The 72,089-nt window shown below is 37.8% G+C and overlaps 2 protein-coding genes across 2 annotated transcripts; one reads left to right on the forward strand and one right to left on the reverse strand.

Moving 5' to 3' along the window:
* Positions 1 to 32,491: 32,491 nt before the first annotated feature.
* LOC110866488 (ATP-dependent DNA helicase PIF6-like) lies at positions 32,492 to 33,351 on the reverse strand. The gene is made up of 2 exons (XM_022115636.1): positions 33,221 to 33,351; positions 32,492 to 33,125 (listed from the first exon to the last, which is right to left on the reverse strand). Exons 1-2 carry the CDS (start codon positions 33,349 to 33,351, stop codon positions 32,492 to 32,494), a joined length of 765 nt encoding a protein of 254 aa, XP_021971328.1.
* Positions 33,352 to 45,549: 12,198 nt separating this feature from the next.
* Positions 45,550 to 48,449, forward strand: LOC110866487. Its single transcript, XM_022115635.1, has 4 exons — positions 45,550 to 46,057; positions 46,149 to 47,477; positions 48,193 to 48,305; positions 48,351 to 48,449. The coding sequence occupies exons 1-4, from the start codon at positions 45,550 to 45,552 to the stop codon at positions 48,447 to 48,449; spliced, it is 2,049 nt and encodes a 682-aa protein (XP_021971327.1).
* Positions 48,450 to 72,089: the final 23,640 nt, after the last annotated feature.

Genomic DNA, 72,089 nt, shown 5'->3' on the forward strand with positions numbered 1-72,089 from the left:
GGAAGTATCGACCTGAGCTCTCACGACCCTCGCACATAACCCCTTTACAGATATCGTCTGTGGTATACTCACCTGTAAGACTGAATATTGGGATCTGGATACAGGAGTATATTCGAGTGGAGTGATACAGAATTAAGTTTAAGTTTCTAAAACTCTAATATCGTATCTCGAATCGATTGAAATTTGTGTGAAAATTTAAAGTGGACCAATATACTGATAATCTAGGTAAATTGTTTAGAACTAAGAATGTTCAAAGCTTAACGGTGTTAATGATTTGTCTTAAAACTGATATGATCCTCTTGCACGAACTCGCAAAAATATTGTCTGTAAATATTTTATTTCTACATTCTGTTGTTTTACAAGTGGTGTCAATCATTTTCTTTCAGAAAATTCAAAAAAAATTTAGTGTGTTTTAGCATAAATTTTGATAAAGTCAAAAAGATTTTCGACAACTGATATTGAAGAACTGATTTTCAAAATTCCAAGTGCTAAACATGATAAATAGTTGGTTTGGGAGTTTGTGTTTGTTTTGATAAAAAAATGTTACAATTTCAAGTGGTTCATCAGTATCAAATTGATTGATTAGTTTGTGAAAGTTTCAGATATTGTCTATATGCTTAAATGTTTGTTATAAAACTTATGTTTGTGGTAGAGTTTTATTCAGGAAAAGTCAATATTTGAGGGGGAGTGCATGTTGGAGATGAGGAAGATAGAGAGAGAAGCCCAGAGACTGATCAAGACTGAAGACGTGAAGACACAGCATTGTCATGACTCGATAGTCGACTCGTCAACATCTGAGGGGGAGTCTGTTGGTGCATGCATCTGTCGACTTCGTCTTGTATCGAGTCTTAGTCTTAGATTGTTAGATCAGGGCACGTTTTACGAGAAAATAGGAGATTGTTTGTATCATAGGAGATAGTTTCGCTTATAAGGACATAGGAAGTTTCGCTTATATGTCAACATATAGTTCCGCTTGAATGTCAGCTAAAGGTTTCGCTTGTATGACATGTATACTGAAGCGAAACCTCAGCACCTATATATAGCCTCATAAGTGAAACATTTGGAACAGACCTTGTAACTCGTACCGAAGTGCTGTCGGATCGAGATTTGGTTGTAAACTGTCATTATTCAATACAGAAAGGTGTTTAAAGTGATTTGCAAGCTGTTTCTACGTTTATTATTTGTTTGCCGCACCTGTAACTGACGAAAACTCCTCTGAACGAATCGTTCGGGTCGAGACACGATCCTACAACTGGGGTCTTCTTCCTTCAACACTTGATAATCTTTTGATGGAACCAGTGGTCAGAACAAACTCACTAGCAGATAACAGAGGTGTTATAGAAGGAATTGCCTCCAAGGAAGTCTTATTGATGTAACCACTGTCCAAGTGTAAACCAGTGGGTTCAACACTTGTAGTGGCTGCTTCACTTGGAATACCACCAAGAGTTACTTGTAACTCAAGGGGTGTAACCTCCTCAGGTTGTGTTGGTGAGTTAGCAAAGATTGATGCATCAGGCCCAGTCTGTTGTTGAGGTATATTCTCGTGAACAGGTGATTAAGAAGGACTGGGTTGTGCCTTGTTCAAATCAATTGCATCCAACAAAAGTTTAGTTTGTGTGGGAATTGTGGATGTGAGGCTGGGTGTAGAAAGAGAATTTACCCCGGGCAGTGGGCTGTGGATGATGGAAACGAGTGATTCCAGAGCATCATGGAGTGGTGTCCCTTGTTGTATAACCTGTTCTTTTTGAGAAGAGACAGGAGGAGTTTTAGCTATGGTTTGAGATATTTGTACCAACTGCTGTGAGGAAGTAGCAGTAGTGGTTTGTTGTGACTTTTGTGTTGTCACAGGCAGTTGCTCTGGTATCTCATCCTCCAGAGTTGCCTTTTTGATGGGTTTGGGGGGTTTTTTGAGTTTTCTTTTTCTGTGGCTTTTTGGTGATTGTAGGTGTGGGTTTCAAAGCAGTTGTTTTGCCACTTTGATCACCTTGAGCAGTGGGCTCAACAGCAGATACCTGAGGAGCAGTGTTTGCTGCTAAATTCTGCTCAGGTACCTCTGCTTGTGTTTTGCAAGGTGTTGACATTCTTGTAAAAGTTTCAGCAGTTAAGCTGTGCATTTGAAAAGAGTCACCTTGGTTTATTAAAGAAAGATCATCCTTACTGAATTTCTTTTCAAAATAGTAGCTTAGAAATCTTGGAAACAGTAAGAATGATTTTGTTTCAACATTTTTAACCATATCAATAAAGATTACCTGGGAATAATTAAAATTTTCTTCTTAAAGAATAGCATACCCCAGGTTTTGAATCTTTAATGGTATTTCATTAAAGGCAGTGGTTTTGTTTGAAACACACATAAGGAGGGTATGGAATAAAAACCTTGTTGCAGGAGGAAAGAAACCTTTTTGTAAGGTATCCCTCTTCATCATTGTGTCTGCATACCCTCTTTCAATGAAGTCAATTTTTAACTCATTTTTAGGAAAATAATTTTTACCTTCCTGATCGTTGAGTTGAAAGACCTCCGAGATGGATTGTGGTGTTATTACGACTGCTTTTCCCTGTAGAGTAGAGTTATGGCTTTGACATCTTCGCCTTGTTTGTCAAGGGTACAATTTTTCCAAAACTCTCTCTGGGTTTGCAGGTAGATAGGAGCATCTGCTGTAAGCAAAGTTTTGTACTTTGACGCAGTGATCATGTCGAGGATGGAATCAAAGGTATCTATGGTGCCGGGTTTTGTGAGAAGACCCAGAAGATTATGAGAGGGTTTGTGTGGAATTTCTGTGGGTGTAGCCTTTTGAGAGGCCCCTTTTGAAGATGAAGTGGATTTTGCGGAGGACTTCGATTTAGTCATTTTTGAAGAAGGCAACCGAAGAAATTTGCGAAGAAATTTGATGGAAAGTGATGGAAACTGCTTTGAGAAGAGAATTTTTATGAATTCAATTCGACAGTAAGAACCCTGTGTGGTGTTTGAAAGGGGGTTTTATGGAGAAAAAGTGAATGCTGACGTGGCAGCGGTTACAAAAGGACTGACCACTATGTACTGTCCACGTACCATCCCATGATGAAGTGAAGGACAGTACTTTTATGAAAATTACTGATGAAGGCAGTGGATGTAACGGTACTGAAGGCAGTGGATGATTTTTGCTATCAGTGGATAGCTCATCAGTGAATACAGCACTGCTTTTAAACAACAGTGTTTATCAAAGGAATGAGAGAGCAGGGGATGATTTTCAGCAGTGGACAGACTTTTAAAGTAGAACAGACTTTTGAACTCATCAGTGGTTATGGCAGACTTTTAAGGATTTTAATGAAAACTTCATTTTTAACTATTTTTAAGGATGGAATTTTGATTTTATGAAAACATTATAATGCTTTTATTCCTAGAAAAACAGGATTCTGCCTGTTATTCCATGTTTAGCATGCCAATCCTAGAGATCAAGCTTTCAAAGGTGGATGTGTCTAATGCTTTGGTTAGCACATCTGCCAGCTGATCCTTAGTTGGAACATGATGCAGAGAAATCAAACCTTTTTCATAGCAATCCCTCACAAAGTGATGTCTGATGTCAATGTGTTTGGTGGTAGAATGAGAAACTGGATTTTTGATGATATTTTCTGCTGCCTTGCTATCCAACATGAGTGGTGTCTTCAAGGTAGTGATACCAAAATCGAGCAACTGATTTTGAAGCCAAAGCAGTTGGGCTGTACAACTTGCAGCAGCTATATATTCTTCCTCAGCAGTGGATGTGGAAACAACTGCTTGCTTTTTTGCTTTGCCAAGACACTAAGCAATTGCCTAGGAATTGGCACCCTCCTGAAGTGGACTTCCTTGTCTTGTCACATCCAGCAAAGTCACTATCTGAGAAACCTGAAAGCTCAATTTTACCATCAGCCGGATACCATATACCAAGTGTGGGAGCACCTTTGAGGTATCTGAATATCCTTTTTACAGCAATAAGGTTTGACTTTCTAGGGGCTGATTGGGATCTTGCACAGACACATGTTGCAAACATGATGACTGGTCTAGATGCAGTTAGGTACAATAAAGACCCAATCATGCTTCTATATAAGGTCTGATCAACCAATTGATCCTTCTCATCAGACATGACTAGTTTATTGGTTGCAATGGGTGTACTGCATGGCTTACAATCATCCATATCAAATTTCTGTAAAAGTTCTTTGGCATATTTGCTTTGATGGATAAAAGTGCCATTTTGCAGTTTTTTTACTTGGAGACCAAGAAAACACTGGAGTTCACCCATTGCACTCATTTCAAACTCAGCTGTCATGAGTTGCCTAAACTCTTCACACATTTTGTTGCATGTGCTTCCAAAAATGATGTCATCCACATAAATTTGGACAATCATCAAATCCTTCCCTCTCCCTTTTAAAAACAGTGTTTTATCAATTCTGCCTCTGGTGAAACCAATGGAAAGTAGAAAGGTGGAAAGAGTTTCATACCAGGCCCTTGGTGCTTGTTTCAGGCCATACAAAGCTTTATTCAGCTTGTAGACATGATTTGGATTAAATGGATCCTCAAAACTTGGAGGTTGACAGACATAAACCTCTTCTTGAATCTTACCATAGAGGAATGCACATTTGATATCCATTTGATACACCTTGATGTTGTGGTTGACAGCAAAGGCCAGAAATAATCTGATAGCTTCAAGTCTTGCTACAGGGGCAAATGTTTCATCATAGTCAATGCCCTCTTCTTGTTTGTAACCTTGAACCACAAGCCTGGCTTTATTCTTGACAACAATGCCCTTTTCATCAGTTTTGTTTTTGAAGACCCATTTTGTGCCAATAGGACTTGCATTCTCTGGCAGTGGTACAAGCTCCCATACTTGTTGTCTTTTAAACTGTTGGAGCTCCTCTTGCATGGCTTCTACCCAGCTGTTGTCTTTCAGTGCCTCTTGGTACTTGACTGGCTGTTGGAGTGATAGAAAACTAGCAAAAAGACAAATGTTTTGGGATTGACTTCTTGTGAGCACCCCTTCATTGATGTTGCCAATAATTTGATCTGGTGGATGAGATTTCAAGAAGATTAACTCTCCTTGGTATGGAACAACGGCATTTTGTGGTGAAGGCTGCAGATGCGAATCATCTGAGCTAGCCACTGCTGGTGACTTTGATGATCCAGCAGTGGCTTCAAAAGGTGGTGGAATAGGAGGTAAAGGTGTGGACACATGTTGACTTTGATCCACTGTTTGAGGACTTTTATCAACAGTGTTTGATGATATGGAAGCAGGGGTTAAGGGGCTACTTTGGTCAACAACTGTTGAGGTAGCAGTGGTTGAGCTTTGACAGCTGTTTTGAACGTCTGCTGCTTTTCCCATTTTGACAGACTTTTGAGGGATGATGATTTCATACCCATAGTCTGGTGTTGAATCCTCTGATGGACCTGCACTGTTAGTCTTGACAGCAGTGTTTTCAAAAGTGAATTTATCAAGATCAAACAAATCAGCAGGATTTGCTGGGATTTTCATTGATGAAAGTTCATTAAACTTTACATTTAAAGTCTCCTCCACTGCTTTGGTCCGTGTATTAAACACTTTGTAGGCCTTGGCAGTGGTTGAGTATCCCAGGTGATATCCACAATCAATTTTGGCTGCAAACTTTGAGATAGAATCTTTTAAGTTTAAAATGAAGCATGGGCAGCCAAAAACTTTGAAATATAAGATTAATGGCTTTATTTTATACAGCAGTTCATAGGCAGTCTTTTGATGCCTGGGGTTGATCAAAACTCTGTTTTGGACATAGCAAGCAGTGTTTACTGCCTCTGCCCAAAAAGTTAAAGGCAAACCTGAATCTGCAAGCATGGTGCTGGCAGCCTCAATCAAAGTTCTATTCTTTCTTTCAACAACCCCATTTTGTTCTGGTGTTCTTGGAATGTTGTATTGCCTCACAATTCCTTTTGACATACAGAAATCATCCAACTCCTTATTCCTGAACTCTGTGCCATTGTCACTTCTAAAGATTTTCACTGGAAGGTCAAACTGCTTTTCAACCTGTTTCACAAAGTCTTGCAGAATGCCCGCAGTCTCATCTTTTGAGTGTAAAAAGTAAGTCCATGTAAACCTAGAAAAGTCATCAACAATAACTAAACAATATCTCTTTTTCTTTAGACTCATGACTTTAACTGGGCCAAACAAATCCATATGAAGCATTTGTAAACATTTGGTTGTTATGGACTCATCAATTGATTTGTATGAGCTTTTATGTTGTTTTCCTTTTAGACAGGAAACACAATGCTCAGGACAGGAGAACAGTTTTTGAGGTAAACCCCTTACCAGTCCCTGTTTTGAAATGGCAGTGATTGTCTTAAGATTTGTGTGCCCCAATCTCCTATACCATAGTTCTGTCTCTTTGCTTGAAGCAGCTGAGAACAGACAGGCATCAGCTCTGGGGCACTCTTTTGACATATCAACAACATAAACATTGCCACTTCTTTGAGCAACAAGTTTAGTTGTGCCTTTGTTGATTATTGCTTCAATCTTATCAACCATTTCTGGTCCAACAATCCTACAACAATCCTTTGTGAATAATGAGCCAAACCCTTTATCACTCATTTGTGACACACTCAGGAGGTTGAATTTTAGATTGTCTATAAGATTGACATTTTCAAATTTTACATTACCAGATTTCACTGTACCAGACCCCAGAACTTTCCCTTTGCTATTATTACCAAAGGATATATCACCCCCTCCATGGATTTTGAAATCTTGAAGATGGGCTTTACATCCAGTCATATGCCTAGAGCCTCCACTATCTACATACCAAAGACTATCTAAGCATGCAGAAGCTCCCTGCACATGAAGTAAAAGAATTAGTTCATTAAGGTCTCCAAAGCCAATAAGGCTTTGGATGGGGTCTCAACAGTGTCTTGGATGGTGGCAGATGCATGGACAGTGGTTAGCTCAGGGGTTTGAACATTTTTGGAAATGTTTTTCTCTAACCACTGTTGGGGTTCTTGGCCAATCACCTGTTGATAACCAAAAGGATGCCTGTTCACTCTTGGTTTAGAGGGCTTTTTGTAAGCCTCATAAACATGTGGGATCCTTTGGTATGATGGTTGTCCTTTACCTCTCCTGAATTGATTTGCAGGAGGTGCATCAGTCACTTGAACAGATATTTGATTCAGCTGTTTTGTGACAGCTGTTTGGACTGGGACAAACTGTGGTTGTTTCTTGGTGAATTTGACAGATGATGCTGATGAACTTAAGGATGTTTTTGCAATGTACTCATTCTTTTTCTCATCAAAGTTTTTAAGATACACACATTCCTTAGTTTTGTGGTTATTTTTACCACAGATGGTGCAGCTTTCGGCAGGTATACTGACACTTGTTTTGTTTAGATCATGTGCTTTTAGATGAAAACAGTCTTTTGTTAGATGATTCCTTTTCTCACAAAAATCACAAAACAAGTTTTTAATCTTTTCTCTCTTCTTCCTTTTCTCAGATTCCTTTGCAACAGAGTTTTGAACCACTGTTGGGATATCTTTGATAGGAATGATCTTTGCTTTTGGAGTTTTAACACCATCAGTGGTTGTGAAATCCATTGGTTTGAAGTTTTCCAGGATGTCACACTCATCAGACCATGTGGGTTTAAATTGATATTTCTCAATCTCCTCAAAAGTTGAGGATCCCATAGATCTTTCGAGAGTAATTTTGTTACCAAGTTTGTCGATTATTTTAACCTCTTGGCCATTCTTGTTGGTTGGAATTATTTCAGTTGAACCATCTTGATTTTCAGCAGTGTTTACAAGATCATCATATTTTCTATGTCCTATACCAAACTTGACATTGCTTTCAAGCTGTTTTGCAAGCATAACCTCATACCCTTTACAAGATTCCACCCATCTTTCACAGGTGATCTGGGTGGACTCCAACTCCTTTTTGCAAACTTGATATTTTTCTACCATAGTTTGAAGTTGAGTTTTGGTTATGCTCTACTCTTCTTTGAGACTGCTGATCACTTTATCTTTTTCAGCCAATTTGTTTCTAAGTTCTTTTAATGACTTTTCAAATTTGACTTCATCAGACAAGACTTTATCCCTAAGGTTTACATTTACCTCTTTAATATTAGCAAATGCAATAATACATTTGTCTGAACACAGTTTTTCAAGAACTTGAGGAGTTACCTTGGCAGCAGCCATCATGGCACAATTACATTGATGATCACCTTCTTCATCAGCTCTCCCTTCTACCTCACCAGCTTTCTTCAATTCTTCTTTCTCTTTGTCTTCTTTGGACCAAGGGTCAGACAGTGGTTCAATCAGGGTTTCTGAATTTTCTCCCAATAGTAGTTCACCAGCAACTGCAGTAACCACTGCTTCAGCAACTTTATCCACTGTTTCAGCACTTAGCTGTTCACCTTCAGTTTCTACCCCTCCTGGTATTGAATCTAATGCCATCAAACAAAATTCATTATCAAAAGTATCACTAGAAGCATAGAGAGCAAAATTTTCATCACCAAGTTCATCAGGCATGCTGCTCCAATCAACAAAGCCTTGTGTGAAAAAGCTTTGCTGATCTGGTTGTGTCACTGTTGGAGCAGCTTGTTGAGGTGCAGCAGGTTGCACCTGTGCCTGAGGAATAGGGGTCTGAACATACTGAATTTGTGGAACAGTGGTTTGAACATAATGCACAGGCACAGGGGTTGCAACATAGTGAGCAGTGTTAACATGTGCTGCAGGGGTATATTGGGTATAGTGCACAGTGCTTTGTTGTTGTGGTCTAGGGTTTGAGCTGGGATGAGTAATTATTGGACCAATGGTTTGACTCCTGCATTCCCTAGCAAAATAAGCTAGCCTATTGCACTTGTAGCACTTAATTTTTGACTTATCCAACCCCACTTTTAAATTCCCATGAAGCCCTGGGAATTTTCTCCATGTTCTTTTGTAGAATTTGCTTGTTCTAACACTAAGCAAAGCCAATTGATGCAAAATGTCCATCTCTTCTAAGTCAGTGGGACCAAAATGTTGTAAATCATTGAGTTCAAAGCACAAGTTATCTGACATCTGGTTTTCACTATTTGCAGTGAAAGCATAATTTACAGATTGAGGATCAGAGTTGTTAAAACCAGCAGTTATGTCAATAAAATGATTAAAACTCTGATCCTTACTGCTGCTACCAGATTCTTCCTGACCAAAAAGAGCTGTGCTGCCAAATGAATAGTCATCTGCAACTTTTCCAGACTCTTGCAACCTCCTTTTCTGGTTTATCTCCCTTTCATAGGGCAAGAGTCTACCATGGAGTTGGGTCAGGGTCAGATCCTTGAACTCAGCTGAATTTCTTGTAACAAATGCAATTGTGTCCCATTTTTCAGGTAGTGATCTAAGAAACCTGCTATTTTGAGTTGCATTTGAAAATGTAACTTTAACAAGCCTTAGTTCACTAATGAGACAGCTAAAATGTTCAAACTGTTGGGTTAATGATTCACCCTTGATGTGACAAAATGTTTCATACTGCTGATTCAGAATTTCCCTGTTGTTTTCAATAACCTCTTCTGTTCCCCCAAATTGTTCCTTCAATGCATCCCACAATTCTTTGGCACTGTTACAATGTAACAGTCCAGCATAGATTTCATTGGGTAATGCAGAAGCTATGATGCTAAATGCTTTGGCATCGAGTTCGAACTTTTGAAAATCAGTTTCAGTATAGTTTTCAGTTGGTTTAGGGACGAACTTCTTTGTATCCTCAGCACTTGGCACCATAGGAACATGGGGACCAAAGACAACAGACCTCCAACATCCAGTATTCTGTTGAGCAAGGATGTGACCCATCCTTCTCTCCCAGATGTTGTACTCATTACGTTTAAGCATGGGAGGTTTGAAAAGAGAGCCAATGTTATTCTTATCATCTTGTGATTGTGACGTCATCCTGGTTGTTTTACAAGCACTGTTTAATCAACTTTAATGGGGATTAAACCTTGCTCTGTTTTCAACAAAACGAACAAACTATCAGTATCAACGATTGTGATCTGAACTATTTATGTCAAAATGATTGTTAAATCAAATTTGACTGTCCAAGCTCTGATACCAATTGTTAGGATCAGAGTTTGGTTTTGATTGTGTTTTACGTTTGAAATAAGATGAAGATGAATGAGTTGTGCAGCGGAATTAAAATGGAACAAACTTTTCACAATCAAATAGGAGAAATGCTTTTAACATACAAGTTTAACATTGATCGAATGATTGAATTTATTTTCAATAACGATTACAATATGCAAGTATGCAACAAACTCCCCCTCAGCCTGAGCTCACAGAATTTGTTCGTGCAGGAAGATGATAGTGAAGAGCTAATAGAACAGTACAGAGCACTGTTCTATTTATAGGCACGAACAAACCACTGAAGCATCTAAGCTGACGTCACCATGAAAGTGACATCTAACCTCCTAACAAACTCTAACCTCTGATCTATACAACCTCTGCTATGCTAACTACTGATATTACATTACATAAAGTAAACAAAACTGCTGTTGCATCCTTCCACTGCTGTGAACCCAGCAGTACTTGTCATGATCAGCAGTGCTTGACTCAAGGCAGTAGATTGGGCAGCAGGGCTTTAGTTCTTCATCAGTCTTTGACTTGATCAGTAGTTGTAGGTCAGCAGTTTGTATGATCAGTAGATAGGAGGTCAGTAGATGTTGAAACCACTTTCAAGGGGAGAGACTTGTATGCATAACATCTGTTTATTCTGGATCCACTGACCTGATCCAGTTTTGGCTTTAATTATCTGTTCCTCTGGTTGGGTTCAATCCCAACAGACTGATGTGTCAGATTTTGTCTATTTGACTATACCTACACGGGTCGTATTAGTTGGGGTGTTTTTTAACAATTTTTTTTTACATTTGTTTATGGTTTAAACAAAGTTTTCTAAAAATATTTATTTTTTTTAAATAAAAACTTCCTTAAGTTTTTCTAAGAATACCATGTACAATGTAGTATAGTATAGGTTAGGTATAGGTCCCGTATGAGCATATATAGATGTAGTAAAGGTCCTATATATGTATCGTATAAGTTAATTTGTAATTTTAAAGATATTTTTTTTGTATAATGTATTTAAAGTGTTTTTTGTTTGTTTAATGGATACAAAGTAATCGGCAATATACGCCAAAATACGAAACTGTATAGATATAATACGCCATAATATGGAACAATACAACAAGTAGAGACATACTACGCCATAATACGTGATAACACGACATGTATATACAATCTACAACCTAATACGACACTTACAAACAATAAATATGATAATACCGAGCATCACCGACTCTACCCGTACGGAAAATATATGCGATAATACCGAACATATTGACAATATACGTCATTATACGACAATTAACCACAAATACGTCAACTAATGATATCGTACGACGCGTATACATACAACATGACACGTTAGAGTACAAGTGGATTCCAAACAAAATTACATGTAATCATAGAATACGATACCACACGGAACTGAACGTCACTGATGCGGCACGTATATAGCATATACTTCCTAAAACGGCACGTAATGAAAAAATACGTCAAAATACGGCCCGTATACGCACCGAATAGGCAAAACCTAAAATTATGAAATTTTGATTTTACCCTTATACGCATCGTATAGGTCAAAACTGGGTCGTATAGTAGGCTAATACGAATCATATATACCTATACGATCCATATAGACCCCCTGAATTCTAAAAAAACAAGGTGTTAACTGATAAATCAGGGCGTCTATACGGGTCGTATGGGCCTATACGGGTCGTAAAGACTCCCTGATTTCTCATAAAAACAAGGGGTTAATTGATAAATCAGGGGGTCTATACGGGTTGTATAGGGGTTAATTGATAAATCAGGGGGTCTATACGGGCCGTATAGACCCCCCCGATTTATCAATTAACCCCTCGTTTTTTTGAGAATTCAGGGGGTCTACATGATAAAGTTTTAAAAATGTTTTTTGTTTAAAAAATAAAAGAATTCTTTTATTAAACTTTGTTAAAACTATGACTAAATGTATATAAAATTTAAAAAAAAAACAACCCCTTGTTTTTTTAGAATTCAAAGGGTCTACATGATAAAGTTTTAAAAAAATGTTTTTTGATTCAAAAATAAAAGAATTCTTTAATTAAACTATTTTAAAACTATGATTAAATGTATACAAAAAATTGTAAAAAAACAATTTTGCATAGACCTATACGGGCCGTATAGACCCCATGATTTCTCAAAGAAAAAAAAAAAATTTGTATAGGCCTATACAGGTCGTATAAACCCTATGATTTCTCAAAAAAAAAAAAAAAAAAAAAACCAAGGGGTTAATTGATAAATCAGGGGGTCTATATCAATTAACCCATTGTTTTTTTTTTTTTAGAATTCAGGAGGTCTACATGATAAAGTTTTAAAAATGTTTTTTGTTTAAAAATTAAAAGAATTCTTTTATTAGACTTTGTTAAAACTATTTAAATGTATACAAAAATTGTCAAAAAAAACCAATAACCCATTTGTTTTTTGAGAATTTAGAGGGTCTACATGATAAAATTTTAAAAATATTTTTTGTTAAAACATAAAAGAATTCTTTTATTAAACTTTGTTAAAATTATGATTAAATGTATATAAAAATTTGTAAAAAAAAACCAAAGCAATACTAGGGGTGAACACATTAACCACCATAACCGATAACCGAACCATAGCCGACATAACCGAACCACTAATAACCGATAACCAATATAACCAATGGTTATGGTTATGAAACTTTGTATAACCGCTCAATCGGTTATGGTTATGGTTATAAAGCTTTGGTTAACCGATATAACCGAAACCGAACCGAACTTGTGATGTTAACTTTACATAATGGATTTGTGTTTTACAAAACCATATAGAGGGTTTTTACTAAGATAAAAAGTATGTTAGTAACAAAATGATCTTTTTGTAGATGTCATTTATTTTGATAAAGAACTAAGATGTTAGGGCCATAATTGTTTTTGTTTGAGAATTACCTTATTAAAAATAACCTTAAATCGGTAGTTTAACCAAAACGTTTAGTCCCCGTTATCTTATAAAATAGGCTCAAGCTAAGTTCAAATCGTGCACAACCCTTTTATTTCAAACCTTGCTTGGTTACATAACCGAAATTAACCAAAACCGAACCATGACCGACTTCATAACCGATTAATCGTAACCGAAGTTTGGTTATGGTTATGGTTACCAAAACTCCATAACCGAACTAGCGGTTATGGTTATGGTTAATAGTAAAAACCGAACCAAACCGACCCATGCACACCCCTAAGCAATACTACCCGTATAAGTCCAGCCAGAACTAATACATGCAGATTTGACTTTTCAACCTATAGGACTCGTATAGGTTTATACGATCTTATTGAAAACCACAAGGTGTATAGCTAAATTTATTTGCTAAAAGAATTCCCATATTAAAATTGTAAACTTTAAGGATACCTACAAAGTATATTTTTAATAATATCAGTGAATTGTCAAAATCATTGTAAACTTTAAGGATACGTACAAAGTATTTTTATAAATATCAGTGTGAATTGTCAACATCGATATACTTATATACAATATCTTTGCAGTTCGTTTTACTATAAAGTCAAAAAAGAAAAAAGGTATAATTTTAAATAAAATCTCACTTACTTCTAGATTCCAAAGGTGTGTCCATATAAAGTCAAAAAAGAAAAAAAAAGTATAATTTTCAAATCTCAGTTACTTCTAGATTCCAAAGGTGTGTCCATGGCATACTTGGTCAAAAAGGAATAATTATTGCATTTTTCACTACGGGGGAGCACACACATATAGCTTGAGAAAAAGATACAACAGCTTAGTTACGATTATTAACTAATTAAAAATTGAATTAAACACATTTGATTTAGATATATGGGTTAATTATGTCTTTTTTTTTATTTGAACTTTAATCATCTCTTGTTTTCATTGGCTCTATGTTCAAAAGTCATAAAATAGTTGTTTTGATTTCTAGTTGTTTAACAGTTGGTGAAATACTAAACCAAAATAACTCAAGCAGACAAATACATAACTCAGGCTGAAATCATATCAATTCACGATTAATAAGTCTGATATTGTATAACTTAACACACGCAGTTTGAAGTTTTAAGAAAAAAATGGTTATCTAACAACTCTACTATTTTCATTTGAGGATTTAGAGTAAACTTCCAAAATGCACCCTGAGGTGAGTGCCATTTTAGTCCAAAACTAAATTCTTTTAAATCTGGGTACCTGTGGTTTTAATTTTATTGTCATTTTCATCTAAAATCAAAATCTGGTTAGATTTTTCAGTTAACATACAATTTTTTTTTTTGTCTTTTTCCTCCCTTTTAATGAAGGGCAAAATAGTCTTTAATGTTTTCGTATAACAAATTAGAAAAATCTGACTATTTCGCCCTCATCAAAAGGGAGGAAAAACATAAAAAAATTAGATGTTAACTGAAAAATCTGACCAACTTTTGATTTTGGATGAAAATGGCAACACAATTGAAACCACATGGACCCAAATTTAAAAGGTTTGAGTTTTGGACCAAAGTGCCAAAAGTGACCAAACCTCAGGGACCATTTTGGCAGTTTACTCGAGGATTTAACTTATAATTTTGATTTTAGCAGTCATTCCACGATCAGATATCAACACCTCGGAGCATCTTGATCTCGGAAGCTTTCACCCACGATCAGATTCACATTCCCCCTGACAATCTGAAGTCGAAACCACCCGAATACTGTTACAATGTCACGAATTTTAAAAATGCCGGAATTTCAACATATGACATTGAAATTTTTATTCCCTCTCATTTTTGCAAATTCTGACGTCTCTATCACTGAATTCCCCTCAAACTAAGCAATTCAGTTCGCAATTGAATCACTTTGATTGTTCGAGACATGGGTACAAGCGAATCACTTTGATTGTTGGTTTGCAATTGAAGATGAGTATGTCATTCCGACTTGAGAAAATGGTGAGAAGATAAGTGTGACCCAGATTTCACAAGCTGACAGAGAAAGATTTGTCAAAGAGAAGAAAATGATGAATTTGCTTCGGCAAGCAATTAAAGAAGACATCTTTACTCTGCTATAACATCAAGGAACTTCTCAATCTATTTGGAATGCATTAAAAGTGAAATATCAAGGAAATCAGTCTATCCAGAACAACAAGAAGTCTCTCCTGAAGAAAGAGTTTGATATTTTTACTTCATTGAAAGGGGAATCTACGAAGAAATTGATTGATAGGTATAGTCAATTGGTCGCTGAAATGAAGAGGATGAGAATTACGAAAGATGATAATGAGTGGGTGGATAAACTTGCGGATCCATTAACGCAAGGAGAGTGGACTACATATCTTCTAATCTTAAAGAGTAATTCACAAGAATATAACAGACTAACTTTGCCTAAATTCATCGAGAAGTTGGAAGCTCACGAGCTTTAACTAAGAAAGATGGCTAAGAAAAGGGAGCGAGTGTGCAGCAAGATGTAGGTTTGTATTACAAGGGAAGTGATTCGTCAAATTTTCAAAGTCCTTAAATCCAGACAGCATTAAGTGCTAATACATCTTCTTATGGTTCATCAAATAGTAACAACAGTTATTCTAGCAATGGTGGTTATTCTTCATATCCTTAACAATTCCAGTTGTATGATCCGAACACTCATGCCAAGAGTTCGCAATCTTCTCAAAGTTCAAATAGTTATCCAAATCAGAGCAACTCTAGTTCTCATGTTCTTCAATGCAACATTGCTATCAATCTGCAAAATGCTCAAGGTCTCACAGAGTCTGTAGCAAAAGAGCATATGACATTCCTCACATCGATCCTCGAGTCTTACGAATGTTTAAGTGCTGGTAGAATCGGTACCAGCAATATGACTAAGGAGGACTATGATCAGATCGACCCCGAGGAGATGGAGTTGATTGACATAAAGTGGTGCATGGCAAGCTTAGTGCGAAGAGATCAAAGATTCATGGAGGTTACCGGACACAACAGTATTGGAGGGCCGGATTCTAAACTAGGATTTGATAAGTCCAAGGTTACTTGTTTCAAATGCAAGGAAAAGGTCACTTTAAAAGAGAGTGCACAAATCATGAGGTAAATGATAACAGCAATCCCTTTGTAGGTGATTACTACAAAAGGGCTATCTACCACATAAATTCTCAGCATCCATCAAACACTTCTAGGCTGATCACGATTGAATACGGATCCAAATCAAAAGACAAGGCCTTAGTGGTGACACAAGAGGATGGGGGGTTCAACTAGAACAATCTTATTCCTAAAACCAATGGTCTTGCATTAATGGCTGAATTGGTGGAATTGGGTAAATCTGTGAAGTCTGAAGAAATTATGGATGAAGAGAAAGTTGCAGATGAATCATGTGTTGAAGTTAAAATTTGATGAATGCCTAGAAGACATTAATGAAGCTGAATCATCAGTTCTGGATACTGAAAGTTCCAAATTCCAACTAAAGAGGTTATTAATAATGCATTTTGATCTGTATTACCTCCTGATGTTTTCAAATATTTTGCAGGTTTCTTCGGATAGGAAGGTAACAACAATGATCTACATTTTACTGATGATGAGAAAGAACCTGTAGAAGAGATCATTGATGTGAGTAAAGAGATGAATGCTGAAACATTATCAGAAATCACAGAGAAGGCCATGATGGAACAACTAAAAGAGGTAGTAAAACCATCTGAAGAAAACAAAGTTGTGACCGAGTCGGTAGTTGAAAAGGTTGAAAATAACAGAGTGACTGAAACTGAAATATTAATGTATTGAACCATTCAAGTCGTGCATTGAAAAGGATGAAACTTACAAAGTTTTGAAAAAAAAACATACGAACGATATATCGTATGATTTAAAGAGTGTGAAAGAAGCGTGTGATAAACTTCAGAAAACAATAAATCAGTTTCGACAAGCTAATAACTAGAATGATGCAACAATCTCAATGTTAAAGAAAACTGTTTTGGATAAGCAAACCGCTATAAACAATAACATTGACACAATTGCAAAACTAAAACAAGATCTTGGAACTGCTAAGATCGAAATTGAACGTGTTGATAAGAAACTGATAAACTATTTTACAACATCATATGTCCTAAACCATATTCTTCCTAAGCCCACAAGTAAGGATGAATCAGGGGAAGATGTCTACGGATGCCGGGTACCATCTAGTTCCACTCCCAATATGTAGCAGTCATTCCAAAACATAGCTATATGGGGTAGAAAAGGCATCAAATATAAAATTGAAAACTGAACAAAAAGATCAATTTCCTGAAAATATCGATGTCACCTACACAAAGTCTGAATCTGATTGTGAATCTGATGTTGTAAAAGATGTTATTGAAATGTGCGGAATCCAATCAGGTGCGTGGATAGAACACGAGGATGTAATTACTATTCTATTAACTGATATGACAGTGTGTACAATGCGAAATCAAATAGGCAAAGCTTCGCCTCAAGAATACCCAGAAGTTCTAAACGTTCAAGACCCTACTCTCCTATTTATAGACATCCTCCATCCGGATGGCACAACTAGCGGATCGACTCCATCCAGACGGATGAACTAAACAAGAAATCACATGATCCAGATGAGTATATCCTCCATCCGTCCGAATGGACCTGATGTCCATCCGTACGGATGGGCTTCAATATGCACCAACTTGTCTTTTATTCAGTTTAGCACTGGTCTTGTGACATCTGATTCAGCTACGATACGTGATTGACGCAAGCGATAGACATATGCATTCACAGATACCGTGGATGAAGAAAGTTTCCGGTGAGCATGAACATGTTTCCGGTGAGAATGAAGAAAGTTTCTGGTGAGCATAAAGAAAGATTTTCTAAAATGATTTTTTTTTATGTTTTGTCTCTGTTTGTATGTGTCTAGGTATAAGGATTTTGTGTTTCTTAAAGTGTATTTTCATCCGTTGATTTATAAGGGTGTGAGCAATGGATCACCCTAGGATTGTGATCCATGTGATGGCTGACCAAGCATTTTGATCGGCTCACGTGTTTTACCACATGCCTCCGTCACATTCTTTTTAGTTGAAAATTAGAATCTATGAAAATAATAAATAATATTATGCCAAACAAAGTTTTGTTTCTAGTCAAGATTTAATTTTTTATATCATTCCGTTTTGTTTAATTTCTGAGTTTTATTATTGTTGCACATAAATTATCAATATCTTTTTATAAAACATTTTTTTAAACTATATATTTCAAAAATTGTATTCTATGCTATATAAATATACGAAGTAATTGGATAGTAATGACTGAAAGGACATTAAGAGGTGTTAGCCGTTACAATTTTTTTGAATGAGCGTTATCATGTTTATGTAGTAAAAAATGTCCTTTAAGGGACATTAATCATTATGCATAGTCTTATCTGAACATAGAGAGCTCAAGTGTAGGGTAGGGGTGTTCACAGTTCGGTTTAAAATCATTAGGAACGATTTCGTTTACAGTTCCTATCGTATAAAACCAGACCGGACTGTAAGGGGCTATTTGGTAGCCTCTGAATGGTCATTAGGAGGCTACCTCTTAATGGAACCATTAAGAATTTTACCAATGAGAAGGTAGAAGAATGTGACATGTGATGATTTACCATTCAGAGGTTACCTCTTAACCATTCAGACTTGAGGTTACCTCTTATTCATTCAGAGGTTTTAAACCATTAAGAGGTAACATCTGAATGGTCATTAAGAGGCTACCAAACAGCCCCCAAGACTTAATAATACATATTATATTAATATTTTGTATTAGGACATCTATGAACAAGTATTGACCATTTGCTCGCCGGAGGGTTAACTGACCCCCTGACCCTCCTTTAGTTCCGCCCCTGAGGCCGAATATGGTTCAATACACATATATGATCTACTATTGGTCATTGTGATCCTTTAAGACCAAATATAATCCATTAACAAAGATATGATTACAGATGAGCTTGCTACCAAACGTACCATTATCGAAAATCGCTAATATGGCTACCAGTACAGAAATTGTTCCGTATGGTATTGTATGGTACCTTATCGACACTGGTATTTGAAAGTAAAATTTAGTGAAATATTGATACCATACCGAACTGAAAGTACCAATACTGAAAACGCCAAACAGCGGGTACCGAAAACATTTGGTAATTTAAATATTTAAAATATGTTAACAATAAAACTAGTTAAATAGAGATAAAGGAGGCAAGAGATTCGGTTTTATTTCCATGCTCGATGTTAAAGACAAAGACGAATTGATCAAGAGTTTACGTAATACTCGTATTGGCGAATATAAGTTATGGTTCAGCATTGCCCGTTTTGTTCTTGAAGACGGGTAAATAAGCAATCACCAGGCGGAAAAATCGAATAGTAACAAGAACAATAAGGTTGATGATAGTCGTGTGGACGCTAACAAAGGGACGTTCGCCTCTGGAAAAAAAATCTTTCAAAGACATGCTAGTTGGGAAGACGGTTACTGTTGATAGTCGGGTCAACGTGTTTCAATCGTTGCATGGGAAAGCTTTAGTTGCAAGGATGATAGACCTACAAGCTTTGAAGAACATAAAGATTATTTTGAACGACATTTGTCCTGGGCAAGGGAGAGTTCAGTATCTTGGAGGATTAGACGTGATGGTTTTGTTTGACGATGCGGAAACGGCTATAGCGGTTCGGGAGGCGGCCAAGTCGGTAGTTGGAAAATTTTCTATGATCAGTATATGGGAGGGGCAAACGATGGACTTCGAAAGGTTGGCGTGGTTGAAAGTGCAAGGAATTCCCTTGCATTTGTTATCCAATGAAGTCATAGATGCTGTAGGTGGTGTTTTGGGCAAGGTGGTACACAAGGCGAATCGTTCTGAGAAGGATCATGACTTATCATTCGAGTATGTTGGGGTGTTGGTAGGCGATGGGAAGCGAGTGTCCGAGGAGGTTGTGTTGAATTGGAAGGATCGGAATTTCGGGTGTGGGTGATGGAGGAGTTGGGAGAGTGGATGCTGGAGTTTACTGAAGAAAAAACCCATCATGTTGTCGAAGCTTCAGAGATCGGAGATGATGAATCAGATGACTCGGAGGATGAACAGTCGACGGAAGTTGAATCGGAGAAGACGAACAGTTCAGGCGAGGAGGTCAACGTGCACGTTGACCCGGTAGTTTTGGAAAAGATTGGATGCAATAATGATTGTAATTATGTGAATCATTCTAGGCCATTAAATGACCCGGTTGTTAATTCGATAAGAGATACAGAAGAGTTTACTCCTGCAGTCAACTTTCCTTTTGATCAATTTTTAAAGGAGAATAATTGCCCTAGAGTTTCGAAATTGAACAAGAGAAAAAAATTTAAAAAAAGGGGATATGGGCTGGTCCAGTAAAGGGTATACTAGTAGTCAAGAAAGCCTCAAAATTAATAAAAGGTCCAGGAATGATGATTTCTTTGGGCTTGACAGTCTCTTGGGCCTAAATAAGAGTGTACCTGATGAGGTTGGAGATGATTCGGGAAATGTGGACCAGTATCAGTTGGATTTGAATAGTCAACCCTTATCTTTTGAAAAAGTCGGCAACGAAACCATGGAGAATTTTTCTATGGAACAACCCGAGATTTAAGTGCAGGAGATTAATGCAAGTCATGAAGACATTCAAAAGGAAGACAATAAGATCCATACAGAGGAGATTAATGCCACGATCGTATTGGGTGAAAGGTTGGGGGCCAAACTTCATAGGTGTGATGCTTTGATTTAGGAATCGATAACTCAGGAGGGATTACAAGCTGGTAAGACATGAATTGCTTATCAATTAATATTCGTGGGGTCGGGGCTTGTGGGAAAGTAGGGTGGATAAACATGCTAAAAAACGATTTCGGGATTTCTTTTATCGGTATGCAAGAGATGATGGCGAGTAATATTCAACCTGGTTTGGTGTCGAATTATTTGGGAGGTTCGGGTTATGATTATGAGTTTGTAAATGCTAATGGGAATTCGGGTGGTATAGCGTGTATGTGGGATCCGAAGGTTTATTCGAAAGATATGGTCGCAAAAGATAATAACTTCCTGCATGTTTCGGGGATGTTATCGGGTGGTTTAATTAGGATGAACATGATTAATGTATATGCTGTAACACCCCAAAACCCGAATATTTATATTTGTTAAATGTTCTAATATGGTACATCAAGAAATAAATAACTAGGTTATTTATCCTAGTTAAAAGTATGGTAGAAACAAATAAGGGATGAAAGTTGTGTCAACTTTATTTAAGTGACAAACTTGAGGGGCTAAAGTGGGGCAAAATGAAAGTTGAAATTATTAAAAAAAAATAAATATATACCCACATACACACACACAATCGTGTGTTCTGGAAGGAGATCGAGCTCCATGGGAGCCAAAACCCTAATAAGACTAAATCACCAAATTGAAGGGTTAATTATGGCTCAAATTCAAGAAAGAACATGGATAAATGATCACCTTCACAAGGGGATCATAAGGTATGTCTTAAAAGTTAGATTGGTGATTATGAACGAAGTGGGTTATGTTGTAAATCTTGAATTTGTATGAAATTGAGTATGAGGATATGTTAGAATCATCATATAGAGCATGGGTTATGCATGATTTAGGTTAATTTGATGCTTAGAGGTGAAACCCATTAGTTATGTTGAAAATGATGACTTGAGTCATCATCCATGTCTAATTCTTGTTGAATGTTGATGTATTATGTGAGTAATATGGATTCTTGTTAGAGGAAATTGAAAGAAATATGATGATAGTGTGTTTAATGTTTATGCATGAATGATTCATATTGATTAGAAGAAGGAATTTGATGAATTATGAATGAGATTAGAAGGATATGCATGAACTAGTTGTAAACTATGCATAGTAGGTTGTACGCACACCAAGTGCTTGATGAAATGCTTAGGTGAGCTTAATAGATGAGATTGTATGCAATTAATTGATGAATACGCATAGAAGGTGTTAATGATGTAACTGATAGTAAACCGACATGAATAATGTGCTTTAGATGAAATTCATATGAGAATTCGGGTTGAATGCATGTTTTGATCAAAATCATGCATTTGGGGAATTTACCTTATGCTTGTATGGTGTGACGGTTGTTAGTGCACTTACGTCTGTCGACTACGTCTTCCATCGAGTCTTAGTATTGGATAGATCAGTCATGACAAAATAACCTAGAAACACTAGATTGTAAAGGTTCGCTTATGTATATAGGTCTAGGTTCGCTCATGAGTACATATCTAGTATAGGTTCGCTTATGTGACTGCTTGTCAGGTTCGCTTATATGGTTGAGTGCAGGTTCGCTTATATGGTCTTGAACATATAAGTGGATCACCTTCCCTATATATAGTTGGTTACTTCAGGCGAACCCAGAACACATAGTTACGGTGTATTTGTTCCGGTTGAGCCACGAAGTGCTGCCGAAGTGCTGTTGGAACTTGTATTCGTGCAATTGATCAATAATACAGCAAGTTTAAAGTGAATCCAGCTAGAATAGCACCAAATCATTAGTTTCCGCCTCTTGATTTGGATAGGAATTTCTCTGATCGACTCAAACAGGGCCGAACGCGATCCTACAAGTGGTATCAGAGCTCAGGAGGAGGAGTTCTTGCCATTTTAGCTACATTTCATCTATTTTTCTACACTTTCTTCGTATTTTTAAAATTTTTCACGGTAAAACCGGCTCAAAATCACACACTGCACTCGGAATTATGAATTAGTAGATCCTTGAAATTTTCAGATCTAAAATCGACCTAGAACGTAGGATTTTAGGTGATTCGCTCATACGTGCATGCTCAAACAGTGACATCAGCATTGAGGTTCGCTCCAAAGGTCATATTTTAGGTTGGTTCGCTTAAAATTACATTCTAGATTCGCTCCAAATGTCATATTTTGGGTAGGTTCGCTCCAAATCACCGGATAAGTTCGCTCCAAATCAGATCCGCTCCATTGAATTGATAGGTTTGCTCGATAGCTTCGCTCCAAATTATTTGATAGGTTCGCTCCAAAGTACCTCACAGGTTCGCTCAAGAGTGTCGCTCGACTGGTCCGCTTATCTGGTCAACTCATTGGTCCGCTCATATGGTCAGCGTATTTGGTTCGCTCATTGGTCCAATCATCTGGTCCGCTCATCTGTTTATGTGGTTCGTTTATTAGAGCATATTTGGTTCGCTCCAAGTGACAACTTAGTAGTTTAAGACCTGGTTGGTTCGCTTATTTGGACAGTTGTAGTCTCGCTCATTGTGACAGATTAGCTTTTGTGAACAGTTTTGCCTAAACTTGGAAAGTTGTGTAATTTTGTAAATTCTGAACAATGGACAACGAATTTTATAATGCTTTTGCAACCCCGATTTCAATGACTCAAAGTGCTTTGATTGAAAATGAAACCGGAACATCTCAGAAACCACCTAAACTCATGGATATTGATGATTATAACGTATGGTCTGAACGTTTTGGAAATTGGGTCGAGGCTTATCATCTTGATGCATGGGAACACACTGAGGAACAATATGTTAGACCCACAAAAAAACAACGTTGCAAATGGTGCTCCGTTAACACTTAGAGAGATGAGTACTGAAGATAAAAAGAAATATCGAGATGAGAAATTGATGGTGAGTCTGCTTCAGCAAGCGATAAAAGAAGATATCTTGATACTGCTTCAACATGATGGAACTGCATATTCTATTTGGACAGAATTGGAAGCAAAGTTTACGGGAAGTGATGATATGCTCAAGAATAAGATGTCTCTCATGAAGAAAGAATTTGACTTATTTCGGGGATTGAAAAATGAATGTACCAAGCAGATAATTGATAGATATTGTAACTTGGTGAGAAACATGTCAAAACTTGGAGTTAAAAAAGATACTGGTGAATTGATTGAAAAACTTGCAGATGCGCTTCCACATGAAACATGGGGAACATTCTTGATGATGCTGAAATCTAACAGAAAAGACTACAAGGCTATGACATTGGGAGATTTCATTAAGCATCTGGAAGCTCAAGAGATGGAGCAGAGAAAGATTGCCAGGATGAAGAATTATGATGGAGAACAAGACATCAGCTTGTATTACAAAGGTGGTGTTCCTGGAACGACAAATCATTCTCCGAAAATCGAAACTACTTTCAGCGTTAAAGATTCTCCTGAAAAGAAGTCATCCCAGGGATCTAGCAGCACAAGATTTTCATCATTCGATCCAAACATTTCTGCAACAAAGAACGGAAAAAGACTTCAATGTAACATTGTATTAAATCTTGAAAGTGATCAAGGTTATTCTGAAGAAGTTGCTAAGAATCAAATGTCTTTGTTGGGAATGGTGTTGGAATCTTATAGTAGTTTTGTGGCCGGAAATATCGGTAATCCAATGCTCACGAAAGAGGATTACGATCAAATTGATGCTGAGGAAATGGAATTGATGGACATTAAATGGTGTATGGCTAGTGTGCTGAGACGAGCTGAAAAGTTTAAACAAATTACGGGAAGAGATGATTTCCGTGATGCAAATGTTTCAACTTTAGGCTTTGATAAATCTAAAGTTACGTGTTTTCGTTGCAGGGAAAAGGGGCATTTCAAGAGGGAGTGCAAAAATCGTGAAGCTACCGGAGCCCAAAATCCTTTTGGTAACAACGATTATCACAAAAAGGCAATTTATCACCAAGTCACATCACCAGCACAGCATCAGGCACAAACTGCTCATGGAAGAGATGTGATTGATGGTTCAAAAAGAGCATGTCTAGGCAAATATGAAAATTTTACATGGGATAAGTATCTTCCAACAAACAGCAAAGTGTGTCTAGCAGAACAAGATGATGAAAAATTGGCTGAAGGCTTCAATTGGGATGATTTTTGCCCAGATAAAGATCTCATGGCCAAAGAGATGTCCAATAACACTTTAAATGCTTTCTTTGCTAATGCTTATGATTTGAAATGTGCAGAACGAAACAGGAAAGTCATGGAAGCTGCTGAAGCAAGACGAAGAAAGCTTGAAGAAGAGGAAGAAGAGGAAGAGTGATTAAAAGCTGAAGCTAAAGCTGAGAAAAAAAGAAGAGCTGAATTCTTACAACCAAACAGGACAGTCAAAGAGGTTCCTGAATTTGATGTTAAAGTGGATGCAGAACCAAGTGAAGTTCCAGAAAAGTGCATGAACTGTGATTCGCTTATTAAGCAGAACAATGAGTTGTTGCACAATATTCACAAGTTGAAAGAATCATATGATACAATGAAAAGAGAAATCAACAAGTATACTGATTCGAGTGGTGAACAAGCTGTGGCAATGAATACACTGAAGATTGCGTACCTGAGACAACTTGATGATGCTAATTTTCATATTAAGAAGTGTGCAGATCTAGAGTTGAAGTTAGCAACACAAAAGATAGAAACTGAGAAAGTGAAAAAGTTATTAGAAAGTTACTCATGTTCATCTTTTGTTATTGACAGGATTTATTCGTTAGTGGAAAATTTGAAAACGTTTGAAGAAGTGAAGACATTTGAAGAAAGGAATTCTGTGAAAAAAGACGAAGAAAAAGTGAAGACTTCTGGTAAGAAATCAAGTGTAGTCTACAATAGATGTCCGCCCCCGGTCGAAAATGGATATTCACCTCGAAATCCAAATTCTGAGAGAGTCGAAAAAGCAATAAACTTAGAATGGGAGTCTGGGCCATCGGATAACTTGCCAGAAAATATTGATATCACGTACACGTCATCAGACACTGATCATGAGTCAAAGTTGATAAAAAGTGTGGTCGATCAAGTGTTGGATAAAGATGACAGTGAGGAGTCAAATCCGGAGTCCAAACCAAAGTAAAAGTCTGTGTCTGATTCGTCAAAGCCGACAAATAAAAAGGACAAACGGGTTTATGATAAAGAGTTTTTACTTTCAAAATCTAATTTGACTGATGAATCGGTCAAAGTGGCATATACTTCGAAAGGTTCTGACAAATTATATTCTGATGAGAGTTTTCCAATAAGAAGTGTCTGATTTGAAATGATTCAAAAGGTTTTCAAAATAACAGAAATTAATATTTCTAAAATAAAAGATTTAAATCTTATCAGAAAACCTAAACAATACACTTCAAGAGATCAACAAAGAATCAACAAGAAAATGGGTTACAATTCTGGTTATAGTTTCCAAAAGAAACCAAACCATAATCGTAATTTCAAAAAGAAAGGTCTTGGTTTTGTCCCACCGAAAAACTATAAAAATGAAAAAATGTATAAACCAAAAATTATGTTTGTTTCAGGGAAAACGTCAGAGGCTGAAAAAGAACAATCATTCAGAAAGCAGACAAATCAGGAATTCCTTGCCAAGAAGCAAGAAGAACTGAAGAAAAATGAAGTTCCGAAGAAGATTGAAAAGAGAACATGTTTTCAGTGTAAGATTGCTGGTCATGTTGCTAGAGATTGTCCGAAGACATTCAAACCAAAACAGGAAGTCTCTGGTAAAATGAAAGAAAAAGTTGTTGAAAAGACTGAACTGTCAACCCGAAAGTTTACTGGTTTTGAAAATTCAACTTTTAAAAAAGGAGAATGTTCAAAGAGTGCTTCAAGAAGAAAAGATAATGTGCCAAATCAAAAATGGGTTGTGAAAGGTTCAGGTAATAGTTCTGGTGATGAATCTGATTCAATAAAATCAGAGGAGCCACGTGTTGAGAAAAAGGTTGAAAAGAAAGTTCCAACTATGAACGATGAAAATTTTCCACCTTTGCGTGCTGAAAATTTTATGAAGAAAGTTGGAAAAGTTAAAATTTCAAATCAATTTTATTCTGACAAGAAGAAATTTGATGTTGAAAAAACTTTCAACGGAAATGTGAAACGTATCTTTGGATAAATGGTCAACGGTAAGGCCAAAAGCATCAAAGATTTTTATGCTTCCAAAGGACGTGTTTACAAGTCTGTTGAAAGAAAAGATGAAGAAGATGTTGTTACACCCAAGGAAGGTCAGGCTTGGGTGGATATATTTTTCAAAGAATAAAAACCTGACTTGCCGGAGATCCCAAGTTGGTATTGTGGATCATGAATCGGCATCCTTCTTACTCTGTGTTTAAGTAATTGCAGGACTTGCCGGAACTCCCAGGTTTGTAAGCGAGGAGTAGGAATCGGCACCTTGAGAATTCAACCAACAAATGGTAATTGGTTGAAAAACAGGTTTGAAATGCTTAGTGATTCAGAAGGTGAACCAGTTGTTTCAACAAGTGGTTAAATCAGGGTCATTGAATTGAACTTGAATTAACTATTATTCACAAGATTGGTAAAACAATGTAATGATTTGTACCCCAATTCTACAAGTGGTAATAACAACTAAACTTATTTTCCGGAAAAACCATTTTGATTAAAACAAACTTAAGTGTTTTGAAATCATTATGGGAAAATAGTTTGTTGTGAGGGGGAGTTCTGATTGTTTAAGCCAAACGAATGGAGAATTGAAGCGATTTGATATCAGTTGTCATATTCTGTACAGTTTGTTTCAATTTTCTTTAGATGTATTTGAATTTTAGGGGGAGTAAGTTTTTTTAGAAAATCCAAAAACATCAGAAAATTTGAAAAAACCAAAAACATGATAAAACTAAAATGAGTTTTGTTGCATAAAAGAGGAAATGATAGTACATCAGTGGACTATCACAGCACGCTAACGAATTGTAAAGCTAAAAGTGATAAACAATCTTACTGCGGATGTGTCAGTAGGTTTTCGCACATTTAGTAAATTGAAACGAGATATAAACCTAAATTCAAACTAGCTTAATTCGTGGGTAACTATTCTTGGATATATGGGTAACCCCCGAAATCTTGTTTGAAAGATCCCTTATTCGGAGATACTAGGTCTTTATGCTCAGTGATATCTGGGGTATTATTCCGGGACTTCTGCTGTATGGAAATACTGACCTAGTCCCCGAATAATACTTTCTGCAAAAAGCTTTGAAACATAAGCTCGCCCTCAGCAATCTGATTAAACAATAAAATTGATAATCTTTGCTGTTGTAATAAAAGATCCTCTAAAGGGGACCCACCAAAAGTCGAAGCCGTCATCTCTTTGCGTATACGGAAGTATCGACCTGAGCTCTCACGGCCCTCGCACATTACCCCTTTACAGATATCATTTGTAGTATACTCACCTGTAAGACTGAATATTGGGATCTGGATACGGGAGTATATTCAAGTGGAGTGATACACAATTAAGTTTTAGTTTCTAAAACATTAATAATTTATCTCAAATCAATTAAAGTCTGTGGGAAAATTTCAGTGGACAAACATACTGACAATCTAGGTAAATTGTTTAGAACTTAGTATGTAATCAAGCTTAACGGTGTTAGTGATATGTTTCATAACTGATATGATCCTCTTGCATGATCTCACAAAAATATTGTCTGTAAATATTTCGTTTCTGCATTTACTTTTATTAAAAAATTCAAAAAGATTTTTGGTGTGTTTTAGCATAAATTTTGAAAAATCCAAAAAGATTTTCGATAACTGATTTTGGAAATCTGATTTTCAAAAACCGAGTGCTAAAATGATGAACAAATGGTTTGGGTGAATGTGTTTGAAGATTATTGAAATGAAGATGAGAAAAGTTTTTGCTATAAAACGTTATTCCTGCAAGTGGTAAATTAGTTTTGAAAAACTTATCCACAAATGGTTATCAGAAAATTTATTTTTGGGTAGAGTTTTTGCAGGTTGATAAGGTTCCGAAACCTGAATGTGATGAAGTGCCAGGTTACGATCTAAGAATGAAGTTGGAAATTCCAGACTACGATCCCAGCTGTGTGAGAGGGGGAGTCTGAAGACACCGTGTCAACATTCGAGAGAGAGGAGTTTGTTGATGATGAAGAAAGAGAACGAGGATTCTTGAAATGACAGATATTTCAAAGGAAGATTGAAGACTGATAAAGACTGTAGATTGACATTTGTGAAGACTCGAAGACTCCGTCAACATCCGAGGGGGAGTTTGTTAGTGCACTTATGTCTGTCGACTACATCTTCCATCGAGTCTTAGTATTGGATAGATCAGTCATGACAAAATAACCTAGAAACACTAGATTGTAAAGGTTCGCTTATGTATATAGGTCTAGGTTCGCTCATGAGTACATATCTAGTATAGGTTCGCTTATGTGACTGCTTGTCAGGTTCGCTTATATGGTTGAGTGCAGGTTCGCTTATATGGTCTTGACCATATAAGCGGATCACCTTCCCTATATATAGTTGGTTACTTCAAGCGAACCCAGAACACATAGTTACGGTGTATTTGTTCCGGTTGAGCCACGAAGTGCTGCCGAAGTGCTGTTGGAACTTGTATTCGTGCAATTGATCAATAATACAACAAGTTTAAAGTGAATCCAGCTAAAATAGCACCAGATCATTAGTTTCCGCCTCTTGATTTGGATAGGAATTTCTCTGATCAACTCAAACAGGGCCGAACGCGATCCTACAACGGTCACCATGGATTTGATTAATTGTTTAATGATGATTAAGAAATGAATGTGTACTAAATGAATAATATATGACCATACTAGTAAAGGATGATGTTATGAATTACGTTAAGTTGTCTAACTTAGCAATGTGTTGTCAAATGTGGAATCATGAAAGCATAAATATGGGTGAATTGATTATGTGAATATTGTGTATGTGACTAGGTGATCATGTAGTTGTATGTGTCATACAACTTTATGTATGAAATGATTATGATGGCATTAATATGGTTTACCATATCATCATGAATGTGTGTTCAAAAGTTGGAAGTTATATGCTAGAAGGTTGACCTTCTGAAAGTCAACCGAGAATTTATAGCATGGTTAGGCATTTTGACACAAATATAAGAATCGAGAGATCATGGAATAGGTGTTAGACCAATTATGTGTTATGTGTGATAACGAATTTGGATTTCGAATATATTGAACAATATGGTTGACAATTCATGTCGTAAGCGTGTTAGTGAAAGTCAATGTAGACAAGAGTTGGAAAATGTGTGTTAATATGAATGAGTATGAATACTAACATTATTATGGCATGACGACATGGAAGAATAGGAACCACACTAGCATGGACCAAGCATGGAAGGCTAACGGGTCAAAACGAGGCAAGGAAACGGTTACGAACACGGATGCACAAAGTAAGTGACTCCCGACTCACTTCTTAGTATATATAAGAACTTTCTTGTTTATGAATGAGGGGAAATTATGTATGATATAAAATGAATGAAGGTATTAAGAGAAGTAATGATTTAGATAGTCAAAGATAGTTTGTGGAACCAAGCGGGTCGAATAAATAAGAATAAGTGAGGAAACGGTAATAAAATGTGTAATGATTAAGGACACGGGTAAGGGTTCATAGGCTAATATGTAAGGAATTGTTTTACGGATGTTTAGGAACAAGTTTCAAGTGAAACGGATGCAAAACGAACAAGTTATGCGAGTTTTGGTATTAAATTGGGGAGCTGAACTGGGCATCACCGTAGCTTACGGTGCCACCGTAAGCTACGGTGGGAGCTGGGTTTCCTTTTCAGCCGTAAGGCAGTTTAGAACTACCGTAAAGCTTTTGGGGCCACCGTAAGCTACGGTAGCCACCATAGCTTACGGTGGAGGTCAGATGCAAATGTAAAGTTTGTGGATTTCTTTGTTTTTCCTTCGAATTCGGACCCCGTGGGCCCATACCAAGCCTTGTTAAGTCTTTATAATGTTCCTCAACCCTACAGAAAGGCTTGGTAAGTTACGGGTGAGTTCGAAACTCATTCTTAAAATCCGAAACATACCCAAAGGGCATTTAAAAAGCGTTTATGATGTGTGGGTAAGATCGGGATGTGAGAGCGAGTATGTGGGGTAATGAACTAAGTAGGTGGGTATGTACGTATAGATTTAACTTCTCCCCAATACGCTTAAGCTAATAAGTAATCATGAATATGAGTGAGTATGTATATAAGTTTGTTCGTACCTGTTTTATTATACGGATGTTTGTAATCAAGATATGACAGTATTTCGTGGAGAATTAGGTAAGTGGTATGTACGAGTTAGTATGTATGTAATAATGTATTTATGTAATTATGTAAATACATGTACGTGTGAGCGAAGGTATGCATGTGTGTAGTTATGATCCGTTTTAAGTATGTATGTTTGTATGTAGTTATGTATGTACGTATGTATGTGAGAAGGTGTGTTGTATGTAGTTATGTATGTATGTATGTATGTATGTATGTATGTATGTATGTATGTATGTATGTATGTATGTATGTATGTATGTATGTATGTATGTATGTATGTATGTATGTATGTATGTATGTATGTATGTATGTATATGTATGTATGTATGTATGTATGTATGTATGTATGTATGTATGTATGTATGTATGTATGTATGTATGTATGTATGTATGTATGTATGTATGTATGTATGTATGTATGTATGTATGTATGTATGTATGTATGTATGTATGTATGTATGTATGTATGTATGTATGTATGTATGTATGTATGTATGTATGTATGTATGTATGTATGTATGTATGTATGTAATGTATGTATGTATGTATGTATGTATGTATGTATGTATGTATGTATGTATGTATGTATGTATGTATGTATGTATGTATGTATGTATGTATGTATGTATGTATGTATGTATGTATGTATGTATGTATGTATGTATGTATGTATGTATGTATGTATGTATGTATGTATGTATGTATGTATGTATGTATGTATGTATGTATGTATGTATGTATGTATGTATGTATGTATGTATGTATGTATGTATGTATGTATGTAGTATGTATGTATGATGTAATGTATGTATGTATGTATGTATGTATGTATGTATGTATGTATGTATGTATGTATGTATGTATGTATGTATGTATGTATGTATGTATGTATGTATGTATGTATGTATGTATGTATGTATGTATGTATGTATGTATGTATGTATGTATGTATGTATGTATGTATGTATGTATGTATGTATGTATGTATGTATGTATGTATGTATGTATGTATGTATGTATGTATGTATGTATGTATGTATGTATGTATGTATGTATGCATGTATGTATGTATGTATGTACTAGTCACTTACCCGCGCGATGCGGCGGGAGTGGCAATCTACAATGGTATAATTGTTTACCGTTAGTTTATCCGTCGTCTCATGAAATATTGTATAGTACTTAAGTTAGTTTTCTTATTCGTGATACAATGGCACTGGTTTTTCTGTTAGTTTATCGATTATTTGGTGATCTTCTACAAGAATAGTACAAAACAAGGAAGTAGATGTAATTAAAAACAAGAAGAGTTCAAAACAGTCAAGTAGCTGGACAAAACAATAAAAACACCATGCGGGGAGTCTCTTGTATCTCTTCCTGTTTTACCAATACATCCGTTCGCTTATGACTTTCTTGTACCTTCTCCTCTACTGTACCAGATTTCAACACATAAAAAAATGTTAGACGCCTACAGGTGGTTTAAAATAGTAATTAAAAGGTAATTTCTGGAAGCAAATAAGGCACAAAATCTACTAACTTACCTTCTTTTTTATTCGGATGCGATTAATTAATCACGCAACACTTCCTGGTAGACAACATTTGATGTGTAAACTCCGCTTTGTTTGAATTCTTTGGCGAGATGTACCAACACCTTCGTACTTTGTCTTGAAATCCCTCTTGATAACGCGACATAAAGTTGTCCATGTGAAAATACAGAATCCGGAAGATAAATACCAACATTCGGAATTGTTTGACCTTGAGCTTTATTAATCGTCATGGAAAAGCTAAGTCGAATTGGAAATTGTTTTCTTTTCAGCTTAAATGGGAACATGTCATCTTCAGAAAGGGTTATAGGGATTCTTGGCAAAAAAACTCTTTTGCCGGCATGTTGACCGACTGCAATTTCCGCATCAATAACATTTCGCATGAAACCCTTACATATCAATCGCGTGCCATTACCCAGGCCATGTGATGGATTGATATTACGTAACAATATTATTGGGCATCCAATTTTTAAACGAAGCTTATGAGGCGGCAAACAACTAACATTTAGCGAGTTTAAGAACTCGACCGGATAGAAGTTGCGCTGATCGTCTTCAGCTTCATCAAAACTGTAATAAACTTTTTCCTCCCCTTGAAAAATTTCAATCATTTGATTATTAATCTCGTCAACACTATCATTTTTAGTGGACAATATTGCTCTAGAGATTATATAATCTGAAGAATATACATTATCTTCAATTGATGGAAAGATGGCATGGATCAATTCTTTTATAGTGTTTTCTCTTTGTTGCACTGAATTGTCATGTCATCGGGTATGCGAATATAGTTTCCTTCGATTGGTTCTTCAGTTCCATCGCCGACTCTTAAAAGAAATTTAGAAAACCATGGATCTTTTAGCGCTCTCATATTTATGGTCAACCGCATCTTCTTAGTCAAAGACCAAAGAGGTGACATTCATACGCTGGAGTCTACAATCTGTGCTCGAGTGCCACGTTTAATAACCGGCAACACTTGTCTGAAGTCACCTCCCATAACCATTATATTTCCACCAAATGGGAGACTAACACCTATAATGTCTTGGAATGTACGATCGACTGCCTCTATCGCCTGTCGTTTAGCCATCGACGCTTCATCCCATATGATTATTTTGGTAGACCGAATCAGTTTAGCGGCCCCACTTTGTTTTTTGATATTGCACATTGAATTATTTTCAAGATTAAGAGGAATCTTGAACCTCGAGTGAGCCGTTCTACCTCCTGGCATATTATTAGCCGCTGCACCTGATGAAGCTGTTGCGAGAGCAATAAGACCACGTGACCGAATTTCAGTAAGCAAGGCAATGTACAAAAATGTTTTTCCAGTTCCACCTGGACCATCAATAAAGAACACGCCTGGAAGATCATTATCAACATGAATCATGATCTCATCAAACACGTTTTTTTGGTCCGGATTAAGTGAATCTTTGGCACTCAAGTGTTCAGGTTCCAAAACAATCCCATACTCTTCTTGTAACTCACGATAACCTGCATCTTGTAAGTTAACATCGTCTGTTATCTTAGGAAGGTCGAACTCATTGAAATTTTTACCCATGGATTGTACCAAGACACTAATTTCGGTAAGAACCATATTTTGAACTCGTTCTATACTTTGACAGTGTAACCGATGATCTTCAGACAGTGAATCAAAGTGGTCATTCCATAACTTTCGAATATCTCCAGGTTGGCAAAAAATCATTATGGTCGCAAATAACCTTCTAAGAGCATTGGGAAACTGAAACGTAGAGGCTTGTTTGAGACATTGTGATAGATATTCATCGTCTTCTATTAAGCCTAACTCAAGAGATGCTTTCCGAAATGTAGCACACTGTTGACCATTAACTGTGCAAAGATGTTCAAAAGAAGTAGGGCCTCTGACATTTGACAAAAGTAGGCGTAAGTAGTACCTTTCTCCTTCGGCTGGATTAGCGGAAACGATACGACCTCTTTGTTTTTTACCGAAACGACGACTCCAACGGCGTGTGCTTCCATTCCATGTAAAGTGTTTTGGAAAATCTTTATACAAATGTACCCTTGCTGTTTCATCGTTTCTATTTATCTCAAAAAATGCTGTTAGCATGGTTCTCTTATCCCTTTCCCTATCAACAATATTAGGCATCAAGTCATCATCTCTAAATCTAACCATTTGATTATTTGGGAGATGAAGTTGTAAGGCTAGAACAGCAGGAAAGATTTGAGAAAGAGAGAAGGAAAAAATGCGCCACATAGCCTCTGGGGGCGATATGTAGGGCGTGCATCTTGAAATCTTTTTATCTCATTAATAACAACCCCTGGCTCACTTTGATCGACTTGAATAACCTGTTTGTCATGTCCTTTATAAACATATTTGAAAAGATATTTCACAGATTTTATACTTGAGCAAACTTCAACATTCATGTGGCAGTTAAACATCATCAAAAGCCTTAGGTTATATAGGACCACCCATCTATTATCAAGTGTTTGTCCTCGTAGGTCCACTTCTATCCCGGTGTCTCTCCCTCGATACAACGGATACGAATCTTCTCCTTGTGTCGTCTGTTCGTTAAATTGTCTAGGATAGTGAAAACGACAAATTTTAGGATCACCCTGCATACAAGGACTGCTTGATCGTAAATTGCCGCAAGGACCGTGAATCATGTGTTGACAACCATCTCATGCAATCTGGGATGTGTTAGTTTGTTAGGAATTTCAGCACACACAACCTTATCATAATGGTCCGCGTTATTGATCTTGTGTTGCGGGTACATGAATAGGAGAAAATGTGCGTGCGGCAAACCCCGCTTTTGAAATTCAATGACATAGACGTATGCCTTAACTTCTCCGAGGACATGTTTCTTGAAGAGTTGATCCTTAAGATCTTCTAATTTAGCCCGGAACACTCTTGAAACAAGGTCTGGACGATCTGTAGCAGTTTGACCAACATGTAAGTTATCACATATCTCAGGCCACTTAGGATTACATGTCATTGTAAGGAATACATCAGGCTTGCCGTCATCTTGAACTAACGTCATCGCGTCTAGAAACCGACATCGCATGTCGGGAGGCCCCCCGATGAAAGATGCAGGCAACACAATTCTTTTCCCGACTCTGTTTGCATGAACCTCACCAGTATTGACGCAATCCACAATACCTTGGTACAATTCGGCCCGAATCTTAGCCTGGTTTCTCTCACAAAATTCTAAGCGTGACGTCTCAATTTTGATGTAAACATCAACCACAAACTGCTGTAGCAGCCTGCCACCGAACAAAAGCACATTATCGGTAGATCGAATCTGGAACTTGTAACAGTAGTACTCTCGCATAGCCACGGTTGTTCTACCATTTCGTGTGTTTGCCTCTGAACGATGAAGATGTATTAAAAACAAAAAGTTAATAAAAATAAAACGCATTACGCTATTTTTATGATCTTCACTTAAAAAAGGATAACAAATTGTTGGTACCTTCCATTTCTCCTTCGATGTTGTCATTGTTGCGAACCTCATTGATTGATACTCCGTGACGTGGTATGTTACCATGCCAACCCGACTCACCATTAGGAAAAAATAGAGGATACGACAATGGATCGTAACAGCTGAAGTACGGCTGAATAGTTTGACTATATTCAGACCTACCGTACACAACAATACTTCGTTTATACGAAGTGATATTGTCATTACCTTCAACCCAAATACCAGCAACCTATATAGTTGTGAACTATAAGTAAGTAAAATAAGCAATACAATTAAATAATTGCAATTAATATAATATTATATATACCTCCGATGTCGTTGGTCGGTTGTACACCCTTTGGTCAAGTTCAACCGAAGTATTCAAAGTGACTCTATAGTTGTCCAGAGGTCCTAGTTCCGCAAGTCTTCTAAATCTATCGACATATGGGTTTGTAGAAAGAACACGTGTTAAAATCTGAGTAATACGCCGATCAAGATTTGGCCATCGGAGTCTGTGATCTAACTCAGTATCAGGATCGTAAAAATACAACTGCAAGTACCTAGGGGTCCCATCCCTCGGAACTAATTGGTCGATTCTGTGATATATTCCTTTATGTGCACGAAAAGTATATACGCCGTCTCTCATATTGTTCAATGTATCATCCAATGTCACACCCATTGAGGCAAAAGAAAAATTGGTGTTATAAGCACGGATGTTTTGCCTAAACAAATCTCCAATTTCATCTTGAGACGTGAAAAGTCGGTACAATTCCTCTGGAATTTCTAAGTTTGCTAACACAGTTTTCCCACTCATACAACAAAAGGTATCAAATTCATACTGAAATCGTTTTGCTCCACAATTAGGACATGCACCTCGTTCCTTTAAAACACGATGCTCTCCAGGTACACCATTGTAAACAAAATTATAAGGATCATCTTGCACGCTCCCATCTTGGAAGGAAGGTTGATCAATTACTTCAGCAAATTGGGGTAATAAAGTACGCGGATGAACTCGAATACCTAAAAAATTGGTGTATTAAGTAATGAAGGTTGTAAAAGATGTCGAGTTCGAAAAAAAAGAAATCATTGTTAAATAAATAGAAACCTCGTGATGTTCTATGCCTGACTACGTCAATTACAGATGGGAATGTGGTTGTCGGCGTAACATCATCTATCGGGGTTTGGTTGACTTGACTGCCATTTGAAATACGCATTCCATTATCGTTTCGTGTATTAGAACATCCTTTATTGTACTCCTTGCGTTTTATAGTAGAAACACTTGAGGCGTTCTCATTTGTTGTTTGTGTAAATTGAGTAATATTAGTTTGTAAACTTCTTAACGACGTCCTTTCTGTTGACCTATTACTCATTAAAGATATTGATGAAGCACTTTGGGAGGCATCACCACTCCCAAATTTAGATACTTTGTTATTTTCTCTGCGTGCAGCATAGTATCTTTTGTGATACTCTTTTCGTTTTTCAGCTTTAGTAGATCCGCTCGAGCTAGAAGCATGATTACGATGGTTTGGTTGTCCATTAGTCATTGTAAATTGACAAAGTGACAAATACCTTGCAAATTAAATAAAAGAGAGTTATCATAGATGATGAAATTCTAAAATCATTACAACATTCAAACACATGACTTAGAGAAAAACAAGCTGAATGATAACATTGAAATACATAATGATAACATTAAAATACATGACTTAAGCCGAATATCATGACTTAGAGAAAAAAAACACAAATCCTTAAAATATTGACATACATAATGATAACATTAAGTGAAAGCCAAAGTAAATACTTGGTGAAACAATGGTCTCCACAAACACCGCACCCTTAAAACCTCGAAACCAAGTAACGGGATAAAAACATTCGAAGGGCTTCATATTTATTTCAATTGTAAACAACTTCCCTAATTTAGTCATCACAAACCAATTACCATTTGTCACATAATGTGTTATATCGCACCACAATGACAATGATATCGGGGGGATCAGAGGACATGATAAGACCTTAATCCAGTAATCCCCTTGTAGCGTCCATAGGTTAATTGTCATCTCAAACATGCCAGTGCTAGCAAACATGTGAAGCTCATTTTTTACATTCACTAAAACACCTTGAACCATTCCTGTAGAAGGAATGGGTGGAAAGCTTATCTCCTTGAACTGCTCCGAATTAACATCAAAACAAATCACCACATTCGTACCTCCAATCCAACATTCGCAAACAGTGAAATATAGAGTACCACCACAAAATGTGCCAGCTGACCAATTGAAATGAGGGCTTAGGTACTCTTTTCTTGTTATGAAATGAATATTTCTCCAAGAGTCTACTTCCCTAGAATAAACATAGACACCAAGTACACCACTCCTACGCTTTATATGCAAGACCTTGTAATCATCGTCAGCGTCAACGTACAAACCAATGGCATCAAGGTTATTTATATAGAATCCATGAGAATCAGGGGTTGACAAATGCTTGAAAGCAGTAGTTGTTGGATTCCAAAGAAGCAGCTCGTATGTATGATTCAAGCAAACACACAACAATCCGTTCAAATGTGAAAGTATTGAGACATCATTATTTTGGTGATGGAATGGAAATGTAACTATGGAGCTTGGCCCATAGTCATTGGATTGAAAGATGATCGGATGAACTGAGCATGTTAGGTCGTCAATTAGTAGAACTCTCTGGTTAGATGAAACTAATGAGCGAGAACAATGTATCCTTACGAAATCTTGTGTTGACAGTAACGCGTACCATTGCTTACATACACTCTTAGAACGACCTACATCCTTCGCTGGCACCCTCGTTAATATCTCAAACACGATTGTATGAACAGGAAGGTCAGCCATGGTTATACCTTCGTTTAACACAGATAATGATTATTTAGTTGTCCAATCTAAGAAGATTATAGTTTGGTGAAAAATAGGTGTAACCATTACTTGTAAAGCAAGTAATATAACATACTTGTAATATCATATTATAAGATTAGACAAAGTAAAATATACTTCTACAATTACTTCAATATGAGGGGAAAAAAAAGCAAAACACGAAACATCAAGAGAGACTTTAATATTCAACAACTAAACATATAACGACACCAAATGTTTCTAACTTAAACACAAACTTGGATAATGATCCATAATTTAAATATCCCGTGCCTCGACCATATCTGGTTCGTACGTAATCGTACTCAACTCCGTAGACTTCAAAATATTAACTGAAATAACAAATAAAATATAACTTTTATTAAATTACATGAGCCATTAAATCTAACTAATTTTTAGAATGTTCATGTGTAAAGCATAACATACTATCTGGTAGATGAACCAACTTGACACGCGATACATATATGATAGACTTTTGTTGCACGGCTTGAATGGTATGTATAACATCGGAAGGCTTCAGGGCGGACAAAAACATTTGTATTGTGTGACCACTGTATATTACGATTTTGGATTAAAGTTCTGCTAATAATAATATTTTCTTACATATAATGTAAATATTATGTTTGTAATATGTTAATAATAAATAATAACTTACGTCTTATCTCAAAGAGAAAGTTCAAAACAACATCGATCACGTTTGCCTTCTATTATTCTCCCAACCACATCTATAACAAAATCAGCCAAATCGTATACACTATATTATACATACATATATAAACTTTTATATATTTAATAAAAAATATAGATAGAGAATTTATATGTACCAACAATAATTTTTTGAGGTCTCCTGTCATGCTTCAATTCTATAATGGAAGGGACCAATGGATATAAAGAAGCACCCCTTGGAATCGTAAGCATAAGTGAAGAAAGCTTTGTATATTCGTTGATGACAATTTTTTTCTCGGACCAAACTAACACGTAATTCTGGTACTTTGGGTACTCATGATATTTGAGATTCTCAATTTGGAAATGATTTAAGGAAAAAAAACCACCCATCAATGCCGCGTCATTATATATGTGTATCAAATGTTGTGGTAAGAATGCAACATTTTTTTGTCTCTAAAAAGAAAAGAAATTTAGTGGTGGAAAAACGCTTACTCGTATAACACAAAGTAAATTAAAATAATGTTCTTACGTGTTGATCAAGAAAAATAACCACTAATCTCTTTTCATCGACGTCATGCCAAATAAACTCCACCTTAACAAAGATTATATTATACCATGCTCTATCATTTGTCAATGATGAAAATTCTTCAACGGAAAAATGATCAGACATATCCTATTAAGTGTTTAATGTTAGTTAACTAAAAAAATAAAAACTCCAGAAACTTAAATTTAAACTAAAACATGATTAAAATTAAACAACAACAAATTTAAATTTAAAGTAATACATAATTAAAACTTACATAATTAAGATTCAAACTAATTCGAGAAAAAAAAACTACAGTAATCATCAAAGTTGTTCTAAGGTTCCCAAACCATTTCTTCATCCAATGGTGGTTCGTAAACTGCCCCAGGGTCAGTTTCGTACCCTTCAGCCCAGCTCGGTAGTTCTTGTGTTTGACTGTGGTTTTCCACATAAGGGGGGTTTGAAGGTGGAGGATGCATAGGCAGTATAGGAGTGTTTGCCACCGGACGATGATGCCCCTCCTCAATTTGTAGTCCACCAAATTGTAGTTGAGCGAATGTATAGTCATACGCCCAATTCAACTCTTCATCTGTCTAATCAAATGGATCATCGTGTTCAAGGTTTGTCACCGGATGAGGGTTTGCCACCGGAGGTGGGTTTGACACTGGAGGTGGGTTTGACACCGGAGGTGGGTTTGACACCAGAGGTGGGTTTGTTGATCCTTGTGGTTCAATGGGAATTGGATAACCACCACCCATACCTCTCAATTGATATTTGTTTGGAGTGATTTATAAACTGAAAAATACAATTTTGATTGTATATAAAGATCAATTTTAAAGCAAATAAAAATAGTTTGATTAAATATAAAAAAAGGATTGTGTAAACTTAAACATACAATTTTTATTGGATATAAAGATCAATTTTCTTACCATGTTAAAAATTAACATCAAAGTAAACTGAAACACAAGGATTGTGTAAACTTAAAAACAAAATTTTTTATTGTAACATTTTTAACATCAAAGTTAAGTCAAATGTGTATTGGATTTATATTTTTTGACCAAAAGAAATGGAAGCAAGTGCTGAACACGCCCTTTTGTGCCTGAGGATAGGCCCGTATGAGGGGAAGCCCATATATTAAATTACATGATTATTGGATAAAACGTGTGCCCTTTTTAACATCTTCTAGTAACAATCATTTTGTTTTTATTGATAATATTAAATTTAAAATTTAAAATTTATAGAATAGATTTTAATGCTAAAGACAAAGATAACTGATAATAATATATTAATTGTTATAATCATATATTAATTATTAAAATCTAAAAACATATATTAGCATTTTAAATATTTAAAAAGATAAAGATTTTGTAAGTCTATAAAGTAAAAGTACATCAATTTAAATGGTTACAATGAAAAATATTAACACTAATTTGAGTGAATATTTGCATACTAAATTTAATGTTAACATCGGAATCAAATGTTTGTCCTACATGAAAACATAATATTGAACCCAGGCAGTAAAACAAAGTTGTGTATTTGTAAATATAGCATATAATATAGGGAGAATTGCATATTTCCCCTTCATAAACATATCTAATTGCATATTTACCCAACCTAAAAACAAATTTGCATATATGCCCTTCCTTATTAAAATTTCATATAGTGACAAAATTGCCCATTTAAAATTAATAAAAACCCTAAAAATCAATCACCGATCACAAACTACTCCAGGTTCAAGAAATCATACATGTGACTTTTCATTAATCCTCTATTCTCTCTGTCGGCGTTTATGATTTCAGGTTCAATCGGTTTATTTGGTTTTAGATGACAGCCATCAGACAACTGTTCCTCGTTAGTAGTCCTTTTCGATTCCGCGATTTTGATAACAGTTGAGAATGACCTTTTGATACTAACAGTTAACGCTCTTTGTGATACTATTTGAAACAAGATTGTTGGGTCTTAGAATGATGAAAGCATAAATATGTCTAACTTAGCAATGTGTTGTCAAATGTGGAATCATGAAAGCATACATATGTGTGAATTGATTATGTGAATATTGTGTATGTGACTAGGTGATCATGTAGTTGTATGTGTCATACAACTTTATGTATGAAATGATTATGATGGCATTAATATGGTTTACCATATCATCATGAATGTGTGTTCAAAAGTTGGAAGTTATATGCTAGAAGGTTGACCTTCTGAAAGTCAACCGAGAATTTATAGCATGGTTAGGCATTTTGACACAAATATAAGAATCGAGAGATCATGGAATAGGTGTTAGACCAATTATGTGTTATGTGTGATAACGAATTTGGATTTCGAATATATTGAACAATATGGTTGACAATTCATGTCGTAAGCGTGTTAGTGAAAGTCAATGTAGACAAGAGTTGGAAAATGTGTGTTAATATGAATGAGTATGAATACTAACATTATTATGGCATGACGACATGGAAGAATAGGAACCACACTAGCATGGACCAAGCATGGAAGGCTAACGGGTCAAAACGAGGCAAGGAAACGGTTACGAACACGGATGCACAAAGTAAGTGACTCCCGACTCACTTCTTAGTATATATAAGAACTTTCTTGTTTATGAATGAGGGGAAATTATGTATGATATAAAATGAATGAAGGTATTAAGAGAAGTAATGATTTAGATAGTCAAAGATAGTTTGTGGAACCAAGCGGGTCGAATAAATAAGAATAAGTGAGGAAACGGTAATAAAATGTGTAATGATTAAGGACACGGGTAAGGGTTCATAGGCTAATATGTAAGGAATTGTTTTACGGATGTTTAGGAACAAGTTTCAAGTGAAACGGATGCAAAACGAACAAGTTATGCGAGTTTTGGTATTAAATTGGGGAGCTGAACTGGGCATCACCGTAGCTTACGGTGCCACCGTAAGCTACGGTGGGAGCTGGGTTTCCTTTTCAGCCGTAAGGCAGTTTAGAACTACCGTAAAGCTTTTGGGGCCACCGTAAGCTACGGTAGCCACCATAGCTTACGGTGGAGGTCAGATGCAAATGTAAAGTTTGTGGATTTCTTTGTTTTTCCTTCGAATTCGGACCCCGTGGGCCCATACCAAGCCTTGTTAAGTCTTTATAATGTTCCTCAACCCTACAGAAAGGCTTGGTAAGTTACGGGTGAGTTCGAAACTCATTCTTAAAATCCGAAACATACCCAAAGGGCATTTAAAAAGCGTTTATGATGTGTGGGTAAGATCGGGATGTGAGAGCGAGTATGTGGGGTAATGAACTAAGTAGGTGGGTATGTACGTATAGATTTAACTTCTCCCCAATACGCTTAAGCTAATAAGTAATCATGAATATGAGTGAGTATGTATATAAGTTTGTTCGTACCTGTTTTATTATACGAATGTTTGTAATCAAGATATGATAGTATTTCGTGGAGAATTAGGTAAGTGGTATGTACGAGTTAGTATGTATGTATGAATGTATTTATGTAATTATGTAAATACATGTACGTGTGAGCGAAGGTATGCATGTGTGTAGTTATGATCCGTTTTAAGTATGTATCTTTGTATGTAGTTATGTATGTACGTATGTATGTGAGAAGGTGTGTTGTATGTAGTTACGTATGTACGTATGTACGTATGTACGTATGTACGTATGTACGTATGTACGTATGTACGTAGGTACGTATGTAGGTATGTACGTATGTACGTATGTACGTATGTACGTATGTACGTATGTACGTGTGTATGTATGTATGTATGTATGTATGTGTGTATGTATGTATGTGAGTAGGAATGTATGTACACAGTTATGTATGTATTGTATACGTGGTTCCAATACATTTAAGTATTGACGTTATTAACAGTGTGCCTCGAGAATGAAACATAGTGCAGGTACTATATTGAAGTTCGTCAAGGATTAGACTCCCGAATGGAATGACTAAATCTAGAAAGATAACGGGACGGAAAGTATATGTGGATAGAACGTAACGAGACTACCTGATTAAGAATCTTGTTTGTATTTGATGTATGCTAATGCTGTGAATGTATGTGGTGGGTGCAGGTTGTACGAATCACAGATTATCATCATGAGGTGTAGCGATCAAAGACCGAGGCACAAGGTAGATTGTAAGGGAATGCTTGAGTATGTAAATTGATAGACATAAGTTATACTTTCGTTTTGTAAATGAGTATGAAGGATGTGTATATTGTAAAAGGTTATTTTATAATGAACTTTCAAGTAAGTTAAAACGTTTTTAATGAAAGAAATTTTATGGTACGTAACTCCGCTGCGTCTTTTCAGTTAAAGCGTGTTAGGGTCTTACATATGCTCTGCAAAACAATGTTGAAAAAAGAAACATGTGGGCTAGAATTATTCAGGTTATTCAGTTGGGTCAGGGTTGGTGGATTGTCTTTGGGGATTTTAATGCAGCCAGAGATCGGGATGAAAGGAAAAATTCCGTCTTCGACCCGGTTTGCGCTAGTGATTTTAATGACTTTATTGATGAAGCAGGGTTGCGCGAATACAATCTGAAAGGAATGAAATTTACTTACATGTCCAATAGAAGGGGACATTGCAAATTGAGTAGAATTAACAGGATGCTAGTTTGTGATAATGTGTTTAATAAATGGCCAAACGCCTGTGTTAGAGCTCTAAATAGGGAGCTCTCGGATCATTCCCCAGTGATTTTCTCTGTGATTGATACAAATTTTGGGCCGAAGCCTTTTCGTTGGTTCGATTCTTGGTTGGATAGAACGGGGTTTGAAGACGTTATTAATGCGGTGTTCGCGGGATGGAATAATGAAGGACCGCCGAATGTGAATTTGTCAAAGAAATTGAAGAGGCTTCGTGACTGCTTATAAGCTTGGTTTAAACAGTATTGTAACAAGGAAGCCGAAGACGAGTCAAGGATGCGAAAAGAAAAGGAAGACATCGAGTTATTGATGGAACATAAATATTTAGACGAGGCGGAATTATGGGTTTGGTCAGAATGTAAGAAGAGCCTTGAATAGATTGAGCTTCATAGATCTCGTGATATCAAACAAAAATCACGAGTGAAATGGGCTTCTCTTGGTGATGAAAACTCGAGTTTCTTCCATTGTGTAGTTAATGGGAGAAAGGCGAGAAATGCGATTCCGGGTCTTGAGGTTAACGGGGAATGGGTTTCAAAACCAAATTTGATCAAGAGAGAAATATTACGATTCTATAGAAACCATTTTAAAGAATATGTTATCTTTCGGCCGGAGTTAGTTTGCACGGGAATGAAGATGATTGATGAGCAGGATGGTGAGGTGTTGGCTACTATGTTTTCTAAACAAGAAATCAAAGAGGCGGTTTTTGATTGCGGTTCAAACAAGGCGCCAGGTCCCGATGGTTTTAATTTTCGGTTTGTAAAGCGATTTTGGAATCTGCTGGAGGAGGATTTTTATCGTATCTTGGTGGAATTTCATGGTACAGGCATTATCAATCCGGGTTGTGGTTCATCGTTTATTACTTTGATCCCTGAGGTAAAATCGCCTTTGGGTCTTAAAGATTATAGACCTATAACTCTTATTGGGATGATTAGCAAAGTTATTTCCTAAATTCTTGCGAATCGCCTCATGAAGGTTATGGGTAAGGTGATTTCCGAGCCTCAATCGGCTTTCTTGAAGGATCGGTTTATCCTTGATGGTCCTCTCATGGTTAATGAGGTGATGGAATGGCTGAAAAAGAGAAATCACAAGGCGTTTATGTTAAAAATAGATTTCGAGAAGGCCTACGACAATGTCAATTGGAATTTCTGGTTATCTATTTTGGCCCAGATGGGATTCCCTCAGGTTTGGTGTGGATGGATTAAGGGGATTCTCGTGTCAGCGAGAGCCGCGGTTCTTGTTAATGTCTCACCGACTTTCGAATTTATGTGTGAGAAGGGACTTCGTCAAGGTGATCCTATCTCGCCATTTCTTTTCTTGATTGTTATGGAAGCTCTCTCGTGGTTATTGAAGAAAGCTAGAGAGATCGGCGAATTTAAGGGTATTAATTTCGCTGATAATGAAGCGGATATTACTCATCTTTTCTATGCGGACGACGCTCTAATTTTGGGAGAATGGTCTCGTGAGAATCTCCAGAGTACGGCTCGGATTCTTCAAATTTTTTTACTTATGTTCGGGTCTTCGAATTAATCTTCATAAGTCGAATTTGTTTGGGGTTGGTACTGAAGACATTGAGGTTGATAACATGATGGAAATTTTGGGGTGTAAAAGAGGCGGGTTTCCTTTTGTTTATTTAGGTGTTCATGTAGGAACTAACATGTCTCGTATTAGCAACTGGAACTTGGTTGTTGAAGTTATAAAGGCTCGTCTTGCATCTTGGAAAGCGAGAACGTTATCAATGGGGGGCCGTTTAATTCTTATTAAATCGGTTCTTGAAAGTTTACCTATTTATTATCTTTCTCTCTATAAAGCTCCTAAGGCGGTGATTGAAAGTATCGAAGCTAGTATGAGGCGTTTTTTATGGGCGGGTTGTAGTGAAGAAAGAAAGATTCCGTGGGTAGCTTGGGATGTTATCACTACTCCGAAAAAGGAAGGCGGTCTAGGCGTAACCAAGTTGCAAGACGTGAACGAAGCGCTTCTTCTAAAATGGACGTGGCGTTTCAAAAAAGAAGGTAATTGCTTATGGAAGAAAGTTGTTACGGGATGTCATAGTTCGAGCCGGGCTTGGACTATGTTACCATGCAGTCCATCGGCTAGCGGGTGTTGGAAACAAATTGTCAAAATAGGGGAGAAAAGACTTCCGAATGGTAATTCTCTTATTAGCTATTTCGTTGGTATACCTGGCGATGGGTCAACGATTAACTTTTGGGGAGATACTTGGTTGCGCGAAGACCCTCTTCGTATTATATATCCGAACTTATTCAGGTTGGAAAAACATAAATGGGCTCCTGTGTCTTCTCGGTTGCAATGTGTGAATGGTGAGAAGATTCTTTCCTGGGATTGGCGCTCGGTTCCATCGTCGTTTGATGAGCTTATTGAGTTGTTGCACCTGCTCGAGGATATTCACGATTACAATTGGGTAGGTGGGGTTGATGTGTGGAAATGGAAGGGAGATTCCAATGGGATATTTTCTATGAGTGCAGCTAAGAAACTGTTAGCTTCTACATCGATGCTGATAAATGCATCGAACATAAAGTGGAAAGGGTGGGTTCCGTTAAAGTGCAAAATCATGGTTTGGAGTGCTAGTCTTAACCGGCTCCCTACTAGACTGGAACTTCAAAAACGTGGAGTCCCAATGCAGAATGTTTCATGTGTTTTGTGTAATTCGGACTCGGAGACGGCAATCCATATGTTCACTGGGTGTGTTTTTTCGGCTGAGATTTGGGCTAGAGTGGCCAGTTGGTGTCGGTTGAGTGCGATGTTTGCATTCGATGTGCCGGATCTATTGAAAATGGCGGAAAACCATACAAACACGAAGAAGGCGAAATACATTTTAAGAGGTATCATTTATACTACAATGTGGGTGTTATGGGAACGAAATGCTCGTATTTTGAAAGGTAAGTCTCGTAGAGCGACTGAAGTGATGGAAAACATAAAATCCACGTCGTACTTTTGGATTCGGTATAGATCTAGTTTTGGAAGGAATAGATTGGAATGTTTGGTGTAATTATCCGTTGGATTTGATGTAAGGTCGTTTTCTGCCCGGGGGTCCTTGTCTTGAGGGCCGTTTGTGGCGTTTTTGCTTAATGAAATTTATCTTTCAAAAAAAATATATATATATTTAAATATGGTAATAAATTTTCCATCACAAATGCGTAGCAAGTTGCTACACATTTCCTATACAATAATTAATAATAATGCTGATTAAACATTAAAATATAATCTAAATATAATAATAAATATTTCGTCATAAATGCATAGCAAGTTGCTACGCATTTTAGACTTTGTAATTAAGGATACTATTAGTTAAACGTTTAAATATGACACCAATATAATGATAAATGTTTTGTCACAAATGTATAACAAATTGCTACGCATTTCATACGCAACAGTTAATAATATTATTAGTTAAGCTTTTAAATATGATTCAAATACAAATATAATTCATCCGTCGTAAATGCGTAACAAGTTGCTACGCATTTCCGATACAATACATAGAATTAGTATTTTTGTCACTATTGTGTCGCAAATTGGCCAAAAAAATCAAGGTCTTTTTTCCGTAGTAAATGTGTCAGAATTTACGATGCATTTTTTTTTTTTTTTTTTGCATAGAAAATTTCCGTAGCAAAATTACCACTTTTCTAGTAGTGAGTAGTGTTATGTGTGATGAGGAATCTATTTCGTCTCACTCTGATGTTTCCGCCATTTGGGGTGTAACACCATTTGTTCTAATTTTTCATATCTTTTTGGTTTTAACACTTGACCTATAGCGCAGATCCATAGCTGAAATTACTGATATAGGAGCTTTTAAAGACAAATATGGAAATCTTGCAGTGTATAATGCATGGTCTTATACCCCGGAGAATTAACTTTTGGTTAACAAAACTTGAGGTCGGATGAATTCCTCAGAAGGATAATTTCTACGGATTCAAGCTTGCTCTCTACATTCCACCTCCATATGTTTTATATTCAAGTTTATATGTTTTTTTCCTTCTAAAGATTGTTTACTGTGAATTTACGGTATCTTGGTAACAATTGGTGCAGAATTACTGAAGAAGTAATGGTTGATATTAGATTTGGCCATCATTTATCTTTGGAACATGTTGTAGAAACATCGATCCACGCCCGAACCAACGTGTTACAAAAAAAAGTAAAAAAAAAAAATATAAAAGTTACCAATATCGGGGTCCTCCGAAACATCGACCCACGCCCGAACCAACGTGTATTCCTCCTTCGTCCAACTAACGTAAGAATGCTTACGTCGAGGTTCGTTCGCTTCCTTCTTCTTATACGACCTTTTGCCGCGTTTCGATGTCTCTCGCTCCGGTTCGGGTTGCGTCTCCGGCACGATATCCACATCGGGTTCGGCTTGTTGTTGTGAAGGTTGCGAGCCGCCGGCTTGACCAAAGCCGAAAGTGGGTTACACGAATGGAGTAGCGCCACTCAAGAAAGCCGCGTACGATAACATGTTCGGGTCCATGTCTTGAAGGTTAAAGAGTAGTTGCGGTTGGGTTGTGTTCGGGTTCACGGGTCTTGAGGGGACACCAAATGGGGGATCGGAATGGGTTCATATTTTTATAAATTGTAGAAGTAGTAGAGACAAAGTTTGATGGTGTGTGAGAGTTTTTTTATAAAAAAGTGTATGAACTAGTGGGTATTTTATAGTGTATTATATTAGATTTAAAAAAAAGTAAATAAATAAAGAAACTTACCGTTCCCAACGGTCGACTCGTCCCCAAAAGCAAAATTTAGGCGTTTTTTTAAAAAACGCCGGTGCCCCTTTTTTGTCGAATACCGCCCAATAACGCTCAAGGGGGCGGAGGCCGGGCGTTTTTCGGCGTGTTTAATTAAATTTTTTTTTAAAAAAACGCCCCATTACGGGCGGTCAAATAGTTTCTTTTTCTTTTCCATTGATATTTAAGGAACAAAAGAAGAACTACCAAGTACCAACCTCCAGGTAGATCCATTTATGGCTGTGATGAACAAAGAGAATAAGAATAATTCGTTGACTTTATAGTACATGCGTTATTAACAAATTGATAAAAAGAAGTGGATGGCTATGATACACCATACATGATTCCAAGGGGCTTAAGCTATACGGTACGGGGATGTTACCGTCCTGTCTTGGACTGTTGTCGGGCCTTCAGACCGTTTCCACAGAGACATTGTCGTCGTGAAGGTCCTCTCCAAGACGTTGTGGCCGGTCCTCTATCTTCTTCTTCATACATACATACGTACGTACGTACGTACGTACGTACGTACATACATACATACATACTACATACATATATATTTAGACTCATCCTCCATTTCCCTAGTTTCATCCCCTTTGACCCATCCTCACACCCATCATATGTGACGGAGCATCATTTGATGACTATCCACCTCCCACACCGAGTAACCTTATGTAATCATTCAAAGCTAGTGTTGAAGTTAAAAGAATTATTTGCATGAAATGCAAAAAGTGATTGAAGAACACATGAAAGGAAAAATGCTGAGTTAGAAGCTAACATGCAACCAATGGGAAAGCTTTGAAGCAACGGTGCGGAGGCGTACAGAACAATTACCTCTTGGAGGTGGATAGTGTCTAATATGTGCATAAGGTTTTTGTTACTTTTAGTTGATTGTAATTGACAACTTTGTGCAATTTTTAAAGTGCATGGAGATTTTTTATGATATATTATGGTTAAAAATTGTAAAGTGCATGGAGATTTTTTATGATATCTTATGTTATTATTGTTATAGCGTAATTGAGATAGTAATTTATATTAATAGCAATTGTTGTGTTTGAAACAATCATCATCCTACAAAGTTACATTTGGGTCTACAAAGTTACATTTGGGTGTAAAAAGAAGTTTCATTTATTGTATAAAAAGGTTGCAATTTTTATATTAAAATTTAATAATGGTTCTGTAAAGTCTACAAAAAAGGTTGCGTTTTTGTATAAAGGTTACGTTTAACTATATAAAAAAGTTGCATTTAAGTGTAGAAAAAGTAGCATTTTTGTAACTAAACTAAAATAAGAGTTGCATTTGAGTATAAAAAATGTTGCACTTCAAATTTCAAAAGTTGCATTAAAATGTAAAAAGTTTACAGACTATAAGGCCACCCAGGGTGGCAGCGTAATGAATGAACTTCACGCGTGGAAGAAGCCCAAACACCACCGCCACCCCCTCTCCATCACGCGCTAACATTAATTCGCATCATATTTTTGACGCGTTGATATTTCAAATTCCGACCGTTGCACATGTCTTTTGACCGTTTTGTTTTTGGAACGTTAGTTTAATAAAAAAAAACCTATAAACAATCTATATATACTTTACAATTTTTAACCATTTCACCCACACCAAAACACAAACAAATATAACACATTCTACAATTTTTATACCATTTCACAAATGGAATTTATTACGGATTCGACGTTTCTGATGGACAACGATAGTGATAGCCAATCGTCTTCCGACAATGAGACGCTTAAATTTTTCGTGTCAGTGTATAACGATCTCGAAGGAAGTTCGAACTGCCCAAAGAAGAAAATGGTGGATCGTGACCAGTTACATCCCAACGAAGTGTTGATGAATGATTATTTTGTGGAGAATCCGGTCTACCATGCCGAAATGTTTAGAAATCGGTTTCGTTTACCAAAAGAATTATTTTTAAAAATTGTTGGAGACATTGAATCAACTGAAGAATGGTTTCAAGAAGGTTACGGCGCGAGGGCAAACCAAGTTTCCCGCCGATACAAAAATGCACGTCTGCGATTCGCCAACTAGCGACAGGTAACCCTCCCGATCAATTTGATGAATACTTAGCTATTTGGACAGAACTTCGCGTGAATGTCTGCATTTTTTTTGTAACGCGGTTATTAAATTGTATGGTAAAGAATTTTTACGTAAACCGACGAGACACGGCATCTCACGTATTTACGCCGCATATGAGGCTAGATGGCATTTTCCTGGGATGCTCGATAGCATCGATTGTACACATATCGAGTGGAGAAATTGTCCAAGAGGGTTGTGTGACACTCTAGGTTTTCCCGAGCCAATATCGTGTAATGGCATTGTGTATATATATTATTAAATGAAAATTTTCTTTCTATCTTGATGTGCTATGTGTTGATAACGTGTATGTAATATATATGTATGTGTATGAAATACTTGTGAACCGAAACCACGAATCGAGACCACCCGGTCTCGAGTGAACAACAAACAGTTGGGCCGGGTGGGCCATGCTTCTCCTTATCCCACTCGAAAACCCACTAGGGTGAACTGACTTAGGGCTAATATATAACTCATGCTCCTAGCCAACCTTGCCATTTCTTTGGACAACTCACACTCACTCTCACACATACTCTCCTCTACACACACTCTCTCTCACTAAAACCCTAAACCTCAACACTCCCCATCTATCGGATACAATCGAAAACATCAAGGGCCCTCGGATCGGCTCGTGTTCTTCACTCGAGGATCTCCTTTCATCGAACCTACTCATTTTCACACCCTTAACACCTCTAACCGGTTAGTTTCATGTTTTAATATATGTTCTTTGCAAAACATTTGCTGAAGGTGTGTGCTTGATGAATAAAACACATGTTTAGTTTAGATGTCTACTTGCATGATTTTGTATGATAAAGATGTGGATTAAAAGATGTTATACATGGCAATTATTATTTGCATATGATTGTATGGTCTAATAGGATAAGAGTAATTAGATGATGTAGATTGTTGTTTAAACATGATGTGCATAGTCTTTCTTATGAAAAGTGCATAAAAACACATAGACCTAATGTTGAACCGTAAATGATGTGTTAGAAATAAGGCCATTGATGTTGATTGAGTTGCATTTTGAATTGGATTCATAACCGGCTTGAATGAACATGCTTGCAAAATGATGAACATGATGAATGTGTAGAAGGAACCGTTTGAAGATCATATAAATATTTGAATATGCTGTGTTTGATCCATGTTGAAATAGAATTAGACAAGAAAATATGTTTATGGAATTCTATTGGATAGTACACAATCTCATGAAATTGAAATACTATTGGATAGTACGAGTTGGACAGGTTCTAGAAGGATTTCATGTGCACGCAACCGTGGTTGCGAGTCGAGACCTTTGGTTGCGACTCGAGATCAAAACGTGACAACTCGAGACAGACTTCAAGGACTCGAGACCGGCAAGGTCTCGACTTGAGACTTCATGATCTCGACTCGAGACTAAGCTCGAGACTCCCAAGGTTGCGACTCATGCCAACATTACTCGAGATCTCATGGTTTCGACTCGAGATCGCACGTTCTCTAGTCGAGACCACCTTGTCTCGACTGGGCTGCCTACCTGGGTTATTGGGCCACAATGTGTCATGTTTGGACTATGTGTTTAACTGGACTATGTGTTAACTGTTGCTGTTTAACCGTGTAATTATTAGAGCAGGCCCAATAACTAAATAGATAACTACATGCATTCTATGTGTTAGATACATGCAGGATATACGTGATTACTTGTACCCCAAACCTGACCTATACTGGTAACCATATTAGGATGTGGTGACCAGCATACTTGACCAAGTAAGCTAATCTGCCGAGCAACCCAAGGTGAGTTCACAACTTAAAGCATGCATTCCCGGTGGATTGGGAAACGGAACTAAAAACAACACTATCCCCTTTGTGAGGGATACAAACTTGCTTTTCTTCCCTTGTTACTGGGAACAAACTTACTTTTCTCCCCTTGTGTGGGACTCTTAGTTAATTACTGTTTATACGGAATGCAACGGGCAACACTAAACGAAACTCTATCACTTAAGTCCCTACTACTTAATACTGATTAGTCGTCGGGGCCAGGCGAACGGGTTATTAGTTGATAGCGCTATTTAGGTCTTACCAGCCTCACACCGTGCCCGTGTATGGGATCGGGAGTGAACTAATAGACTCTGGCAAATCCGTCAATGATGATAGAACATTGACAAACGGGGCACTTTACGGAAACGTACGGTCACATGGAGTATTCGGTATTGGAAAACAGTTTAGTCGCTTACTTATGGGGTAGCTCCCCATGGCATGTATAAACGGGTAAATTAACTAGTGAAACAAGTTTTTGGTAATTAAAAAAACTCCACAACTCGTGAACTCGCCAACATTTTTGTTGATACCCTACTGCATGCTTTGCAGGTACCCAGTGACTCAGGAGCTTGCTACTTGGGGATGTGTAGTGGTCGTCTAACCCATGTGTTGGGTTCTAAATAACTTGAACCATGAACTTTGTTTTAAACTGTTTTGTCTATGCTTCCGCTACTTATGTTACTATTTGAACTTAAAACTTTTGAACTTGATTATGATATTTGCTAACCCTGTGGTTGGTGAATACTAATTTTGCTATTAATTAAATTGCTCAGTATAATTGGTGGCTGGATCCTGGTCAGTCACGCCCCTCAAGCGGATGGTACTCCGCATGTGGATTTTGGGGGTGTGACAGATTGGTATCAGAGCCATTGGTTATAGTGAACTTGGTTTTAAAAAGGGGGAAATCTTTTTGAGAAAAACCAGACTATAACCCGTGACTCGTGACGACACTACACTCCAAGTGCAAGACTCGACTTATCAGACCTCATAGCTCGGACTAGTGTTTACTTGCTTGCTTGCTTTATGCTTTCTGTTCTGCTATACGTACTAGCGTGCCTAGTTAGATAGATACACCTCCCTCTTCTATCTCATTCTCGCTATACTACGACCTCACACTCATACTATGTTTTCTGGTTATGAAGACAATGAGTGGACGCGGAAGCGGAAACGTTAACATGACCCAGTCTCAGTTCACTAACCTAATCAACACAGTGGCTGCAGCTTTCGCAGCTCACCCTGGAGGTAAACTCGTTATCTTAGGATGTTTAGGTCCTACCTCCGCATCGTCTTTTCACCCCTAAACCTATTTCGCTTCACTTCTCACAACAGGTCAGCATGCGCCTGTGCAACCACGTGTTTGTACTTTCAAGACCTTCATGGATTGCAAGCCTCTCCCTTTCAATGGCACTTAGGGTGCCATAGGTCTTCTGCACTGGATCGAGAAGGTCGAAGCTGTCTTTGCTGTCTGCGAGTGTCCCCCTGCTAATTGGGTGAAGTTTGCTACTGGTACGCTTGAAGGAAACGCGCTTTCCTGGTGGAAGGCGCAAATTCTGATGCCTGGTTTGGGAACTGCTAATGCTACTGCATGGGAAGATTTCAAGGATATGATCAAAGAGGAGTACTGTCACAGGGATGACATCCACAAACTCGAGAACGAGTACTTTGAGCTTAAGATGGTTGGGTCAGAGATTGAGACCTACACCAAACTGTCCAACGACTATGCTGCTCTTTGCCCAAACATGTCTCGACCTATGTACCGAAGGATCGAATTGTACATCAAGGGTTTGGCCCCAAAAATTCAGAGCCATGTGACCTCAGCTAACCTTAACACCATCCAGCCAGTCGTCTGTCTTGCTCACAAACTCACTGATCAGGCTGTGGAGCAGGGCAAGTTACCCAAAAGGATCGGTGCTACTGATGGAACTTCTGGTGATGACAAGCGTACGTGGGAAGGAAACCAAAGCAAGGATGCTAACCCCACTCAGGCCCCGACTCAGCAAAGGAAAATTGAAAACAACAAAGGCCCTCCGCAACAGGGTGGCTATCGAGGGAACCACCCTAAGTGTAACAAGTGTAACCGACACCACACTGGACCATGTGGCAAAAGTCAGTGTCAGCGATGCAACAAGATGGGGCATGAAGCCAAAGACTGTAGGAGTCAGTTTCCAGCTAGGCAGAATCAGCAACAACCACAACAACAACAGCACCAAGGGAACAACCGTGGATGCTACAAATGTGGAGCCACGGGGCACATGCGAAGGGATTGCCCTGAACTGAACCAGAACCGCAACAAAAACCAGGGAGCTGGAAACAACGATCAAAACAACAACAACAATGCTGGGAATGGTGCAAGAGGAAGGGCTTTTGTGATTGGAGCTGGAGAAGCAAGGAATGACCCCAACGTCGTGGCGGGCAAGTTCCTACTCGATGACCGTTATGTTTCTGTATTATTTGATTCTGGAGCCGATGCTAGTTATGTATCCCTACGTATTAGTAAGAAGCTTAAGCACCCGCCTGCGTTATTAAGTTCTAAGCATATCGTCGAGTTAGCTAATGGTAGAAACATCGAGGCCTCACATGTGATCAACGACTGCAAGCTAATATTGTCGAGTCAGACGTTTAGCATCGATCTTTTCCCTATCAACTTGGAAGCTTCGACGTCATCATTGGGATGGATTGGTTATCCAAATATCGCGCTGAAATCCTCTGTCAAGAGAAAATGGTTCGTATTCCCCACCGTTCTGGCAAACCCCTCATCGTTCAAGGTGACAAAGGCGGAGAAGTCACAGGCATCATCTCGTTCTTAAAGCCCCAGAAGTGTTTACAAAAGGGGCACACCGCTATCTTAGCACTCGTCACCGACACACAGGAAAAGGAAAAGAGGATTGAAGATTTTCCAGTGGTACGCGACTACCCCGAGGTATTCCCTGAAGAACTACCCGGACTCCCTCCCCATCATCAGGTCGAGTTCCAAATCGAGCTAACTCCCGGAGCAGCACCCATAGCTCGAGCGCCTTGTCGACTAGCCCCCGCAGAACTAAAGGAACTTTCTACGCAACTACAAGAACTACTAGATAAAGGGTTTATCCGTCCTAGTTCGTCGCCCTAGGGAGCACCAGTGCTCTTTGTTAAGAAAAAGGATGGCACCTTCCGAATGTGCATCGACTATCGTGAGCTGAACAATGTCACCATCAAGAATTGCTACCCCCTCCCGCGCATCGACGATCTGTTCGATCAGTTGCAAGGATCGAGCTACTACTCTAAGATTGACCTGCGATCAGGCTATCATCAGCTGAGAGTCCGTGATGAAGACATCTCCAAAACTGCCTTCAGAACTCGTTATGGTCATTATGAATTCCTCGTCATGCCCTTTGGAATGACCAACGCGCCTGCGGTATTCATGGATCTCATGAACCGAGTGTGCAAGCCTTACCTCGACAAGTTCGTGATTGTGTTTATCGACGACATCATGATCTACTCGAAAAGTCAAGAGGAGCATGAGCAACACCTGCGTCTTATTCTTGAACTCCTTCGCAATGAGCAATTGTATGCCAAGTTCTCGAAATGTGACTTCTGGCTTCGAGAAGTCCATTTTCTTGGACACGTGGTCAATAAGGACGGAATTCATGTCGACCTAGCTAAGATCGACTCAATAAAGAATTGGCCTACACCTAAGACTCCGACCAAAGTTCGTCAATTCTTGGGATTGGCAGGATACTATCGCAGATTCATCAAGGGATTCTCGAAGATTGCTCAACCCCTCACGACACTCACCCAGAAGGGTATTGCTTACAAGTGGAATGAAGGTCAGGAGTCCCCTTTTCAAAAGCTAAAGGATAACCTCTGTAGTGCTCCTATTCTCTCGTTGCCTGAAGGTACCGACGACTTCGTGGTTTACTGCGATGCGTCTATCCATGGACTTGGTTGCGTGCTGATGCAACGCGAGAAAGTTATTGCTTACGCTTCTCGACAACTTAAGACTCACGAAAGAAACCACACTACAGACGACTTGGAAGTGGGAGCAGTGGTTTTTGCACTTAAGATATGGAGACATTACCTGTACGGTACCCGGTGCACCATTTACACCGATCACAGGAGTCTCGAGCATATCTTCAAGCAAAAGGAATTAAACATGCGACAACGTCGGTGGGTCGAACTCTTGAATGATTACGAATGCGCAATCAAGTACCATTCGGGCAAGGCCAATGTCGTGGCAGACGCCCTCAGCCGAAAGGACACTACACCCAAACGCGTGCGAGCGCTACAACTTACCATCCAGTCTAACCTCCCTACTCAGATCCGAAATGCTCAGGTTGAAGCATTGAAACCGGGGAACGTCAGGGCTGAGTCCCTGCGAGGATCGAGGCAACGCCTAGAACGAAAGGAAGACGGCGCTTACTATGTGACAGAGCGCATTTGGGTTCCGCTCTATGGAGATCTACGTGAACTTGTGATAGACGAAGCCTATAATTCCCGTTACTCAGTACATCCGGGTTCGGATAAGATGTACCATGACTTAAGGACTACGTATTGGTGGCCTGGCATGAAAGCCCACATAGCAACATATGTCAGCAAATGTTTGACTTGCGCAAGAGTCAAGACTGAGTATCAGAAACCAGCAGGCCTACTCCAGCAACCAGAAATCCCGAAATGGAATTGGGAGCAAATTTCCATGGATTTCGTTACTGGCCTACCTAGGTCCCAACGCGGGAATGACACTATTTGGGTGATAGTAAACCGATTGACCAAGTCTGCACACTTTTTGGCTATTAAGGAAACATATAAGTTTTCTACCTTGGCAGACGTGTACTTAAAGGAAGTGGTTTCGAGGCACGGGGTGCCAACCTCCATTATTTCCGACCGAGACGCTCGTTTTACTTCGGAGTTGTGGCAAGCTATGCACAAATCCTTTGGCTCACGTTTGGACATGAGCAACGCTTATCACCCACAAACGGATGGGCAGTCTGAACACACCATCCAAACCCTAGAAGACATGCTTAGGGCATGTGTGATCGATTTTGGCAAGAATTGGGAGAAGCACCTACCGCTAGTAGAATTCTCGTATAATAACAACTACCACACTAGCATTCAGGCAGCACCTTTTGAGGCATTGTACGGTCGTAAATGCCGATCACCTCTTTGCTGGGCGGAAGTTGGTGACAGCCAGATCACAGGCCTAGAACTGGTGGTAGACACAACGGAAAAGATTGCCCAGATCAGACAACGCATGGCGGCAGCTCATGACCGTTAGAAAAGTTACGCAGATAAGCGTAGGAAACCACTAGAATTCCAGGTCGGTGACCGGGTTCTACTTAAGGTCTCACCATGGAAGGTTGTGGTTCGCTTTGGTAAACGGGGCAAGCTTAATCCGCGGTATGTCGGACCATTCGAAATTACCGAGAAAATCGGTAAGGTGGCTTATAGATTGAATCTGCCTGAAGAACTGAGTGCGGTGCACAACGTATTTCACGTATCTAATCTGAAGAAGTGTCTGTCAGATGAAACGCTCGTAATTCCTTTCAAGGAACTCACTATTGACGAACAGCTACACTTTACTGAGGAACCGATTGAGATCACGGATCGAGAGATCAAAATCCTCAAACGTAGCCAGATACCTCTTGTGCGAGTCCGCTGGAACTCGCGACGTGGCCCAGAGTTTACCTGGGAGCGGGAAGACCAGATGAAGCACAGGTATCCCCAGTTGTTCCCAAATGAAACCCCCAGCACTGAAGCTACGACCGAATTTCGGGACGAAATTCCAAACTAACGGGGGGATGATGTGACACCCCGTTGAAACACTCTCACTCATACTAGCTTGTCAGTGGCTGCCATAACTTTTGGGACGAAAGTTCTTAAAACTTGGGGATAATGTGACACTCTAGGCTTTCCCGAGCCAATATCGTGTAATGGCATTGTGTATATATATTATTAAATGAAAAATTTCGTTCTATCTTGACGTGCTATGTGTTGATAACGTGTATGTAATATATATGTATGTGTATGAAATACTTGTGAACCGAAACCACGACTCGAGACCACCCGGTCTCGAGTGAACAACAAACAGTTGGGCCGGTTGGGCCATGCTTCTCCTTATCCCACTCGAAAACCCACTAGGGTGAACCGACTTAGGGCTAATATATAACTCATGCTCCTAGCCAACCTTGCCATTTCTTTGGACAACTCACACTCACTCTCACACATACTCTCCTCTACACACTCTCTCTCTCACTAAAACCCTAAACCTCAACACTCCCCATCTCTCGGATACAACCGAAAACATCAAGGGCCCTCGGATCGGCTCGTGTTCTTCACTCGAGGATCTCCTTTCATCGAACCTACTCGTTTTCACACCCTTAACACCTCTAACCGGTTAGTTTCATGTTTTAATCTATGTTCTTTGCAAAACATTTGGTGAAGGTGTGTGCTTGATGAATAAAACACATGTTTAGTTTAGATGTCTACTTGCATGATTTTGTATGATAAAGATGTGGAATAAAAGATGTTATACATGGCAATTATTATTTGCATATGATTGTATGGTCTAATAGGATAAGAGTAATTAGATGATGTAGATTGTTGTTTAAACATGATGTGCATAGTCTTTCTTATGAAAAGTGCATAAAAATACATAGACCTAATGTTGAACCGTAAATGATGTGTTAGAAATAAGGCCAATGATGTTGACTGAGTTGCATTTTGAATTGAATTCATAACCGGCTTGAATGAACATGCTTGCAAAATGATGAACATGATGAATGTGTAGAAGGAACCGTTTGAAGATCATATAAATATTTGAATATGCTGTGTTTGATCCATGTTGAAATAGAATTAGACAAGAAAACATGTTTATGGAATTCTATTGGATAGTACAAAATCTCATGAAATTGAAATACTATTGGATAGTACGAGTTGGACAGGTTCTAGAAGGATTTCATGTGCATGCAACCGTGGTTGCGAGTCGAGACCTTCGGTTGCGACTCGAGATCAAAACGTGACAACTCGAGACAGACTTCAAGGACTCGAGACCGGCAAGGTCTCGACTTGAGACTTCATGATCTCGACTCGAGACTAAGCTCGAGACTCCCAAGGTTGCGACTCATGCCGGCATTACTCGAGATCTCATGGTTGTGACTCGAGACCGCACGTTCTCGAGTCGAGACCACCTTGTCTCGAATGGGCTGCCTACCTGGGTTATTGGGCCACAATGTGTCATGTTTGGACTATGTGTTTAACTGGACTATGTGTTAACTGTTGCTGTTTAACCGTGTAATTATTAGAGCAGGCCCAATAACTAAATAGATAACTGCATGCATTCTATGTGTTAGATACATGTAGGATATACGTGATTACTTGTACCCCAAACTTGACCTATACTGGTAACCATATTAGGACGTGGTGACCAGCATACTTGACCAAGTAAGCTAATCTGCCGAGCAACCTAAGGTGAGTTCACAACTTAAAGCATGTATTCCCGGTGGATTGGGAAACAGAACTAAAAACAACACTATCCCCTTGTGAGGGATACAAACTTGCTTTTCTTCCCTTGTTACTGGGAACAAACTTACTTTTCTCCCCTTGTGTGGGACTCTTAGTTAATTACTGTTTATATGGAATGCAACGGGCAACACTAAACGAAACTCTATCACTTAAGTCCCTACTACTTAATACCGATTAGTCGCCGGGGCTAGGCGAACGGGTTATTAGTTGATAGCGCTATTTAGGTCTTACCAGCCTCACACCGTGCCCGTGTATGGGATCGGGAGTGAACTAATAGACTCTGGAAAATCCGTCAATGATGATAGAACATTGACAAACGGGGCACTTTACGAAAACGTACGGTCACATGGAGTATTCGGTATTGGAAAACAGTTTAGTCGCTTACTTATGGGGTAGCTCCCCATGGCATGTATAAACGGGTAAATTAACTAGTGAAACAAGTTTTTGGTAATTAAAAAAACTCCACAACTCGTGAACTCGCCAACATTTTTGTTGATACCCTACTGCATGCTTTGCAGGTACCCAGTGACTCAGGAGCTTGCTACTTGGGGATGTGTATTGGTCGTCTAACCCATGTGTTGGGTTCTAAATAACTTGAACCATGAACTTTGTTTTAAACTGTTTTGTCTATGCTTCCGCTACTTATGTTACTATTTGAACTTAAAACTTTTGAACTTGATTATGATATTTGCTAACCCTGTGGTTGGTGAATACTACTTTTGCTATTAATTAAATTGCTCAGTATAATTGGTGGCTAGATCCTGGTCAGTCATGCCCTCAAGCGGATGGTACTCCGCATGTGGATTTTGTGGGTGTGACAGGTTGCGAGGGGCGTATGTTAGGGGTGATGTCAAAAGACCAACCATCATACTTGAAGTAGTGGCGTCGAATGATTTATGGTTTTGACATTCATATTTTGGTGTTCCAGGTTCAAACAACGACATCAATGTTTTGCACACGTCGCCGTTGTTCCAAACCGTAACGGATGGTACCGCACACTTCTGTCCATTCTATGTTAATGGACGATATTACATACGAGACTTTCTTCTTGTGGATGGTATCTACTCATCATGGTCTGTTTTTGTGAAAGTTCCTTCATTTCCCGTCGAGACTAAAGAAAAGGCGTTCAAAAAGTTGCAAGAATCGGCAAGAAAAGATGTTGAGAGGGCTTTTGATGTTTTAAAAGGTTGATGGGCATTCTAAGCCGACCGGTTCGTGTGATGAATAAGAAATCAATACATAGCATAGTATATGCATGTATCATATTGCACAATATGTTAATTAAACAAGACGGACGTACAATATCTCCAGATTGAGTGCCGAATCCTCCTACACAAGTTCACATTCCTGAAAATATCCAACAACAGTTGCGTGATAAAGAAACTCACTTTCGGTTGAGATACGATTTAATAGAACTAGTAGGTTCTTTAGGTTTGTAATTTCCTAATTCGGACGAGGAGTAGAATTTCTTTATGTATTTCTTTTAATTGTAGTCTAAAATATTTCTAGTATGTTTAATTGAACTAGTATGTTTTAATTTAAATGAATTTATAATTTATAATTTTAGTGTTTTATTGTTAATTTATAATATAAAAAAAATAAAAAAGGTTGTGAGGGATGAAATTCAATCACAAGTGATGACCATTTCCACTAAAAAAGTTGTGAGTGATGGAATAATTTTTGATAACATGGCAGAACTTGATTGGATGTTTTGAGTGATAAATGAGCGGTGAGTGATGACCACCCCTACCCCCTAAGGCCATCCGTAGTCATAAAGCTCCTTTGTGGGGCGTTATGCAACACGTGTCGTGCCACGTCACACAGGTGCTTTATGGGGCGTTATATCACTAGAGCCCGTAATCATAAAGTCCCTACCCATCATTACCTAATTATTAATTTTTATTTTTATTAATTAATTATATAAACCCTTAAAGCCTTTTGATTGGTTAAACCCTTATAAGTTCCTTCCATCACGCCGCTATGTGCAAGGCGCCTTCCTCCCAAAAATCCCCCATAGTGCCGCCCATTGTGGTGTGCGGGGCGCTATGGGGCGCGAAAATTGAAAAATGGGGTGTTATAGCGCCCCACTAAAGGTAGTCTAAAAGTTGCATTTGAATAGTAAATGCAACACTTTTAGAAATATTGCATTCGACCTTGAAAAAGGTTGCATTAGGTGTAAAGCAACTGTTTTTAATGCAACTTCCAATAAAAGATTGTATTTGGCTAATACAACATACTGAGGTTGCAAATAGCTTCATTTACTTCTTGTAGTGTAAATCAATATACTAAAAACCTTTACTTTGTTAAAGTATACTCGTGAGTTCGTAAACTATCTGAAATATGGGTTACATGTATGAAAATGGAAAAAGGGTAAGAGAAACTGTTGAGGGAAAGCGTTTCTAGAAAAGATAAAAGTTCCAAGAAATGAAAATGGCATTCAAAATAAAACTATAAAATTTTTCATAATTAATTTAAAATAGCACATATATTACTTGCTAGAGTAGGTAACTAGGGCGGGTGGTAACACATTATATTATACATTTAACACAAAATAGCAACTTATTACCTAACCAATGGTCAGAAGCTCATGATGAAAATGATAGTCATCCTTATGATAAAGCTTCCATTTTTGCTTTTGGACCATAGTCGTGCGTTCATTACATGTCTTTATTTTCAGAAGTGGCACATTGTCGTATGTTTTTGCTTTATAATGCTTGTCAAGTAGATAAAAGTAAATTTAATTTAAATATCGGAAGGGATAGCACAAACAGTTAAGGGTAATCATCGTACTGAACATTTAGATGTTGACAATATATCCCTGAAAGTCGGCAGTATCATTATCATGTCTGTGTTTATTCAAACACGATTCCTGTACACACAAATAAACAAATGCAAGCACCAAGCAACAAAACTAACGATACGTTCTTTTACAATTCCTTGATTTTCTAAAATAAATGAACTGCAAAATTTAAACTCGTAACCTTTTGTTTGTGTAACGCATCATTGAATTAAAGTTTGAACAACAGTCTAATAGTCAGCTTTCCGTAAAGTAGTTTTTTATGGCTAGCTAAGACTACTCGGTATGGGGGAGGTTCTTAGGTCGGCCTAGAGTGGCGACGGTGCTGCAACCCCCCCCCCCCTGGTCGTCCCCGTCCTCTCCCTCTCACCCAAGACGATGCTGCCGGGCCACTTTCTTCTTTATACCCCCCCACACACACACACATATATATATATATATATATATATATATATATATATATATATATATATTATAATAAATAAAAACCATATTAGGCCACATGAAGTTCTCTTAAATATCTAATTGTCGTGTGGCAATTTATTGTGAGACATTGACTGAATTTGAGCAGGAAAAGAAAACAAAAGTGTTCAAGACTTTTTCTCTCCCTTGCCATTCAATTTCGTATCATCTATTTTCTCAATCAAATTCGAGTTTCCTAAATTAGTAATCCATTTCCTTTCAATCTTTTTTCTTTTAAACCTTAAGTCCAATTACATGTTTGTTAACATTCAAATAATTGTGGTCAATGTTTGTTAACATTCAAAAAAATTTATTAACATTCAAATTTCAGATTCCATTAATTAAGGCTACATTTATTATTTTCTAAAAATTGCGAGTGAATTTTGTTAATATAGTAAATGCATATTTTGTAGATAGTCTTATTATTTAAGGTAAAATAATGTTATCATTAATTGTAACTAAAAAAAGTTCTTTCTTGATTTAAAAAATAATAAATCGATGTAACTATATTATTTTGTTTTAGGTAAGTTTATTATTGTTTTGTTTTACTTAACAAATTAATATATGTCATTTGTTATATATAAAAAATAACAAAAAAATAAATAAATTATTCCGAGTCTTGACTTCTCAAGGTAGGATAGATCTTCCACAAGATCATACTGAAGCCTGAAATGTATGTCTTTATCACGCAGTTACGTAAGGACGATTTCGTCAAAACCTAATTCGACGGGTGCATATCTTACGTGGACATGTGATATTGCATGGCTCATGGTCGTTGTCCTTCAAGATCATGGTGTCACACCCCAACCGATGGTGGAAACATCGGGGTGCGAGCACTAAGCGTTCAGATTGATCACGAGAATCCATAACACTAAATAGTTTCAATACAGATTAGATTCATTTCATGCAACTGTCTAAAACAAACATCAACCACCCAAAACATAGTATCAAACCAAAACAAACATAATCATTGTTTCAAAGTTTCTAGATTTAGCTACGTGGAGTATCTAAGTTCCATCCTAGCTTGTTTCACGATTCCTAGCATCCTGTCAGCCTGCAACATGTATTAAAATAAAGTGAGTACAAAAATGTACCGACGAGTATACAAGTTTGAATAATAGCATATAGATTAAAACAACTCATATCCATAATGTGAATGATACAAAAATAGTTTCAGCCATGCAAGTGTTCGCAGTCCAACAAGTGATAGCCCGAGTATTCCGATGCTTTAGTGTTTTCGCAAGTCTCAAGGAAAACTAGAATCCTCCTAACAATACCCCCCCAGAATAATGGGGAGGTGCATCTCCTATAGCGCTACTATTGTTAAGGCGGAACTACACACTCTGGATTAAACGTTCACATAGCACAAAGAGTCTAGAATACAAGAATCACAAGTTTCACATACACATAGGATAGAGCTTAGTTTCCAAAAAGTCTCAAGCATCATAGTTTAATAGAATACATGTTGCATCCCAAAGTTTAAAACAAAAAGGGATAGAGTATATACTCACAGTGATTGCTTAACAGATCAACTGTTATTGGATCAAAAGGAGGTCTTTAGATTTAGCCTGATTAGATTACAACAGATAAGTGTCGGACAAAACAACGAGATTCAAACCAAGTGTCGGATCAGTCATCTTGATCGGATGGCTGTTCGATCGGATGGCTATCCGATCGGATTGCCACTCGATCGAGGTGACATAGTGTGTGGGACGGATTGCCATCCGATCGGATGGTCATCCGTACGGATGGCCTTTCGATCGAATGATCATTCGATCCTAGTGTTGAGATTCCAAATTGATTACCAAGTGTTCAACTTAGGTTACCTCGATCGGATGGTTATCCGATCGAACAACAGTTCGATCGGATTGCTACTCGATCATTGAGGTTTCCCAAAGTTTCAAGTTTCTGAAAAGTTTCTAAGTGTTGAAAGGCTCCAAATTCCATTATCACTTTGATCGGATGGCAATTTGATAAGGATGGCTATCCGATCGGATTGCCATTCGACGATCAAAGATTCAAAGTTCCCAAGAATGTTCAAGGTTACGAGACAAGTGTCACCTGATCGGATGGCGGTTCGATCGGATGGCTATTCGATCGGATTGCCATTCGATTGAGTTGTTCTTGTCCCGTTTACAACCTTGTAAAGTTTCTAAGTTTCTGTTTAAACGGCGATGACATGGTACGTTTTGAGACAACGGTAAGCACATCAGTGTACAGCCGATCTGTTCAGATGGGAATCACCCCAGTCCGTTTAGTCGTCCGTTCGTGACGGTGCTTATGTCAAAATTCATACTCTGGCCATCTTCTCCGGCAACAATCCTCCTCCAAACCAACTCCAGACTAATCATCAAGTCTATAGTCCGTTTAGATCCAGATCTCACCGTTTTTAGGTAAAAGTATTAAGAAAAGATGAAGATAATCATAAGTTTTAGTTGAACCGTCTAGGTTTAGTAAAGATTTAGTGTAAGACACATGAAATTCCCTAGATCCGAGCTAGATCTTGAACAGAATGACATCACTCAACAGTTTAGTACAACCGCCATGGTGACGTCACCCTCAAGAGCTCAAATCTCAAAGATTTCACGGTGAAAAGTGAGATTTCGAACAAAGAATCATGTAGAGAATAACATGTAGGTCAAAGATGTACAAGAATCTAGTGTAAAACGTACCGAAATCGCTGAGAAATGAAGAAAAGGTAGGAGTGCATGCGTCTTGGTCGAGTGAGGCTACCACATCAGTGAGAATGATGTAACAGGCCTATTTATAGTGTGAGAGAGAGGGAGTGAGGCGGTGTGCACGGATCAGATGGCAGATCGGTCGAATGGCCATCCGATCGATTGGTCATCCGATCGGATTGCCATTCGGTCAATCCCATCCTTTCCGTTTAACCGTCTTTGATTCGTTTTGCGAGTTAAATTAAGCGTTGCGTTGCGTATTATTAGGTAATAGTATCACATAACTATATTATATCATTAACACAAAAGTTTCCATAGTTTCCGCCAGTGACAAGACTCCAGTCCCTCGTTCAACCAAGTCTCAAGTTTCACGAGCCTCAAGAGTCCAGCACCAAAGTATCAAGAGTCAAGAATCTAGATTCCAAGCATCAAGAATCATAGTTTCCAAGTATCAACTATCAAGAATCATAGTTTCCAAGTATCAACTATCAAGAATCATAGTATTATACTCACAAAGTATCAAAAGTATCACATATCGCATAATATAGGGGCTAAACGTGACAATTAGCAAAAAGTATAGGGACGCAGGTGTTACACATGGAATCAAAAGTTTGCCAAGTCCATCAGCCTTGGTTTCATCTCCAATACGGCGTTTGTTGAAGAACAATTTAGTGAGTCGTCTACCTCGTAGACTTCACGAGGATGATGATTTCTGATTACTTTAAATAGCATTAGATGTAGGTGCTGAATTGTCTCTGGTATAACACACTTCATTCTACAAACAAATACATAAACATAGTTTTAAAAATGGTATTCAAAACTATATAAAAAATGAAAAAATGTTAGTGAATATTTTGTGTGTCCGTCACTGTACGAATAGGTTAGATAGAGCGTGTGTTGAATATTGTATAGATGAGAGTTAGAAGTTGTAATTTTGTATTGTAAAGTTCCCTTCGCACGACGGAGTCCTTCGTACGAAGGGACACTGTCAGTTCTCACGAATGGACTTAGTCCATTCGCAGAAAGCCTCCCTCGAATGGAGATGTATGCCTATAAATAGGAGTTGTGAGTGAGAGCTGAGATGAAGTTTTGGAGTTCCCAGAGGGGAAATGCTGGAGAATTTTTTTTTTCCAACTTTTAAAAGATGTATACTCTTTCGGTATGAATGAATCATTCGACTATTCTGCTTCTATTCCATTCTTAATAACATTCTACCGAATTAGTTCTTTCTACCCAAACTTCCGTCTAAACCCAGTGGATCCTGGTCTCTCAATTGGTATCAGAGCTACGGTACCGATTCAATCGCTCTAACAGTTGATTGAATCACCTACGCTCATAAATTATGGGTTTCTATGGGTTTTGGATGTAAAACATCAAATAATTGGTCAATTCATGGACAAAAAGTAAAATTGAGACCATAGGATTGTTTAGAATTGAATTACGAACATATATGTTCAAGAATCATCATGAAATTCACAGAAATAAAGATTTGGATCGAAAAATGTGATCAACGGGTTCGAACGGATGAAACCCCATTCGCACGAAGAGGATTTTCAACCATTTGAAAAATCTCATTCGCACGAATGGACCTACTTCATTCGCATGAATGATTGAAATGCCTAAAGAAAGCATTTTTTTATCGCACTGACGAGACGAGTGTCAAGAAAAATTTTGGTGATTGAAAATTGTTTCAAGTTATTAATTAAAATGCCTAAAAAATGCATTTTTATCGCACTGAGGAGACGAGTGTCTAGAAAAAATTTGGTGATTGAATTTTATTTTTTTGTTATTAATGTCTAATACGGCTGTTCGGGGACGCCATCGGGGGATTCAGAGAATAGATTTGATAATGCGATCACAGAGTAGTGAAGATATTAGGGTAGTCAGTGATACCTATGCAGAATGTTTATCATTTGGTATAGTGACTGTTAATGAGCCAACAATAAAAATCCGCAGTTGATGAAAAGCTGACTTTTGTGGAACAAAATGTCATATTAAAGTTTTTCAGGAATAAGAGAGGACTAAATTGCCAAATTTGAGGGGGAATTCAGTGATGAGATTAGAGAAGTCAGAATTTGCAAAAGTGAGGGGGAATAAAAATTTCAACAGAATATATTGAAATTCCAGCAATTTTGAAATTCGTGATGTGCAACATCATTCGGGTGGTTCCGACTTCAGATTATCCGGGGATGCATAGGATCTAGTTTCGTTAGTTCATGATCATAGGAAGTTCAGATTCTTCAGATCAGGGTCAGATTGATATCTTAGGGTTTAAGTTCCGGGTCTTCGTCAAGCCGGTCAGCAGGATTAGCATTAGGAGATGCATTAGTATTGTAAATACCTAAAAGATATCATAGCTTTGTGATAGTCTAAAATGTTAGAATGGTTAATCTTCAAGCAGAGGAATTGTTTTTCGGACTAACCGCCAGGGAATGACGATGTTTGTTGATTAAGTTGCTGCCGGAACTAACGGAGAAGACTATACATCTGTTATCGTGATTGAAGAGGAAGAATGTGAATCTGATCGTGGAAGAATGTTTCTAAGATCTGAATGTGTTACTAGATGATTTGTTATCTGACGAAGATTTGCTGATTATGGAGATTACCGTTTACACTGATTAATCATTCAGGAGGGTGCTTAAAGATGATTACGGAAAACGGGATTTCAGAGTTTTGTGGGTATTCATAAACTTGAAGTTTACCGATGTGGTGATTTGAAGTTTCTATCAATTGCCGGTTGGGTTTTCGAAGATTAAGAGATTGAACTGACGTGGTAAATCAAAAACCAAACAAGGAGGTGGTTAATATTGAAACAGAGAAGCTGCATTGATTAGTTTCAAGTTGGTGATTATTTGTGAAGATTACGATATAGCTAATCAGAGGAGGTTGGAATTGTGCAAACAAAGACCTAAAGATTCATTTTAGAGGAAATTTGTGCATAAAGAAGATAATGCAAGACCGAATTATCAATCAAGCGGGAATTAATTGAAGATATTAAGCTTCCTGATTGAAGTTGAAGAATATTCAAACACGGCTCTCATTTTCAAAGATCAAGATTCGACAGTGAAGTACAAGGGGGAAATTCTTAGTGCATATTTTGTGTGTCCGTTACTGTGCGAATAGGTTAGATAGAGCGTGTGTTGAATATTGTATAGGTGAGAGTTAGAAGTTGTGATTTCGTATTGTAAAGTTCCCTTCGCATGAAGGAGTCCTTCGTACGAAGGACACTGTCAGCTCGCATGAATGGACTTAGTCCATTCGCACAAAGCCTCACTTGCACGGAGATGTATGACTATAAATAGGAGTTGTGAGTGACAGCTGAGTTGAAGTTTTGGAGTTCCTAGAGGGGAAATGCTGGAGAAACTCCAGCTTGTAAAAGATGTATACTCTTTCGATATGAATGAATCATTCGACTATTCTACTTCTACTCCATTCTTAATAACATTCTACCGAATTAGTTCTTTTCTACCCAAACTTCCATCTAAACCCACGTAACACCCCGAAAATTTCGTCTATTTACGTGACGACACGTGTCGAATTCTCCAACAAATCCCGACTATGTGGAGGGGGAAACCTCCAACTAATCCCGATTATGTGGAAGGAGGAAGGACCCACACTGGACGCTTACTGAAACGTGTTCTAAATCTCCGACCGATCCCGACGCTGGGAAGGAGAGTGACTATTATTGTGCGTTAACTAAAACGCATCCTGGATATCCAAGTAGGGACTAATATTGTATATACTAAGAACTTGTTAAGCCAAGTGGTCAATTGTGTAAACATTTGTATTCTTGAAGTCCTTACGAACCGTAAGGCCTCATGGCTTATGGACCGTAAGGCATCTAAATGTTGCGCGCTAGGAGGTCTTACAGACTGTAAGGTATCTAGGCATACGATCCGTAAGCAGAGTGGTGGGTAAGTAAAAATACATCGCCTTAGGTCCTTACGGACCATAAGGCTTGAGGCTTACGGTCCGTAAGGGACCTGAGACAACAAAGAGATGGTTAGTGTTGCAACTATTTTGCCACCTTGTGTCCTTTCTTGCCACCATCTCTGCCCTTCTTCCACGTCCCTATACACTTGGCTTCACCTAAGGACCTCTGGAAACACTTGGCACCTTCTCCTTCTTCCTCTTTGGCTATAAATAACAACCATCTCCATCTTGTTCCACTCACACCTTCACTCTCACTTCTAACTCATTCTTGGAGCTCTCCTCTGGACAAGAGGACTCCATTCTTAGGTGCATTCTGCTCTAACACTTCCAAGTAAGTGCTCCTACTAGCTCTTTCATATTTATTTTAAGTTATTTGTAGTTAAAGTCAAACAGTTGACTTTATATCTGACTTTAGCTTCTGACCAAATTGGTCAAAGTAAAGTTTAATCCGAACTTTCCTATGTGATCGTAATAACGATGGCATGATTCCTCTGTGATCATACCTCAGATTATTACATTTACTAGTTGATACATATACAAGTTATACAACTTATATAAACTGATATTAGCATGCTTAACTCGTCTAATTGAGTTTAGAACCTCATTCTATTTCAAAAGTTAAGTAGTTTGACTTTTGCTTTGACTGTTGATTCTGACCCGTTTGGTCAATGTTAAGATCTGTTTTAAACTCATTTTAATACCATATTATTGTTGAGTATAACCCTCTGAAGTTATACCACATGGTCATTCCGTTTGATGGTTAAATGACAAGTCTTGAAAATATTGTTAAAAATGACTCCAATGCCCTTATGTGCGTTTTTATCACAATAGTAAGATTTAAATACGATTGAGTTACACAATATTTGCAAGGTGATTTTTTGTTGCGTTTAAACGTTTCGTAATGTAAATTACAGTGGTCTAAGCAAACTTTATAGTGAGATTTTGTTAGGTTTACATGTTGCTTAGTAGGGGTTTTGTTAGGCTTACATGCTGGGATTTGATGCTAGTCGCGTGGTGGATTTGTTTGTTCAGTAGGTATACATGGGGTTTGGTAACGGTTTCATTTTTGAGATGTTTAATCTGGTTTGTTTTTACATATGTTTTCCGTAGGTTCACATGTCAAAGCCCTTGACTACGTGCGTGACTTTTTGTATGCTGCCCCATGATGAAAATTTTGCAGAAAGAACACCAATGAAAGGGACAGTGTTAAGAGGTCTATTGCAAGAAGCTGAAGAAAAATTAAACTAAGGTCTGAGGTGTTTCGGGTTTCATCTTCAAAGATGATATGAGGATGATCAACAAACTTAGGACAAAAATTTATTGCTTTACTGTAATTTTGTATCCATCTATAAACATAAATTGATGTTTTACACACATGTAAACGAGTGTTTTTTGCAATGTATTTCATATATGTTTTGTGTTTTTACAGCAGTGCATCCTGTATTTACACCAACGTAAATAGCTGAGAGGTGAGAGAGAGTGATGTTTTTTGTACCTTGTGCAGCTGACACAAGTGGGATGTAATGT

This window comes from Helianthus annuus, chromosome 7 (genome assembly GCF_002127325.2).
Source record: "Helianthus annuus cultivar XRQ/B chromosome 7, HanXRQr2.0-SUNRISE, whole genome shotgun sequence".
NCBI classification, from domain to species: Eukaryota; Viridiplantae; Streptophyta; class Magnoliopsida; order Asterales; family Asteraceae; genus Helianthus; species Helianthus annuus.

Excerpts from the sequence above, each read along its gene's own strand:
- LOC110866488 (XM_022115636.1), bottom strand. The coding sequence starts at position 33,351 with ATGCGGTTGACCATAAATATGAGAGCGCTAAAAGATCCATGGTTTTCT. Across the intron at positions 33,126-33,220 it reads CCCGATGACATGACAATTCA|AGCAATATTGTCCACTAAAA; the intron begins GTGCAACAAAGA and ends TATAATCTCTAG.
- LOC110866487 (XM_022115635.1), top strand. The coding sequence starts at position 45,550 with ATGAAGGTTATGGGTAAGGTGATTTCCGAGCCTCAATCGGCTTTCTTG. Across the intron at positions 46,058-46,148 it reads GTCTCGTGAGAATCTCCAGA|ACATTGAGGTTGATAACATG; the intron begins GTACGGCTCGGA and ends TTGGTACTGAAG. Across the intron at positions 47,478-48,192 it reads AAATGCTCGTATTTTGAAAG|AAAATTTCCGTAGCAAAATT; the intron begins GTAAGTCTCGTA and ends TTTTTTGCATAG.